This window comes from Protomyctophum bolini (genome assembly GCF_963924005.1).
Source record: "Protomyctophum bolini genome assembly, chromosome: 19".
Classification (NCBI taxonomy): domain Eukaryota; kingdom Metazoa; phylum Chordata; class Actinopteri; order Myctophiformes; family Myctophidae; genus Protomyctophum; species Protomyctophum bolini.
The window spans coordinates 8994301-9054207 of record NC_137880.1 but is presented as its reverse complement, the minus strand read 5'-3'; the positions used below and the strand labels follow the sequence as shown (position 1 = coordinate 9054207).

At 40.4% G+C, this 59907-nt stretch overlaps 1 protein-coding gene across 3 annotated transcripts; it reads left to right on the top strand.

The window, feature by feature from the left end:
• The first annotated feature begins 3276 nt into the window (after nucleotides 1-3276).
• tpd52l1 (tpd52 like 1) lies at nucleotides 3277-43247 on the top strand. Of its 3 annotated transcripts, XM_080791100.1 has the most exons (8): nucleotides 3277-3371; nucleotides 21761-21873; nucleotides 22333-22481; nucleotides 32232-32333; nucleotides 34827-34859; nucleotides 36456-36470; nucleotides 40071-40131; nucleotides 41350-43247. In XM_080791100.1, exons 1-8 carry the CDS (start codon nucleotides 3350-3352, stop codon nucleotides 41476-41478), a joined length of 624 nt encoding a protein of 207 aa, XP_080647226.1. In that variant the 5' UTR covers nucleotides 3277-3349; the 3' UTR covers nucleotides 41479-43247. The 3 variants fall into 3 exon arrangements, with proteins under 3 accessions (XP_080647226.1, XP_080647227.1, XP_080647228.1); XM_080791101.1 differs by lacking the exon at nucleotides 34827-34859; XM_080791102.1 differs by lacking the exons at nucleotides 34827-34859; nucleotides 36456-36470.
• Nucleotides 43248-59907: the final 16660 nt, after the last annotated feature.

The window sequence follows — 59907 nt, the reverse complement described above, 5'->3', positions numbered from 1 at the left end:
TAGCCTCTCGGATCCAAAACTAAAGAATATTGTGTTATCCTTGGATAAGATTTTGTCCACAATTATGCTGTATACTGTATATGCCATAGGAGAGACGACAGGCAAACGATCAAAATAATGTTTTTACTGTACGTTCTCTAATCGTGTAGACTTCTTGTAAATTAAGTTGTTTAACAAACATTTTACTCTTGAGTTTAAAATGAAACCAAATGGACCTGTAAGAGTTAAAGATCTATAAGAGTCCATTTGGTTTAAATACCTACAGTATATACCTATGGGTCAAATTGGTTTCATTATAAACTTTGAAAAGTTAAAGATCAACTCTCCATTTAGCTGGGTACTACCTGGAACCCCCTCTAAGACCACTGGTGGTCCAAGGACCTCTGGTTGAGAACCACTGAGTTAACACAATAGTAGTTTGTGTTCGGGGGAAACTCAACTTGTCCTTTTTTGTAGGCTATAGTTGAAGGCTAAACCTATAATATCCAGAATGATACTTGTGACATAATTTCGAATATCAGCTATATTCCAAATACTCTTTTTACTAGCTAGCTTTGCACAACTTAAAAGGTCATGTTATTTTTGGCCTATACCAACTTCGGTCTATCCTTTGGAAACACATGCCAAACGGAGGTTAAGGAATTGAAGATATGTTTTGTTTCTTTTTTTTCCTGAGAAACCTGAACGCTTATAGTTCTGTACTTCTGTGGTTTATTTATTTATCGCAAGTGGTGGTTGAGCCACGACTAATAGGCAAACAATCAGAAGTGACAATCATGCAGGCCTACCCATAGCCTACTAAAAGGCTGCATTACGACGACTAGAGTTCTCAACAGGCCTGAAAAGTAAGGTCCGGCCCTAACTGGTCTGGCCCTGCTCGACTAATTAGCATACATTTTAGGCCCGTCGGTTCGGGTTTGGGCAGGATTTGAGAACTCTGTCACAGAGTAAAAGTCAAGCGCCAGTCGGCAACATCTTCGAACTGATTTTTTTTTTAATTATTGAAAAAACAATATATATAGCCTATTCTTTTTTTTTCATGGAGCCAGAGGCCCGGCGAATTGGCATACATTTTAGGCCCGGACCGGGCCGAAAACGTAGAGCCGGGTTGGGTTTGGGCAGAATTTGAGAACTCTAATCACAACGTTCTTTCTAACTCACTAAAATCCTGAGTGTTCATTTAACTCTGAGAGTGCACAGCATGGAACCAAAGGGAACTGTATTACGGTCCATTTTGTACACTCCCTGAGTTCGTTTTTTTTTTTTGCTGGACTGTTGGGTCCATATCTCCATATCGGTAGAATACATGCTGATATGAAACTAAACTTGTTGTCACAGATACACTACAGCTGACTGTAGCACTGTTTTGGTGTGCGACCGATGCTCTTAACAAAACACTGTTTTCTTCTGGAGGATTGGTCGATTGATTGATGGAGAATAAAGTTCAACTGGATCACGTGTGTTTTTGTTGACCCAGGCCTCTGATATAAAACATTTGTACATGTTCTGTTGTCGTGTTTTTGGTTTGTTTTCTTTTTTTTTTGCTAGATCTTCTGGTTGACTGGCCTGGCTTGTTATTGTGAATGCCAGGTTACTGGAATGGATTGAAGATGTACCGGGTATGTATCCTTGGAAAAGTGTCAGAAATAATTTAGAGTATGATTTGAACAGCCTAATATTAAACATGCACAGTAGTCTACATCATTATCAGACATATATTTACTCTTAAAGAGACATTTCACCGCTGGAAGAAACTGCAGTCACTCAATGTTAATAGTATTTATAGTAGAATTTGCACCATATGGCCAGACAAATGATGAAGTCTGTGTGTTTGACTAGCCTGGGCAGCATTCCTTTTTCAGGTTTATGATCCGGCCGGGAGGGGATTATATTGTTATGTCATTGTTTTGTAGTCATCAGGCATGAACCATCAATTGGGAACTTCCTTTCCCTCAAAGCGATTTTTCCCAATAAAGGCCACAGGCTACGAGAGAATGCGTCATGCATTTATAGTTATTCTTCCGGTTTTAGGGAACCTGATGACTACAAAACAATGACTACAACATGACGTAACGATATCATTGGCTGCAGACTGTCCGAGGTGGAAAGCCTGGTGACCCGAGGTTAGGGTTTGACTGGATTGTTGAATTCCTACAATGCCCATAATGCTTTAGTGCACTTCCCCTTCTTGTGGAGAGGGGGGAGGCTGCATGGAGGTGTGACTTGTAGTCCAGGAAGAAGTGAGACCACATTTTCACGACAGGTTTTTGTCATGAACATGGCGTCATGACTAAAATATCTAAACACACATACAAAACTCAGGAAAGTGTTTCTTGTGTCCTAAACATCATTAAAATAAGCTCTGGTTGCAAAGGGGGTGAAGTGGCCCTTCAATGACTGGCTATGTGACGTCTATCCACAGATTGTGTAGCAATTGTAGAACCTTGTAGGCCTTAAATGTGGAGAAAAAAAACAGTATTTAGAGAACAATTTATATATCACAAAATATATATATATATAAAGATAATGGTGCACGCACTGCCCAGTATTCTCGAGGGCCAACTTGTCCTGGTCACCACTGAGAATGACTTGAATCAAGTGACATTGGTTATGCCTGCAGGCCTGTCTAAGTCATTGTTAATTTAACTCAGACATTGTACAAATGTCACCAAACGGACCCTCAAATTGGTTACAATTTCAGGTTGTTGCAAACATGGAGAAATTAACACATTTCAGTCAAAACTGTCATCATAATCAGATTCACCATCAGGTGAGTTGACAGTCAGACAGCTTGGCTGCACTATATAACTCTATTGCACATTTTTTAATTTAGTTACATTTGTGCAATTCCCGAGTTACAAATGGTGATAAAAATATAACACAATTCAAAGCATCTTTTCATTTAGTAGTTTTTACACTTACACGTTTTAGCCACTAGATGTCAGACAAAGACCCAAAACATATTAATGCCATGGTCGTTCTATTGAACTGATCAAATCAAAGGATTAGTTGTGTGTTTTTGTCATCAATCATCATGATTATACATGTTTAACAGTTATGCAGACTAGTCACACGGATGACATGGGTTGTTAAAACACATATATGAACCAAAACCACTTCCATATGTCAGTCAGGGAATTAAACGGACGCTTGTGTAATTAAAGCCATGTCTTACTTAGCCCCGCCTGCGGGGTTGGTCCGGTGGGGTGACAGTCTGCCCGGCGCGTGACATCCAGACGGTAAACACACACACATACTCACAACACACACACACGGCCAGGCTGCATGCGCGTGCGGTTGGTACCGACGAGCCGAACAATCTTTTTTAGGCTACCTGACGGGGGTTACTATGGAAACCAGGCAACAACAAGGTACCACCACCACCACGACACAATTTGTTTTGTTTTATTCTGTTTAGTATCTTTAAGTTATACGCTATGTCTGCTCGTAATGAAGTGAAGTTGAAATTCAAAGTGCGCACGCCACTATCGTAGCAGATATGGGATGTCCATATAATTGTATATTTATGTATTATACACTGTGTGTAGGCCTACAGTTCGATATCGTTTGTGCCATAATTCATGTTATTTGGATAATGTGAGTTTAGACCTAATCAGTGCTTATTGCGTATTGGCCCAGCCTATCCAGTAGCCTACCATCAGTAGAGCGCTACTAAAATAAATTATGATCTTTCACTTTTTGTTTTTGTTTTTGCCCCTAGCGACTTTTTTGCGTCCCTAGCGACTTTTAGGCGCCCCTAGCAACGAAAATATGTAGCCAGCCCAGAAAAAAAATTGTCATTTATGTGCACTTAGTTTGTATCATCTCTTGCTGTTTTTTTTATATTACAATGAGTTTAAACGAGCAGCGAAATTTCAGAGTTCAGACCACAGCACAGAGTGCCTCTGCAGCTGCTGCGTCGAAAAACCCCTACCCATTAAAAAACAACAAAAAATAAAATCCTCTCCAAGGACCATCACCTTACCGTGGTGGCTGCCTGACACTGTTTTTTTACACTGTTTGGATTTTATCTCTGGCGCATATCTGGCGCCTGTCAACACGATTTGTCCCCAATTCACTGAGGAAAAAAAGCTAGATTTCTCGCCAGAAGCTTTTCACTAATTCAGTCGCTAGGGGGGTCTGGAAAGAAGCTAAATATGGCGACAAATCCGCTAAGTTGGCAACACTGACTGTGGTCAATGTCATGGATAGGCTACTTTCTTTTAACGGTAGCCTACGTTGTGTTTTTTGCACATACATTCTGTTGAAAATAATGCCACATAATCTATCTCGGTCAGTGGGACTATAGGCTACCTGTCTGGTTAAGAATAGGTTGAGCCAGATTTAAACTATAACCACCACAGACCTGTATTAAAATGTTCCATTTGGAACCCTCTTCCAGCCGAGGAACCCTGAATTGTACCCTACTTGTTGTGAAAGAACCACACGCTAAATTAATGTATTTGAAGCTACAGTACGTTCCTGTGTGGATGTAGCGAGGGGGAAGTGTTCAGGGATGGCAGCCTGTGTTGTGTTAACGTTAAGGCTATATTGATTATTCAACGAGACAACATGGAGCTTCCAGATCAAGTTAAAGGCATGAGGCTGGATGGATAATGTTGCCTGTCTGTCTGTCTGTCTGTCTGAACTAGAAGCAGTTCTGTGGTTTCTTGCCCCTGCAAACAATAATTTCAGGAACCCCCAGGATGCAATGTAGTAGTGTGGTACAGTATATAATTTGGGTTTTAACTCGGCATTCATGCAGATCTGTGTTGCTTCAACAGAGCTTATAATGGGTCTTTAGAAGATAAACCGTTTTTAATGATCCTGCAGGGTCACAGACAGTGTGAGACTAGAAGTAACCATTCTTTACTAATCTTTAGCAACAGTGGAAGAAGTGCTGTAAGCCTGCAGTTTCGTCGTTTTAGGGGCAAGGCCTTTGGCGTTGTCCATTTTTCAGGGGCACTATATAGCCCCTCCGATGCATGGCTTTCCAAAATGACGTGTCAGAAAAAGTCTATGGACCTGTAATATTTGTTTAGAGCTTAATTCAAATAACCGATCGCCAGCCAAGTCTATGGACCGTAATGTTTGTTTAGGGCAGTAAATGACAACGTAAGACGTCATCTGGCTACAAGTACTGCCCTCGCTGCGCCCCTCACTTCACATGAGTGCGTGTTCTTTTATTTTTGTTTTAGGGCACAAAGGCCAAATGCCCGGGGTGGAAGGCCATATCACATGAAAGACGATGTTAGTGCACTGAAATAATTTAATTTAATTCAAGGGTCAAGGTTGATTTTAGACAATCTGAGGTGAAATCAATCAATTCTTATTCATGCGCAGCACTGCACCTGTTACCGGATTGGTTTATTAATTAAAGATGGGGACTCAGGGGAGTTAAGAATTCAGAATCTCAACAAAAGATCACTGTTGTCGACAAGAAAGACACACTGGTGTCTATAGTACATATTGACAAGAAAGAAACTGGTGTCTACATATTGACAAGAAAGAGACTGGTGTCTACATATTGACAAGAAAGACACACTGGTGCCTAGTTCATATTGACAAGAAAGAGACTGGTGTCTACATATTGACAAGAAAGAGACTGGTGTCTACATATTGACAAGAAAGAGACTGGTGTGTACATATTGACAGAAAGACACACTGGTGCCTAGTTCATATTGACAAGAAAGAGACTGGCGTCTACATATTGACAGAAAGACACACTGGTGCCTAGTTCATATTGACAAGAAAGAGACTGGTGTCTACATATTGACAAGAAAGACACACTGGTGCCTAGTTCATATTGACAAGAAAGAGACTGGTGTCTACATATTGACAAGAAAGAGACTGGTGTCTACATATTGACAAGAAAGAGACTGGTGTGTACATATTGACAGAAAGACACACTGGTGCCTAGCCTAGTTCATATTGACAAGAAAGAGACTGGCGTCTACATATTGACAGAAAGAGACAGTGGTGCCTAGTTCATATTGACAAGAAAGAGACTGGCGTCTACATATTGACAGAAAGAGACAGTGGTACAGTCAGCAGGGGAAATTAGCCCACAGGGCATGCCATTTGTTGAGGTCAAACTGAGGGGCACCGACGTCCATTGCCTTTTTTTTTTGCCTCCCTGAAATTCCTACCTATGGCTGCAGTGTTGTAGTTAATTCCTGATTTAGTGAGAGCAGCGTTTAACGGTTATATATAAAAAAATCACACACGTGTGAACTGAGTGGTGCAATTCCCCCCCCCTCTCTCTCTCTCTCTCTCTCTCTCTCTCTCTCTCTCATTACACAGCACTACCCCTCCCTCTGTTTCTGCCGCCCCCTACTGGTATAAATCAGTAACATACTCAGGCTCATGTGCACAGGTACACACACACACACAGGTAGGTACATGGACATTGCTGATTGTAGGAGTGGTTGCACCACTCAAAAAAAGTTATATATGTTTTGGTTATCAACATCTTAAGCTATGGTTTACATCCCCAAAATGGCCCTCTCTTTGATACTTGACAGGAGGAGACATCCGGGTTCTTAGTTTGATACTTGACAGGAGGAGACATCCGGGTTCTTAGTTTGATACTTGACAGGAGGAGACATCCGGGTTCTTAGTTTGATACTTGACAGGAGGAGACATCCGGGTTCTTAGTTTGATACTTGACAGGAGGAGACATCTGGGTTCTTAGTTTGATACTTGACAGGAGAAGACATCTGGGTTCTTAGTTTGATACTTGACAGGAGGAGACATCCGGGTTCTTAGTTTGATACTTGACAGGAGAAGACATCTGGGTTCTTAGTTTGATACTTGACAGGAGAAGACATCTGGGTTCTTAGTTTGATACTTGACAGGAGGAGACATCCGGGTTCTTAGTTTGATACTTGACAGGAGGAGACATCTGAGTTCTTAGTTTCTTTACCCTAAAGCTAGAGGCGAGCATAAAAGACAAACTAACTCTGTGTGTAAATTAATTCACCCCGAGATGCACTGACATTCATGAAGTCAAGTCTTAACTGGGTTACTTCAGATTGTTGGACTTGAAGCTGTACGTATAGTTACCATTAATATAGTGATTGCAAAGGTATTCATTGATTGCCTGAGTCCCATGGTAGTCACATGGAACTATGTTTTGTGTCCAGTGTCACTATGCCAGCAGCAGCACGAAACATATAGTTCTGTGTGGCAGAGGGGCCAAACTTAAACGAAAGTTGGGCTATAATGGTAGAAATGGGTCAACAATACAGCTATTTTTGACCAAATTGACGGAAAGCGTACGGTAATATCCACCAAAACCAGACAAACTCCCACCATATGGGACTCAGGCAATCAATGAATACCGTTGCAACCACTATATTAATGGCAAGTATATAAACATCTGGACTAACCCTTTAAGATGAGCTAGTAACACTCATTGAACCACTCCCCAGCATCCATATTATTGGGGGACGACGACGACATTGATTGATTGATTGATTAAAATTTGTATTCACAGTATGCAGAATGGGTACATTTCAAACGAAAGCACAAGCCAATACAAGAACTGTTACTGTGGACGGCACCATGGTTAACCCATTCTGTGCGGGAACCCCTTTTGGTGTTTTAAGCATTACGTTATGCTTTAGCTATTGAAAAATAGCAGATCTACAAGCTCGTAGCGCAGCGCCATGAGCTTGTAGATCTGCTATTTTTGAAAAATCGTGAAAATGTGCCTCAAATCTTTTAGTAAGTGGAAAAGCGGTCCAAGTAGTGAACCAACTCACATCCACTTTACCAAGTTCTGCTAGAGGGTTTTAACCGGTCGTTCCCAAATATTCAGCTCGATCCAAACTTGTGAATATAGCCGATGTGGAGCGTATAGCTTGTAGATCTGCTCTTTCCATGAATTCGTTGAAACTGGTTTAAACGGTTCTAAAGGGCAAAGTGAGGAATGGAGTGTGTGTCATTCCAGACTATAGTCCACACATACTAATACACTATACCTGCACAGAAACGGGCCCAAAATGTTCAGGCAGCTTTGTTGTACTTGCTTGATTGCTTTGAATATAGTCTGTGAATTGCTTGCATTAGAATGTAACTGCCGACGCATATATTTTAGGCTACCTGTGCATTGTGTAGAAGACAACAGTGGGGGCAATTTACAATTTAGGCATTTAGCAGACGCTCTTAATCGTACATTAAGCAAGAACACCATTAAGCAGACACCTGTTGGCATTCTCAGCATGTCAGGAGGATGGAGGCTTACAATGACATTTTACTGTGCATGCGTGCAACGTCTATTTGCATATATATCTTTGTGTCTGTGTATTTAGTTGTACAATGTCTGTCCATGCATTATTTGCAAGCATGTGATGCCGAATGTAATTTACGAATGAAGGCGTCAGCGACAGACAAAAAATACATAAATATAGCTTTAATGTGCTGTAGTCTGCAAGTGATATGTTTTGTTAAAATAAGTGTTGCCGGTAAATAGCTCTATATCCTCATATTACTCATTGCTATATAGGGTGTTTGTTCAAGTAACAGGAGACTCCATGTCTCTCCAGCTCTTTATTAAACAGACCGTCAGACAATACGTTTTCAGCTAAATTCACAGCTAAATCGGGAAGTGTTAATTTAACTCTGAAAGTGTATAAGACGAGCACCCTTATGGTCTATGGATGAAAGTGTTTAAAACGCTGTCATGTATGTAAAGCTTGTGTGAAAACAACCGGCCCCTATAGCTGCGGTCAAACGAACGCTCTGTGGATGGAAAGTGTTTCAGAGGAATGCTGGACTTGAGGCGAGCTGTACAGGGAAATGCAGTTGGACTCGGGTTTAGTGTGGCAGTGGTTTGTCAACTTCTCTCTGGATCAGGGCCCAGTTGAAAATCTTGAAAGTGCCTCCGAAAGGCTGCCGTGTGTTTAAGTGGTCAGATGGGTGGGCCCGCCGCGTGCATTTGTTTCAGAGCGTTTTCAACTGATCAGCGGCTTTGATAACACCAAGTTAAACGTAGCATATATTTAACACATATAGGCTACACTGCGGATAATTTGTTTTGACATTATTTTAAATATTAACATCATATATAAATCTTTGTTTTGGAGTCTAGAGCAGAGTGGTACAGTAACAGAGTTGGACTCACGTTCAGTATAGTGTTATATTATGGAAAAGCCTATACAAGAGTTACTGGTATATAGTGTAGCAGAGTGGTACAGTAACAGAGTTGGACTCAGGTTCAGAATCAGTATAGTGTTATTATAGCAGAGCAGAGTGGTACAGTAACAGAGTTGGACTCATGTTCAGGTTCAGTATAGTGTTATTATAGCAGAGCAGAGTGGTACAGTAACAGAGTTGGACTCCAGGTTCAGAATCAGTATAGTGTTATTATAGCAGAGCAGAGTGGTACAGTAACAGAGTTGGACTCCAGGTTCAGTACCAATGATTGGCAGCCATATGACCAACACCAGGCCTCTGATTTAACCTGAACACATGACCACTGAGCCCCGCATGCACTAATGTCTGTCTTGTGACCTGAAATATTCCACCACAGCCACACACACACACACACACACACACACACACACACACACACACACACACACACAGACAGACAGACAGACAGATGGATAGAGGAATGGAAGGCAGGCAGACAGACAGACAGACAGAGAAGACGGACGGACGGACAGACGGAACATGAAAGGCAGACGTGACGATGTGACGTCCATTTCACCGCACATGAAATATACTCAAAGTGATGTCCATTGGTGTGAGTCATGGCTGATCGTGTGGATAATGGAATCATGTATTTTCCTGCCAGGCCATTGGTCACATCAACAATGTTGTCCCCCCATGTAGACCAGCTACAGTATTTATGCTATTTTGTACATTTTAATAATAATAATAATAATAATAGCTCAGATTTATATAGCGCTTTTCTGAATACCCAAAGCGCTGTACATAGGAACACTAGGAACGGACTTTAATAAGAGAAAAAAATAAAGCAAAACATAACAGATACAACAACAGCACAGGGTTAAAAAGATAAAAGGATAAACGAGGCCTCAGCTGGGGAAAGCTATCCTGAAGAGGTGGGTTTTGAGTGAGTTTTTGAAGGAGAGGAGAGAGGGAGCAGCTCTGAGGTGGTTTGGGAGTTCATTCCAGAGTTTGGGGGCCGAAACATAAAAGGCCCTGTCCCCCCAGGTGCGGTACTTGGCCTTTGCGGACCTTCAGGAGGTTGGCTTCAGTACCTTTTTAATGGAAGAAAAAAAACAATTATTATAATGAAGCCTAAAAGGCAAACAGAAATACAAACTGTAACGTTCCAATGTGCAATGCAAAACAACACGAGTCAATCGCATTATCACAATATTAATTAGTTAACGTAAATGTGTAATTGTGACAGCCATTATTTGCCCATTGTCTGGGCATTTAAAAACAAAATGAAAACCACTCTGACGCTCTTTCACCGCATTGAACCTTTGGTCAGGCTAGGAGAGTTGAAAGTGTGACCTTAAGCTACTGTGGAAAAGTCCCTGACATAATGTGAACGTGGTGGCTGTTTCTATTTGCATCGTGGCCCATTGTGGGAGTTAATCTATGGGCACCATCAGGTCATTTTACTTGACGATTAATTGCGATTGCAAATGAGTGTGATTTAATGATTTAGTTGTGTTTTTGGCATTGGATATTGGAACATATATACGGTACTGTATCTCTGCTGTCTGGGCGGAAAACTGTTTTCTGCCACAGTGACAGCGACAAATAGATTTCTGTTTGTCTTTTAGGACTCGTACACAAAGATTGTACTACAGTGGAGATACATAAACATTACATAAATATTGTCTCCGTCGGCTGTCCAAAACTGTTACTTTTCAGGACTCAAATTCCAAAAGCAGCAAAGGTAGCAGATCGGCAAGCGCAAAACGTGTTGTTTTGTGCTTCTTTTGGAGCTTGTGGATCTGCTACTTCTGATGCCTTTGTGTGACGCTGTACTATGATCATCAATCAGGCACGTGCAGAGAGTGTTGGAGAGGCAGGGGCTGAAATCCCATAAGGGGGCCCAAAATAGCGAAAATAGCAGATCTACAAGCTCACAACGCGTCGCAGCGCGACGCGTTGAGAGAGCTTGTAAATCAGCTATTATCGGGGGACACAACCCTGCACTCTTTATCTACTGGAGATGCGGTGTATGGATTTCGAAACAAATGAGTTCAGGAGAGAGCCTTCCGGTTGGCATGGGAGAGGAGAGGAGGGCATTTGCATTTATTTCACCATATAGTAAATGCTGCATTCGTGGTCTGGAGAGGGCAGTTGTTTTTGTCTATTTGTACGTCTCTAAATGTTTTGAAATGTACTGTAATGCTGCAAACTGTTAATACTATATTTCAATCAATCAATCAATCAATGATCTTGTTTTTTATATGTCCGGATATACCTCGTCCAGAACAGGCTTCAGACAGACGCGCCTCCTCAGGAGACTGTCTGAACCCGTTTGATCTGAGTTGGGCATGCGACCGCATGCCCTTGCTGACGTTCGAACCCACAACCTTCCGCCTGAAAGGCATGAATGCGCTAATTCCACGTTTGTTTTTAAATGTTTGAAAAAAACGTGAGCATCAGTTGAGACAGACGATTTGGGAATCAGTTTTATAATTTGCATAAATCAGCAGAATATAATTGCAATTACCTCGACTGTGATTGAGTGATTATTATAATATTGTGACAGGCCTATGAGCCTCGCTCGTTGGGGCAGATGGCTGGAATTAACCACGTTTATGATGTCATACTTGTTAGGTGTACTTATTGGTTATTTTGGCAATTGTTGGTTATGATAAGTAGGGAGGGGTCTGATTAATTGTTAATAGGATCAAAATCGATTATTTACAAAAAAAATCATACAATTTACAATTTACAATTTAGGCATTTAGCAGACGCTCTTAATCCAGAGCGACTTACATTAAGCAAGAACAAAAGCATGGGAATACATCACATAAAAACATTCATCATGAAACATGCGTAAGCTAAGAAAGTAACAGTGGAATATCTATATAATGAAACTTATACGTATAAACTATACATATATACTACTATGCTATACATATGTACTATGGCGTGCTATGACTATATACAATGCAATTCTAGTGCTGTCTACATAACATGCTATAAGTCTGTTTTAAATGCTATCTAAGTCTACAGAAGTGCTATCTAGGGTAGAGTAAGTGCTATGGGCCATGATGGAGTCTGAAAAGGTGGGTTTTCAGACTACGGCATATATATATATATATATATGACTTGACTGCTACTGTCCATCCATCCATCCATCTTCAACCGCTTATCCGTAGTCGGGTCGCGGGGGCCACAGCTCCACCAGAGAGCTCCAGAGTTCCCTCCCCAGAGCAACATTAGTAACTTCGTCCTGGACTGCTATACTGTATATGGGGCAATGTTGAGTATACAGGGCTACAGGCCCACCAACGTGTGCCTGCATTATTGGTAATGATGGTGTTAATGGTATGTGTTATCATGTGTGTGTGTGTGTGTGTGTGACACCGATATCATTACCAGTATCGTAAAAGTACCGCCTAAAATGGTATGGGCGAGTATATGCCAGTCTATATGCCATTCCCCCACTATATAATTTATCACACGAATATGTGTCATTTTACTCATATTTTGAATGCTTCAGTTGAAGCAGTGGTCCTCAAACCTTTTGATTTTGGTTCCAAATTGGTTCAAAGTATACAAATGGAACCAATTTGGTTCCATTTGTATGTGTGTGCAGTGTGTGTTGCGTGTGGCGAGTGCGTGTCCGCGTGCATGTGCGTGCTGCATATAATTATGCATAACCAGTTTTCTCTTGTGTCCCTTCATTCACGCTGCCATTGCGGGTTGCCATGTTGTGTCGTCAGAGTTGTACTCTAGTGTTCTGGGGGATGGTGTGGTGGAATGGGGTCCCGGTGAGGAGTGGGTTAACACCGCCACGCTGCAGGGTAAGGATGTCTACACAGTGCCTCCCTGTAGACTATACATATAGAGTGAGTAATATATAAGGATAGAGACTATATTCATGTCAGTGGAAGTTGCTCAGTGGCGTTTTGAAGCACCCGGGAAGAACCCTCTATATACTTCCGCATTTGACCACCACATTTTGGTCAAAAGTCGGTGCTTTGGTGCCACTACACAGCGGTATATTCCCTCATTCATTCAGCCCAGCTTCGACTTCAATTTTGTCGGCCGTGAAGCCAAGGAAACACCGGTAGTTTGGAAGAGACACAAGCCGACTTGACTTCCAAATACTTGTGTCCTGGAGGTGAGCTCCATAGAGCGGGCAGCAGTACAGCTGCCTCTCGCTGGCCGCGCCATCTGGCTGCAGTGTTGTCAGACGTTCTCCTCTCCTCTCCTCTCCTCTCCTCTCCTCTTTCTTAACAACTAAACAAATACTGTAATGCTGTAACCTATACTTAACTAGGCTACAACACGTTCACATGAGAAACTAAACTCAAGATACCTCCGTTCCCAACACATCAACACATTTTCTGTTAAACCTTTTCTGAACTGGGGAGTCCCCCAAAATTGATCATATTTGGCAGTCCGGGTCCTATAGCAGTCCGGGCACCTAGGCTCCGACCTTTGCTGCGTGTCACTCGATCCCCATCTCCCCATTTCCTGTCAGCTTACTGTACACTATCGAATAAAGGCAGAAAAGGTACACACACAGTTATCAAAATAAAAAAGTGCCCACTATGCAGAATGTCAGGAGTTTTCTAATGCATGTACGTAAACACATCTTTTGAAGATGTACACGATCTACAAGCTCACTACGCTTTGCAATGCGACGCATTGTGAGCTTGTAGATTGGCTATTTCAAATTGACCAAAGTATATGTCTGAAACGGTTAATGTAACGTTTTGTAATAATAATGATCTATAGTCTAGTGAATCCAATAATTATCCAATAAATAACGGTTTCGAACATTCAATTCAATTCAATCTTTATTTCAGACTCAGGGGAAAATCCATATCACAGGGGAAAAACAACAATATAATAAATAAAAATATAGAAAGAAATATACAATTTAGAAAGAGTTCCACCATGTTCAGTCGAGCATGGTGGAACCATGTTCGACTGTGGTTGCGCCTGACAGAACTACCGGTACGTCAGAGGCGTATCTACAATAAGGCGAGGACAGGCGTCCGCCTGTCCTTGACATGAAATATTGACCACTGATATATATAAACATATAGGTATTTCAGAAAACTGTCGTGATTTATAGAAGACATATTATGCTTTAAATTTCGATGTCGGGTCTAAATGGGGAGATTCCTACCGGCAGGCTTCATACTGTTTGAGTGCATTAAGTCAAGGCTAAGCCCAGAGAGCTATAGGCTAATCCACCTCTCTCTCTCTCTGTCTGTCTCTCTCTCTCTCTCTCTCTCTCTCTCTCTCTCTCTCTCTCTCTCTGTGAGTGCAGAGCAAGGCTGTGCGCTCAGATCGAAAGTGCAACAAATGCTGCTAATTAATTAGCAAGCATTTTGTTTAGCATAGGAAGGAATTTGAAAAGGAGAGATCCCATCAATTTGGCGCAAGCAAAATGTTTATTTCGAAAAGAAGATTATTTTGACGATTAGACTCCATGAGCATTTATAGCGTGCATAGAGGCATGTTAAACAACGGAGCCTGACCGCTGATTGGCTGCTGCAGATAGATAGTAGAATTAGATTGGCTATATAAAGTGCTCACGGTTGGATTTGTGAATGAAAGGATTTTGACAGTGTGGGAAAACGGAAGTGATGCCGACGACTAGGCCAGCGTTGTTAACCCGAATGAAGCGCTATATAAAGAGCTTCCTTATTGAACCTTCGCTAAAAGCTACATAATGTTTTTATTATCAATTAAAATCCAATGCATCAGAAGATCAGATATCGTCGATTAGTTAAATTATCTGTTGCAGTATAGAGATCAGGTCAATGTGAATTGACCCCAAGCCAGGCGATTCGCTGTTTCATGTAGTCCTATACAGCACATAATAGGAAAAACATTGCTTTGCCACCAACCTCTGTTCTTTAGTTATTGGCATTTGAATAAAGCTAAAAAAAAAACAGGAAATCAGAGAGAATTAAATATTTCTAAATGCTTAAATCATCAATCGGATGGGGCTGTAGGTTGTTGTGTTATTTCCTGTGTCTTACGAAGAGCGGCCTCTGGCGTAAACACTGGCAGTCCTTGCCCGGTGTGTTTGTGTGTGTGTGTGTGTGTGTGTGTGTGTGTGTGTTGGATTGACATGTGTCAAAACACGTCCTTAATGGCAGTCATTGAGTTTTATAATAATAGTACTGTAATGGAAATATCTCACACTTGAATTCATACATGAAAACCATATGTTTTGCCCCCCCCCCAACGTTTCATGCGTTGACACTAGACAATCGTGACATCAACAGTAACAGGAACAACAGTCAGGCACTCCTCGAGGGTTCGTCTCCCGCGAGCGTTTTGAAATGCGCTCTTCATGGCTGTCGTTTTGCCCCAGGTCTGGACGAGGGCACAGAGGGCACAGAGGGCTGGCACGGGGGACGCCTGTCCCTAAACGGGGACGGCCTCATGGCGGAGGATTCGGCGGCCGCCGCCGCCGCCACCGCGCAGGGTAAGATGTCACCGGCGGCTGCGGTGCACGGAGGTAGCGGTTGTCGTCCCCCCGCTGAGGAGGAGGAGGAGGACACCGCCACCGAGTGCCGCCGCCACCACGCGTACCGGGACGTCCCGCCCCGGTACGTGTCCCGTGTCTCCGTGGCAATGGACGCCACGTGGGACATGCAGCTGCAGGAAGCTACAGGTGACATGTAGACTAGATAGAGCCCATAGAGTATAGCATAGAGTTTATGTTCCCTACTTTCGGGTTAGATCCATCCATCTCCAACCGCTTATCCGTAGTCGGGTCGCGGGGGCAACAGCTCCATGACTTCCATCTCCAGAGCGTGGAGAGGGACTTTTCAGTGACTTTTCCTCCTGGGGGATCCCGAGACGTTCCAAAGGCCAGTGAGTCGATGTGTTTCCTCCAACTGCGCCTTGGTCTGCCCCCCCCGGGGGTCTCCTCTCCTCCCAGTGGGACGTGCCTTGAGGACCTCCCTATACTTTCACCATTTGATTTGTCCTAATGTTGGTGGTAAATAACACTCCACATCATGGGCTAAGATATTCACACCACGGGTTCCACTTTATAGGACGGTTTTTGAATCGACCGCGGTGACCACTGTTGGCCGTATTCTGGTGGGGAGAGGGCAGCTGGATGGAGAGGGAGATGTCCATGGGCTGGGAGCCTTGCTTTGCAACAATAGAAACTAAAGGGGATACTACAAAACTACAAAAAGTTTCTGTTCAGGCTGTTGTTAATGTTGCCTCTCAAAATGTCACTCATATAGAGCGCAGCAGTCCCGCCCCCTTTCAGAAAAGCGAGTGGCCCAGGAAATGAAACCCCAATGCATTTTTCCATCGGCACTTCGAATATAATTTATTTAAAGACGGTTACGCCGCGGACAAAGCCAATTCGGATCATGACAAATCATGACAATGAACACAATGTTTTGGGACGATCAAATCTTTAGAAAGAAGAAAATAAAGGCAGGAGACAACACTATTTGTTTTGTTTTTCGTCTTATAAATTATTTGATCGTCTCAAAACATTGTGTTCATTGTCATGATTTGTCATGATCCGAATTGGCTTTGTCCGCGGCGTAACCGTCTTTAAATAAATTATATTCGAAGTGCCGATGGAAAAATGCATTGGAGTTTCATTTCCTGGGCCACTCGCTTTTCTGAAAGGGGGCGGGACTGCTGCGCTCTATACCTGAGAAATACATTCCCTTCTCCAGTTGCTGCTGCTGTCAATAAGGAATGCAGTAGCTTCGGCCACTTGAATCCTAGCATCCCTATTCTGGGCGTGTCATAGAATAATAATAATTCCGTACAAACATCCGCCAGGAAATAGCCGATCTACCGTACACAAGCTTGTAGTATTTACAGTTTTTGGCGAAGAGATTTGGCGCGTCAAAAGGGCCTGGTATTTTATTTTATTTATTTACGTTTTTATCCCACGATTTTTGTAACCCATTATTTTTAACCCGGTGTCAATTGTCTATGTAACCCTGGGAGTTACACTCCTGGGGAGAGCAACGGACTGACCTCATGCTTCCTTCAATGCATGAGGAGACCAAGCCGCTTCTCTTCGCCTGACAGGACGTATAGCACGTGGAGGGAACACGCTATTCCAAACAGTTCCTTTTCCCCCTCCATCAGGCGCGGTCAACGAAGGACTGATTAGAAGGACAAATGGTCCACTAGATTGTGCGGTGGGTCGCTGCATGAGTTTGAGCGACGGTTCCTCAAGGAGGGGTGGCTAACAAAGAGCGCACAGCTGCTTGTGTCCCTAGAGTACCTCATTGAATCATCCCGTGATAGCATGGTGAGGCACACAGGCCAAGTCACCCAGGCTCCGAGCTTTAAGCAGCATACTACAGTCTGGTTCAGTTCGGTTAAGGCTGGTTTGTGGTGTTGTGGTGTGAGTAGTTTGGCATGCTTTTCACCTTGCTCTGTCTTGCATGTGTATTCTAGTGTTCTGCAGGGTGATTATAGCGTCTTAGTGAGCTATAGCAAACTGTTTTGCTTCCATTCAACCGTCATGCTGGAGGTACAGAGGAATGAATGCAATGATCTGGATTCGATCCAAGTCCAGCACAGGTCTGACTTCCTCGCGGCTGCTTCAACACTCTCAACCTCAGTTAGTACCCGTTGCTGTTGGGAGGAAACCACCTAACTCCCTTTTGTGAGGTTTTTGATTCTTTTTTTTTTCAATGCTATTGAACACGCTTTACGCCACCCTTTACGTCTGTGTGTAGGTATTCAACCAAAGAAAAGTTTTAAAAAGCGCTGCGGCCAAACTCAAACTGTCCACCACCTCTCTCCCTCTCATGCAAGTAATGGACAATATATAAAGTCACAATACCAACTTTGATGAGGCAGTATTGCTTTGTTTTAAATAAAGGTTTTCTCCATTTCCTGGAAAACAGCAGAGATATAACTTTTCTTTTCAACCACAAAAAATAGCAGATCTGTAAGTTCACAATGCGTCATGATGTGACACATATGTGAGCTTGTAGATCTGTAAGTTCACAATGCGTCATGATGTGACACATTGTGAGCTTGTGGATTTAATATGGTTTATAAGGGGCTTAAAGGAGAATTTCACTATGTGGTCCTTGACGTGAAAATCTTTGAGAAACAAAGAAACATATATATTTTTTCTCCCCCAACAATTTTGTTGAATCGGGCCTCAGGCCTTAATTCCCGGGTTAAAACGAGACAAAGAATAGTACGTGTAGGCCTACTTTATTTATAGCCAGCCGCATATGAACATTAGACCTGTGTTGACCCGAGAAACCAGATCCGCAAGCTTGTTCCTTTCCTGTGTGACACACTGTATAGTCTTGTGCAAAAGATCTTCCTGCTGTAGAGTGTTCAGTTCTGTTCTGCTCTGTTCTGTTCTGTTCAGTTCTGTTCTGCTCTGTTCTGCTCTGCTCTGCTCTGTTCTGTTCTGTTCTCTTCTCTTCTCTTCTCTTCTCTTCTCTTCTCTTCTCTTCTCTTCTCTTCTGTTCTGTTCTGTTCTGTTCTGTTCTGTTCTGTTCTGTTCTGTTCTGTTCTGTTCTGTTCTGTTCTCTTCTCTTCTCTTCTCTTCTCTTCTCTTCTCTTCTCTTCTCTTCTCTTCTCTTCTCTTCTCTTCTCTTCTCTTCTCTTCTCTTCTCTTCTCTTCTCTTCTCTTCTCTTCTCTTCTCTTCTCTTCTCTTCTCTTCTCTTCTCTTCTCTTCTCTTCTCTTCTCTTCTCTGCTCTGCTCTGCTCTGCTCTGCTCTGCTCTGCTCTGCTCTGCTCTGCTCTGCTCTGCTCTGCTCTGCTCTGCTCTGTTCTGTTCTGTTCTGTTCTGGTGGGATTGAAACGACACTGTAGACTAACCGTATAGCTGTGTGCACTGGAGTCACCTCTGCTGTGTATTATTATTATTATTATTATATATCTGTTCTGTAGTATACACATTTATTCTGAATTGTTACAGTATAGCGCTGCTGTCTCAGGCAGAAACCTCGTGTCGCCATTTGTGTGTTTTTTAATTTCCGTATTATTGTTGTAAAATAAAACGCCCTACTTTGATGTGATAATGTGTACTGTATACATTGTCAAGAAACATATCTTTAAAAAGCCCTAGACTTGATCATAGTACAGCGTCATACAAAGCGTCCCAACTCACGGGTCTGCAAGCGACGGGCTTTGAGCTTGTAGACGTGCGACTTTTGATGCTTCCGAATTTGAATCCTGCGGAAAGTAGCACTTTTGGACATATGAGGTTTCCACCCGACAGAGACGATATCCCAGATTTCCACTGATGTCCGTCCGTCCGATATCGCTCTTGTGTCTCTGACACAAGTTAGTGTGTGTGTGTGTGTGTGTGTGTGTGTGTGTGTGTGTGTGTGTGTGTGTGTGCATGCGTGACGTGGCGTGGCGTGGTGTGTGTGTGTGTGTGTGTGTGTGTGTGTGTGTGTGTGTGTGTGTGTGTGCGTGACGTGGTGTGTGTGTGTGTGTGTGTGTGTGTGTGCATGCGTGACGTGGTGTGTGTGTGTGTGTGTGTGTGTGTGTGTGTGCGTGCTTTCTATACTAACATCACTTTAACTCTTTCATGCTTCCGTTTAGAAGAGGGAGGACGCCCCAGGCCAGGTACGTATACATGGGAGTCGCCTTTCTCATCGACAGTGGTGGAAATTAACTAAGTACATTTACTTAACTACTGTACTTATAAGTGCAAGTGCACACGTGCGTGCATGCGTGCGTGCATGTGTGTGTGCGTGCATGCATGCGTGCGTGTGTGAGTGTGTTCTCATGCGTCCCTGTTTGATGGAGAGGTTTATTATGTGGGTGACGATTGGAGCTACAGTATGTGGAGACGGCTAAGTCTCTGAGACATTTGGAGGAAATATTGTCTTGGCCAGTGGCCTTGTGGGGTTGCAGGGCACTCCATTTTTTAAATACCTACCTCGTTACCATTACCAGTTTAAGATCATCTTTGCATGCACCTATAGGCAGTTTGCTCTACAACAAAATGCCCGGAGTGGGAGGGCAGTTTGTTAACCAGAGTTGTTGCTATGTTGGTAAAGACGATGTTTAAGTAGTTGGCCACATCAAGCTTGTCAGTGATGAGAAGAGTGTCGTTCGATTTGATGTCGAATGATGTTTGGAAATCTGGTTTTCAGTTTCTGACCGCATGCCTATTGTTGAGTAATAGTATAGCTTCCAGAGCTCCCGAGGTTTGTTTTTGCTTTCCTCGGCTTTTATCATTGATCAAGTTTCCTTTTTTGCAGATTTGGTCATGTCAGTTACAATGTTTTTTGGTAGCCCAGCTGTTCACTGTTCACTGTTGGTCACTGTTCACTGTTCACTGTTCACTGTTCACTGTTCATTGTTCACTGTTGAAGCGCCTGCTTGTCTCTGGCTTTCAAGCGAGATATCAGTCTTCAGCGGCTGTACTGTGGCTCAGGAGGTAGCCTAGAGCAGGTCGTCCAATGATCAATGGGTCGGCGGTTGAAATAATGGTTAAAAGCTAATGGGATGGGATAATAATAAATATTATATATTAATACATTTTCTTTAAAAGAAAAGGAATGGTTTGGGACATTCCGCCTGACGATCGGCAAGAGAAGGTTTTCCTGAGAACCCAACCAGCCCAGTGGCTAAATGTTTTACAATGGATTTATTTATTCACTAAATCCTTCACAACCATATTGGCACTTCGAATTTATTCTGCCCTCTGAAACAGCAGGCACATGCGTGCGTGCGTGCGTGCGTGCGTGCGTGCGCCTGGGTACTCACACAGACTTGTATTACTATACTTTTGAGGGCCTGAAATAAAGATTGAATTGAATTGGATTAATTAGGGAAACGTTCAGTTGAGGATATTAGGATTAGGCCTTCAGAGGTGGAGGGGGTTAAGCAGTGGGCGTTGGAGTCATGCCCAATAGCCGTATATATATACTGTATCTTCCAGCTCGCTCAGATGTGACGTGTTGTGAGCTACTAGAAATTTCGGCTAAGTACAACTCTAGGGGTTAACTTTAGGGGTCGAATTACCAATGCCACAAGTAAAAAAAAAAGCCAGTTATAAACGTCCTAAACCTACAACATACAAACCTGTGCGTGTGTGTGTGTGTGTGTGTGTGTGTGTGTGTGCGTGTGCATGTGTGTGTGCGTGCGTGCATGTGAGAGAGTGTCATCTCGTATTGTCGGTCTGCAGAGTTAAGGCTACATAATCTCTTAATCCGGATTACAGACCCTGCAGTCTAACCAGCACAGATTAGCATAAATGGACCCCACGGTCCCACCACCACCACCCACACACACACACACACACACACACACACGCAAGCACACACACACACACACACACACACACACACACACACACACACACACACACACACACACACACACACACACACACACACACACACACACTCTCAGGGTTAGAGTGGCCGGGTGGTTCCCAGTTCGAACCCGGGCTCCCCCAGAGTTAGTGTCGAAGTGTCCTTGAGCAAGACTCTGAACCCCTATTTTCTCCAGATATTTTCAAACACAAAACAACGAAAAGAAAGGCACAAATTCTAATTCAAATCCTGTGTTTGCGTGTGTGTGTGTGTGTGTGTGTGTGTGTGTGTGTGTGTGTGTGTGTGTGGGTGGGTGTGGCAGGTTTTCTGGACTCCCAGCCGTTGAGGGAGGTAGATGAGGACATGACGTCCGATGTGGTCACCACCATGCTGACCGAGGAGGAGAGAGAGGAGATCTACCAGGAACTGACCAGGGTCAGGCACGCACACGCACACACACACGCACACACACACACACACACACACACACACACACACACACACACACACACACACACACACACACACACACACACACATCTGTCACCTTTACAATGCCCTATAGACCCCTGGGAGATGGAGTCTGTCCCCGTTACAATGCCCTATAGACCCCTGGGAGATGGAGTCTGTCACCGTTACAATGCCCTATAGACCCCTGGGAGATGGAGTCTGTCCCTGTTACAATGCCCTATAGACCCCTGGGAGATGGAGTCTGTCCCTGTTACAATGCCCTATAGACCCCTGGGAGATGGAGTCTGCTACAATGCCCTCTAGACCTCTGATTACATTAGATAATTGACACTGGGTGGAAAGAAATGTGTACTAGTGCTTTATTTAATCCATGCTCTCTCTCCCTCCGCCCTCGCTCTGTGTCTCTCTGTGTCTCTCTACCAGCTGGAGGAGGAGATCTCCACCCTCAGACAGGTGTTGACCTCCAAGGAGAAGCAGCACATGGAGCTCAAACAGAAGCTGGGCATCACGGCTCTGAGCGAGTTCAGGAGCACCTTCACCAGGAGCTGGTCCGACATGCAGAGCTCCACCGCGTAAGCTTTGCACGGGAACCGGAAAAGTGTTGATTTTGTCGTGACGAAAAATGTTTCTTCGACTTACTACTCCCTCTCTTTTCACTGAGGAAAACTGGATAAGCATTTAACCCATTTTGGGGCGGGGACCCCTTTTGCTGTTGGCATTATGTTATGCTTTAGCTATTGAAAAATAGCAGATCTACAAGCTTGCGGGTCTGCTATTTTTGAAAAATCGAAGAACGACTGACATAGAAGACATAGCTTTTTCAGAACACTGTCAGGATGTAGAAGACATTTTTTTAATCTGATCTCAGGTCAGAATGGGTTAATGAGAACTATAATACGATGACTATGACTACATTTTATTGACAATTTTGTCAATAAATAAAAACTTGACTAAAACGTTAAGGAGGGACTATAGTGGAGAAAAGATAACTAAAGGACAAGCCATTTTATGCTTTGTTGCTTGCTGAAAAAAGCAGATCTACACAGCGCGTCGCGCACCGAGTCTCAAACTAAATTGAAACTAAGTTCAAAGTCTCAAACTAAATGAAAATGTATAGAAAAAGACTATTACTATTACTATGACTAAAACTAAATCAAAATTAGCTGTACAAACACACACACACGACACTGCCTCTGTGCTGCATGCCTGCATGCCAAAGTGACCAATTGAAAGAACAACAAAGAATCATGTCTGTGTGCAGGTTCTTGCATTTGCTGTCAACAGAAATGGCCTTTACAGCAGCGTGCGGCCGTGCGCACACACACACACACACACACACACACACACACACACACACACACACACACACGGCACGCACACGTGCGAGAAAACTATTCTCCCATGTATGTCTGTGGAGGGGAGAAAAATGAACTTAAGTTTTTTTCAACCAAGGTTCATGTTTTAGGTTGTGATTAGAGAAAGTAAAAGATGAGTGTTAATTTCTTTTCATGTGCTGCTTGCTTTTGTTTTAGGGATTTTAGCTGTTTTTCCACAGGGGGGCGGGGGCATTCGAGCATGGGGCTAAATATGTATTTTTTTTACAACATTTTATACCGATTTATTTTCTCATTTACTATAGTCCTACTAGACCCCAAGGAATTATGGCCGCAAAAGATCACGGGTTCTACTGAATGTGTCAAACTGACATATTGAGCCTATGACACAGTGTGGCTTCCCCCCAGTAGGCCTCCTTCATATTCAGTAGATCCTGTGATCTTTTGTGGCCAGATGTAATTTATTGGGGTCTAGTAGGACTATAGAAAATAATAAAAATAAATTGCTATACAATTTTGCAAGAAAATACATATTTAGCCCCATGCTCGAATGCCCCCGCCCCCCTGTGAAAAACAGTCATATTTTACTTTCTCTATCAACATTCTAAAACATGAACCTTTTGTTGAAAAAAACTAAAGTCGTCCTTTAAGAGATTTATTCACATAAGAAAAGGAAAGACGACACAATCGTATACGTGTTTGTCGGTTTGAAATTCTTGTTTTTTTGGGGTCAGTCGACAGCCATAGACACGTCTTGGACCGAGAAAGATATTGTGGATTTCATTTAGTTTTAAGTTAAGAAACATGATCGCTGGTTTAATCAAATTGGAAGAGTCTCGAGCTCTCATTGTGGGGGAAAGTTAGCCCTAGTCAACGTGACTGTGTGTGCGTACACGCGTGTTTGTTTTGATTTGTGTCTGTCCCGAGGCGCGCGCATGTGTTTGTGTGTGCTCGAGTGTGCTTGCGTGTTTATTTCATTTCTGCCGGTGCGTGTCACTGCTGCGTGTGCGTGTGTGATTGCGTCCGTGACGCGTTTGTTTTGCACATGCATGCGTGTGTGTGTGTGTGTGTGTGTGTGTGTGTGTGTGTGTGTGTGTGAAAGAGAGAGGGAGAGGCTGTGTGTGTGTGTGTGTGCGCGTGTGTGTAATAATCAAACCTTTTAATTAATTGTCTGGTTTGGGTTTGCTTATTTTGTTTTATAGAGTGCATGCTATTCTTGTGTGATCCTCCACACAGGATTTGATAAATCCAGACTCAAATTATTAGTATTGCCGCCACCCACCACCAATAGTCGTGATCGTAAGAGCAGCTATTTGTACATCCGACGTTCTCGGGAGCAGTGGGACCTCTGTTACTTGTGTTGTTTTGTAGAGCATTTCCTATAACCAAGTAGGCTATAGATAGCCTACTTGACACAGTATAGTGTCTTTGCTGTACATTGGTATCTGGAATGTGATGCTGTTGCTGCATGGTGAACTATATAATGTGACCGGTTCTGACTGAGGCTAAAGTCACCGATTTATTTTTGTTGTAATTATCGTTTTGTCATGTCATGCCAGGGAATCATAGCTTCAAATTGACATTATTGGTTGTTCAGTTTGACCCACCGGTTTTGGAGATATAGCTTATATAGAGTGTTGTCTTGCAGAGAAACGGCGAGTTGAGAAAACGGGCGTGAAAGGTTCACTTCTGTGGTCTCTAGCAATACACCTATAGCTACGTGTTTAAACATTTATGTCATATTTAAATGTCGATTTCAGCTCTGACATTTATTTCAGACATGCTCTAGTATGTGAAGAGTCTGCCTGTGCTATTAACTCAACACTTTTGCAATTAACTTTGTGCTATTAACTCAACACTTTTGGATTAAAAAGAATTAACAGAATCTCCTCTCCTGAACAGTTAGTATTTCTGCCATGACTGTCTCTGTATCAAAAAGAGTCACGGCTACCATAATTGCTTTGAAACGGTTTCCAAACAAGTGCAACACCAACATCTGAGACTCGTCCCAGTTGAAACCGGTTTTAATAACGACACACACTGCAGTCCCTGACCGCCTATATACAAACAAGGACGTTGCTATGCAAATGTGAGTATACGGTACAGAGCGGTGACTACTGTAAAGTTTACAGTAGTAAACACGCCGTTGGTGCAGAAAGTGCAGCGCATACGCTCACATGTGTGTGTGTGTGTGAGGTGTGTGTGTGGGCGACTGTGGCTCAGGAGTGACGGCAGCAGGTCGTCCAATGTATACCGCGGTTCGAATCCCGGCTCCTCCTGTCACACATGTTAAAGTGTCCCTGCGGGCAAGACGCTGAACCCCACATTGCCGCGTGCACGGTATAGCTCGCCACCATTGGTGTGTGTGTGTGAATGTGGGGAAGTGAGGAAGCTGGCGTCGACTGTTCGCCGCTTCACCTCCCAACGTATGAATGAATGGACCATTGTAAAGTATGGGGAGAAATTTGTCTCAAATGTTTTTACAAATGTTCCATGATTTACAAATGTGTTTCCAAGATTTACAAATGTGTTTACAAGATTTGCAAATGTTTTTCCACGATTTACAAATGTATTTCGTATTTTTACAAAAAATATATAGATTTGTGTGTGCGTTTATCCTAAAATACCATTTGTAAATCCTCAATTCTGCGTGTGAATTGTAAATCTGCATTTGGCATTCCTTTTTCCTGTTGAATCATTTTGAGACAAACGTCACGCTTTTTTATGATAATTTTCACAAATGTATTGTCCTATCCACAAAAAAACATGTAACTTGTAAGCATTTAAATACATTTTTACAAATATATGACAATTTGTAAAAAAAAAAGAAAATTATACTTGCAGGCGCATTTATCATAAAATATCATTTGTAAATCATCAACTCTGTGTGTCAGAGTTGATGATTTGTGGATTTTCTCAATGCATTTGTGACTCCAGGCACTTGTGGATTTTCTCAAAGCATTTGTGAAACCAGCACAAGGTAAAAATGTCTCAAAAAGGTGATTGGCTGCCTCGTTGCTAGGCTGCCTCTAAGCCAATGGGAGACTTACCATAAATCCCATAGTCTGAAGTCTTCAGACTATGGGATTTATGGCAGTCCAAGTTCCAGTAGATGAGTTGGATGCTCATTCATTATTGAGATCCTTGGTCGTCCAGTTCCCCACTGTATTTCAAGTTGGACTGGTGTTGGAGGATGTTGTTGATACTCTCTCATGGTCTGAACTGCAGTGCACAATTGTGTTAATGCCTCTCTAACCTCCTGGGACACCGGAACATGCTGTGACACAATATCAATGAAAACTATTTTCCTGTGCACATGCAAATTCCAGGTAGTCCACATCCAGGGGTGCTTACTGGAGAGAATGTAAATAATAGGACAAATTTGGTGAGAGGAGCCAGGTTTTTACAATAACGTCATAAGTGTCAGTATAATATTATGACGTCAGTATCACAGTCAGTGACATGTCAGTGTCATATCACAATCAGTATCATGTCATCACGGTCAGTATCATGATAAGTATCTGGAAACAAGTCCACAGCAAAAGGATTTCAGTTCAACCACTTTAACCCCCTATGTACAAGCTCACTATTGCTATGCCACAAGTTGTGAGCTTGCAGATCTGCTATTTTCAGAAACATTTAGACCATTTGGAGGATTTTTTTTCCACAAACAATTATTATATATCTTGAAACGGGGGTCCCACTCCCTTTCACAAAATATTTTCAGGTGGGGCCCGGCCGCCCGGGGGTCTGTGGCCAAATGCATAGCCTAACTATTAATTTAGGGGTCCCCTTGATGAACCACTGTTTTAACTATAAGGGTTTAGCAACCAAAATATAAGGTTTGTGGTGGAATGTAAATAATATGACGATAATAGGCCTAATCATTTTATTGAAGTGCAGGACAAGATGTATTGTTGTCCATTTTGCAGCAGGTAACACTGAAAATAAAGCTACTGCATATCATTAAAAGATGAAGTAAAGTAATGCTAAACTTAAAGTAAAGTAGTCTAAAGTAAACATGGGCAATCTAGACCTAGTCTAAACTATCTTAATGAAGGCATATGAATTGCTATTAATCATAATGAATACATACTCCAGCTTGTTGACTTCTCTCCATTTCCATTATGTTATGTAGTGACTAAATAAGAATAACAAGTCATAACAGACCTGTGCAGAAATCTCACGTTTATGAACATCAATCTAAAGTTTGTTTTGCTGCAGCCTCTGCCTTGTAGCTCACAGTTTCACGTTGCTGTGTTTTATGATCTTCAGTCTGAAGATCATAAAAATCCTCCAAATGTTTTTATCTAAATGTTTCTGAAAATAGCAGATCTGCAAGCTCACAACTTGTGGCATAGCAATAGTGAGCTTGTACATAGGGGGTTAAAGTGGTTGAATTATTTTTGCATTGTAGGAATTGCTTAGACATCAGGTCTTGGAAATTATGACAGGGTGTCACATTCTCTCCAGTAAGCACCCCTGGATGTGGACTACCTGGAATTTGCATGTGCACAGGAAAATAGTTTTCATTGATATTGTGTCACAGCATGTTCCGGTGTCCCAGGAGGTTAGAGAGGCATTAACACAATTGTGCACTGCAGTTCAGACCATGAGAGAGTATCAACAACATCCTCCAACACCAGTCCAACTTGAAATACAGTGGGGAACTGGACAACCAAGGATCTCAATAATGAATGAGCATCCAACTCATCTACTGGAACTTGGACTGCCATAAATCCCATAGTCTGAAGACTTCAGACTATGGGATTTATGGTAAATCTCCCATTGGCTTAGAGGCAGCCTAGCAACGAGGCAGCCAATCACCTTTTTGAGACATTTTTACCTTGTGCTGGTTTCACAAATGCTTTGAGAAAATCCACAAGTGGCTGGAGTCACAAATGCATTGAGAAAATCCACAAGTGGCTGGAGTCACAAATGCATTGAGAAAATCCACAAGTGCCTGGAGTCACAAATGCATTGAGAAAATCCACAAATCATCAACTCTGACACACAGAGTTGATGATTTACAAATGATATTTTATGATAAATGTGCCAAGTATAAATTATTTTTTTTACAAATTGTCATATATTTGTAAAAATGTATTTAAATGCCAACTTACAAGTTACATGTTTTTTTGTGGATAGGACAATACATTTGTGAAAATTATCATAAAAAAGCGTGACGTTTGTCTCAAAATGATTCAACAGGAAAAAGGAATGCCAAATGCAGATTTACAATTCACAAGCAGAATTGAGGATTTACAAATGGTATTTTAGGATAAACGCACACACAAATCTATATATTTTTTGTAAAAATACGAAATACATTTGTAAATCGTGGAAAAACATTTGCAAATCTTGTAAACACATTTGTAAATCTTGGAAACACATTTGTAAATCATGGAACATTTGTAAAAACATTCGAGACAAATTTCTCCCCATAGTAAAGCGCTGTGAGTACTTAGACGAGGCCATACATAGTGTGATTCATTATGACGGAGCATTTAAACAGACCCCTGGGGGACATCGGTGGTTAATGAGCAGCTCGGCTCTGATGTGTTTCTCAGAGAAAGACGGCGTGGTGACGGAGAGGAGAGACGGAGGGCCATAGTCTCTAGAGGCCGCGCACGTTATCCAGTTTCACTTTACATACCAGCTCATATTACAGTAAACACACGCACATGCACACGCCCGCACGCACGCGGACAGTCGGACACGCACGCACACACACGCACGCACGCACACGGCACGCACACACACGCAGAGAGAGAGAGAGGTTTGTATTACTATACTTAAGAGGATTTTTTTTTCGATTTCATGAATGCCATTTTTCACGCCTAAAGACGAAAAAATTGCAGATCTACAATCTCACAGTGCGTTGCAGCACCACGCGTTGTGAGCTTACAGATGCTTATAGATCGGCTTATCTCAATTAAATTTGTGTTTAACTCCAACCCCTATAAATCTAACCTCTAAATGTCTGATCCTAAGAATAAAACAACCATTTCTTTCAGGATAATATTTCCTCACAATATTAACATACATACTATGCTTCTTGGGTCGTCACAAGTATAGTAATACACACACACACACACACACACACACACACACACACACACACACACACACACACACACACACACACACACACACACACACACACACACACACACACACACACACACACACACACACACACACACACACAAACATAGGGGCGGCGGTGGCTCAGGGGTAGAGTGCCTGGATGGGAACCGCAAGGTTGCCAGTTCGAACCCGGGCTCCCCCAGAGTTACTGTCGAAGTGTCCTTGAGCAAGACACTGAACCCCTAATTGCTCCCGATGTGCTAGTTGGTGCCTTGCATGGTTTCCGCTGCCATCGGTGTGTGAATGTAAGTGCACAATCTATGTAAAGCGCCTTGGATAAAGGCGCTATATAAATGCACCATTTACCATTTACCATTTACACATCCCTGTCATCGTTTGTAACGCCGATGTGACACTGTCAAAGAGACAGAGATCTCAGTGAGATTAAACATGGAGGACACGATTGCTTAAACGTTTGGCGTCCTTAAACCCAAACCACACCAAAGGGTCGAGACGGGACGGAGCGGTTTTCAAGGTCAACCACACCTTAATTGAGTCGCAATGAGTTGCATTGGTGTGGTTGACCTTAAAATGGTCCCTATACCGGTGTGGTTTGGGCTTTGACATTTTCCTGGGAAAAGACACTGGGCTTTTTTTTTGCCAGCAGCTTGAAAAGCGTCTGGACAACATTTACACGTACCTCTAGTCAGTGGCGGCCTTATATGTTTCAATCGTTTCAATTGAAACGGGCCTCGAGTCTCCAGGGGCCTCCCCCCCCCCAAAAAAATAGTAGTATAGTAGTATAGTGTGTTGTTTGGTTGTAAGTTGTAGCTGGGTTGTCATGTTTTATTCAAAGGTTCAATGGTCAGGTTGTGTTGTTCAGGTTGTGTACGGTACACAACATATTTTGCAAAACAACTAGGGAGGAACTGTCGGGAGGAAACCTCCTAACTCCATTTTGGAGGTTTTTAGTTTTATTTTTTGGCCTAATTTAAGTGCTATTGATCACCCTTTACGTGTGTGTGTTGTATTTGATATACGGTCTGTTTCTGGGGATTTTGTTTTGTGTTTTTTTATAATTCGGCGGCTGTATAACATCATCATTTTCTCATTGATGTTTCGTCATCTATATCAAACCCGCCGTGCTCATGTGTTTACTTTTGGAACACGGTTCTTATATGACGCAATATTAAACACATCTATGGGAATTCAGAGTGTGTGTGTGTGTGTGTGTGTGGGGGGGGGTGACCCAGGGAGGATGCGTTAATTACGTCAGACATCGGTGCTCAATTCATGCTCCATCGTACGAATGTGTTGAAAGTATATATTAGCTCACAACGTGTCATAACCGCAGCGCGGTGTGCGCTAAACATGCTATAATACTTCGAGCCGCCATAATCAACATCGCCGTCATCTCAGTTCACAGGTTAATCTGTGGAATGATCAACCTGTGACCATGAGAGGCTGTACTACATTTAATAAATTCAATCTAAAATAAAACAATAAGGTTACTCGGCAACCAGACATGTGACCATGTGTAGTCTTAATAGTCTAGTACTGCACCTGGACAGCGTCTCCTGTATTACTTGAAAGCAATACTGCACTTTGTGCACAAGTTACCGCATAGTTACAATGTTGTCCTATAAAAAACACTGCTAAACCATACACTGTAGATCGCACTTTCACTTTATACCTTGTACTAGGTTTCTTGTATGTGTGTTTTTATGCTCCGCCTCATAGTGTAATGTGCTTCACTGCCTGCCTGTGTCATTTGTATGTGTTGTTGTGGATGAAAATTTGCATTTTTACATTGCATTCATGTCCATTGATAAACAAATAAAGTAAAGTATCCTAGTACGATGGAAGTATAAATCGAGTGCACGGTAATTTGTCATTTACTGGGTTACTGGGTATAATTAGGTTACGGCGCTAATTGTGTTTACTTGCATGGCATTAATTAATGCAATTACAGCAATAGCCTGCAGCTGGGTTTTCATGTTTTATTCAAAGGTTCAATGGTCAGGTTGTGTTGTTCAGGTTGTGTACGGTACACAACATATTTTGGAAAACAACTAGGCCTACTATACAGTATATCGGTGCGGTCGGGAGGAAACCTCCTAACTCCATTTTTGAGGTTTTAGTTTTATTTTTTGGCCTAATTCAGTGCTATTGATCACCCTTTACGTCTGTGTGTTGTTGTTTTATTTATTATTTATTGAACCAAAAATCAAAACCTCTTAACTCCATTGGACCCTCAAAATGTCTGCTAAAGCCAGGGCCAAATTAGCCATTGGGCCAGTGGGGCCGTGGCCCAGGGGCCCTTGGATCTCAGGGCTCCTTTGGGGAAATTGGACCGCACAGTACTGGGTTTATGGCCCTGAAAAGAGCTCCTGAGACCTTCATTGGCCATTGATTGTGTTAAATTTAGGTCCAAAATGTGATAAAAACATGAAAATTCCGCGCACACACGGGCTATGGGGGCCCCAGAAAATGTACCGGCCCAGGGGCCCTCATGGGGATTAATCAGTCCCTGGCTAAAGCAGCTAACTACAAATGAAGCTGATGAATGGCTATACTCTCTCCTTATTGGCTGACATTTTGTCACCTAGCTGAACATGTATTTTTGGTTTGTTAAAGAGCTGGAGAGACAGGGAGACTTCCGTTACTGAACAAACACTCTAGCAATTAAACATTTAGTCTTAACCTAAAACTATCACTTACGTTGTGAGCTTCTATACTGTACGTCGGTTATTTCCGGCTTTAAGGTTAGGGGGGGGGTGTTGATATCCTCACCATACAGTTTAGTAATACGTGTGTGTGTGTGTGTGTGTGTGTGTGTGTGTGTGTGTGTGTGTGTGTGTGTGTGTGTGTGTGTGTGTGTGTGTGTGTGTGTGACAGCTATAAGAAGACATCAGAGACGTTGTCCACAGCGGGACAGAAAACGACGGAGGTGTTTAGCACGCTCGGCTGCGCCATCACCAGGAAGTTCGGAGACATGAGGTACAACGTCGCGCACACACACACACACACACACACACACACACACACACACGCATCTTTAACTCTTGAGAGCGTAAAATGAAACCAAAATGAAACAATTTCATTTTACAAGAGTAACATTTTTGTTAAACATCCACATTACATAAGAATTCTACACAATTAGAGAATGTAGTAGAATTGTTATTTTTGGCCGGGGCGTTTTAGTCCTTTCACGACGATATAAGATCAACATTCTAGCCGGGTCACTTCATTTCCAAATTCATGAAATCACGTGTGAGGTCAAAGATATCAGCCAACTTGATTTGGCAGGAAAAAGCCTTGTCGTAAACGAGGCTTTTTGTGTGTCATAGAAAAGGACCGTCCCCAAACAGAATACTCCAAAATACTGTTTTGTGACTGAATGGATGTGGGAACCGGAATTTGTAAATTCTTTCCTCCTCCATATCCCTAGACTCCTTCAAAACCGCTCTCAAAGGCCACTTACGGGCGGCTGCAATTTGAAACTGGCCCCTGTAAAAAGAAAAAAGGTTAACGCCTTCCCCCCACCCTCCCCACCCGTATTTTCGTACTGTGTAGACTTTATTCCCCTTTTTTTTTTACTTTTTTAAACTGTATGATGATTTGCTTTTGTGTGTCTTTGTACATCTTTAAATGTTCTGATCAATTGAAAATGGAGGACCCTTATGTAAACAAGACTTTTTTTTATGATTTTATCCTCATAGCAGTTTTTGTATTTACTTGTGCTTTTGTTTGAACTGTACCCATTCTACATACTGTGAATGCAGTTTTCAATCAATCACTCAATATACGCTCGCTGTGTTGCGAAATATAACAGCTTTCATTCCAAGCTCTTCAGGAATGTGCAAAATGCAGGAGGATAATCACATGAGAAAGAGAGAGAGAGAGAGAGAGAGAGAGACAGACACAGTGTTACAGATGCTCTTATCAAGCGCAAAATACAAAGTGAATTAAATTGTTATTGTCTATGAAGGTAAAAGAAAAATCGAAGAAATTCTAATTGGAAAACAAATGTTTAAGGTGAAGTGAAAACAGCCGATCTACAAGCTCACAACGAGTCGCAATGTGACGCATTGTGAGCTTGTATATAGATCTGCTATTTTCAGGTCTAATTTCTTGAGTGTGTTCCAGAGGTTCCCTATAGCAAAAATGACACACTCTGTTTTACACTTTGGCTATTTTTGAAAAAATAAGAGAAAGATGTAGACAATTCCTTCCTTGGCACAAAATATTTTTAGACCGAACACATAATGGTCCTTCACATGAAAATGTTTGAGGACAAGTATGTGAACAAGTACCGTTGTTTCGTCTCTTCCCTATAAAGTAGGCCTACAAATTGGGAAATAATTTAATTGCAATTACCTTAATTAAAAGGATGTGTATGCCCTCGTTCCCAGGTTATCATTGTGGAAGCAACATAAATAGATCAAACATGTTTATTCCCAGCATTGAAAGGTTATTGTTATTCGAAACACGAGTCTGTATGGATGGTGGTGCCATATTTTCATGACGGCTGATTTAATTTCCTTCCATATCAACCCATTCTGGGCGGGAACCCCTTTTGGTGTTTTTAGGATTATGTTATAGCTATTGGAAAAATAGTAGATCTACAAGCTCGTAGCACAGTCTGCTATTTTTGAAAAATCGTGAAAGTGTGGCGCAAATCTTTGAATATATATTCTTTCAGAGCGAACGTTTTTAACTCAACTCTTTGCTTCTGAGGGGTCCCTGGAACAACATATTTTCAGATGGGGGTCGGTGGCCAATTACATATCATTTTTGGGGTCCTTGACATGAAATATTGAGCACCACTGATACAGAAACATGAGGTATTTCAGAAAACTGTCAGGATTTAGAATACTTTTTTTTAAATTTTCGACGTCAGGCCTAAATGGGTTAAGTCTCCTCAGGAGACTTGCTCAGATCTGAACCGATTTCATTTGGCGTTGCGACCGCGTGTCCTCGCTGAATGTCGACCCCAGGCAGGGTTCCAACCCACAGCCTTCCGCATGAAAGGCATTATGCTCTAACTGTATGACACCACATCAAAATATATAACATTGTCCATACAACAACTTATTGTCCATAATAGGCTATACATAACAACCTTTATTGTTTTCTTTTTTTTAGATGTATTTTCTTTCACATCAGGATGTAAAGATCATTAGACTAGCGAGTAATAACCTCACCTATCTCCCCAGAATGAATGAACTTAGCATTTTTATACTTAATTTTAAAAGAAAAAAAAAAACCCTCTCTCTCTCTCTCTCACATGTTTGCCGGTGTGCCAATGATCACCCTCCCATGTGCCAATGTTGGCACCCGTGCCATGCCTACGCCTGTGACATTATAGACCATAGACCAATGAGACATATGGGGGAGATTTGTGAAGACTTTCTGGAATGGTTTGTGTGGTTATGTTCTGAAATATGGGTTGTTGAAAGGAAAGAACACTTTATCTTTCATTTATTCCAGCATGGTTGGTCTAGAGTTACTGTTCCCCCGAAGGTACTGTACTGTGTCCACGCACATACGTGTGCGTGTGTGTGTGTGTGTGTGTGTGTGTGTGTGTGTGTGTGTGTGTGTGTGCGCGTGTGTGTGCACCAATGCATGGAAAAAAGTTTGTTTCTGGTGCTGAAGTGTCACTTTATTATAGTTTGCATGTCATTTGAAGTAGCGGTTGATATGTGTAAACATTACTGTATCATCCTGTTGACATGTTGGTTTTGTTTGCAGTGTGTAGAGAGATATTTGAGATAAGGCTCTGAAATTCATATAAAAAAACTCATCCTGCATAAAACCTTCTTAGATTTTTAAAGATGGAGTGCCGTGATTGTTTTTTTATGTGTCTATGGAGTTAACATTACTCTAAATGAAAGCCTGGGTATCGAGGCTAACATTACTCTAATAGACCCCCAGGTGTGGTTATAATATTCAAATATGTCTTTTGCCTTTGAGTCAAAAGGCCCAATCGAAATAACACAATTTTAGTGTCATCATAACCCTAACCCCAGGTGTGTGGCGCCAAGGTGAACACCAGGCATATTTAATGAACTGGTGGGTGTGGCCACATAAAAACATAATTTTTTTCATAATAACACTTTCTGTACACTTTTTTTCAAAGAAATCTTCCTCCTAGTATAATCATAATACCTGATGATATATTCAGGAACAGAATAATTTGATCTTTAACTCTGTGTTCAGTGAAATCACTCGTGAAACTCTGGGTTGATGACATCTCTGAAGTGGTGTTTGGTTCTGTTCACGGATTGCAGATCCAGGTCTGTTCTCGAGTTCATTCAGCCGATGAAAGTGACACATCAGACAGTCACCACTACCACCACGTCATTCAGTCTATTCTTTAACACTTTCTATAACTACTAATCCCTACACCATGCTGTCTGTTGGCCAGGTACACAGTCAAAATCCTCAGGGTTCATTTCAATCTAACACTGTACACAAAGGGAAACAGATGGGCAGGTGCATTTGGTTTGACACATTCTTTTGTTGTCCTAAATTACGTCATTTAAGTCTCTTCCCCATTCCAGGCCAAGTCTATATGGACTTCATGTTTAGGGTTAATTATGATAGATGGTGCCAGCCAGGGCAGTAAAGCCAACGTAAGACGTCATATATTTATTATTTGTGTGATTGTGTGAGTGTGATTTTTTTGTTTGTATTTCCCTTGTCCAGCTTTTGGTTGTGTGTGAAACAAACTTTGTCCTACACAAACTTTAACTTTAACTTCCCATTGACAATGAATGGACAATTTTACTTAATTGTGTGAACTTTACGTCATGATGATTTACGATCACTCACTTCACTTCATGTGTTGTTTTTTTACTAAAGAGCTGGAGAGACAGGGAGACCCCTATTTCTGAACAAACACGCCGTAGCAATAATTATTATTATTATCATCAGAATATAGAGCATTCACTTTTTTTTAACGATAAACCTTTCTGTTTTTACCACAAAATATCACTCGCGGAGCATGTTGCTTTCACTTTGCTGTCTAGGCCTATAAGATCTATTCTATACTGTACAGTATGCCTACGTACGTCTTTAAATGTTTCATGTTTTCTACCTTCCCTTCTGCTTCCCAAGGTCCAACTCCATAGGGTAAGAAACACCATTCACATTCCTCTTCCTGTTCAGTAGGTTCTCCATGTGGGGGCCCAGGGACCCCTATAGGGGGTCCTTGGCAGGGTTCTAGGGGCTCTCACGATAAATGCTTGTTAAATAACTGAGTCACATCACGGTGAATTGCATGTCACACTTTCGTATATTATGTGCACACAACACGTGAGAATACCGGCTGCAGTCCTAAAACCCAAGAAAAAAAGGTACATCTGGATTCACATTCTGCAACATCAGTTCAGTCAGACAACTCACGAATAGTTAAAAATGTATTGCAGAATGAGTAATGAGTGTGCATATGATATTTGACTTGGCGTTCGGCTCTGCTGGATTTCTCCCTGCTCGGCACGATTAAGCAACAACATAAACATAAGGGCAGGGAGATAGATATACAATAACCCCCCGTGGGGAGCATAAATAGCAGAGCCCACCGGTGGTGGTGGTGGGAGAAAACATCACATACAACCGGGAACCATGAGCAGAGGAAGGCATGAAGAGCATGGAGTCTAGTGAGCTTAAGTAGCCTGCTCAATTAGTCAGCTGACTGCCGCATCGGCGAATGACGTGTGAGACTTGCACACACACGTATACTCCCTCATAGTAATGCAGCATGTTAACCCCTTGAGCATAGTATGCGCCTTTGAGCATGGCAAGAACCTCCCTTGAGGTTGACTGACTGAACTGACTCCGCGTGCTGCGTTTGATAAGTACTCCTGTGACGAACAGCTAAAAGGTTTTCGAGAGACCCCATATACCGGAGGTAGAAACAAACACAACATTGTGTTTGCTCATCTCTAAGGACTCCCATGTACATTTGTATTTTATGTAATATTTTATATAATTGATAATATAAAGTTATACACCCCCAAACAAAACACAAAAACGCCTGGGCCATCTGGGGGGGTTGAAGCGTATACACAAACTCATGTAGATTCACAATGGAAGCTCTTGAGAGGTTTAAAGGTTGGCAGACTTGAAGCCACGCAGGACATCGTTCTACATTCTAGGAAAAAAAACATGGTATAGTTAATTAAAGTTATTTACTTATTAGTTTGACTGCGCGTCGGAATGCTTGGCTTTCTCTTTAATTCATCCCCCCCCCCCCCCTCCCCCAAAAAAACCCCAAATTCTTTCAAGTCTGTCCAAATTATGCAGGAACGTTAGTTCAATGGAGCCCTCTCTCTCTCTCTCTCTCTCTCTCTCTCTCTCTCTGATCATGTGACTCCGCTGACTGGCTGGAATGGAATGCCGCAGTCAGCTGATTTGTGAATGAATAAATGCTCTGTACGGCGGCTAAACTATTTAACTACTTAAAACCTTACATCGTCGCTGTCGGGCGGAGACCTCTTATCTCCGTATTTTAACTTAATTCTTCTTTCACTCGTAAACTGAACGCCCTGCTTTGATCACTGTAGGCCTACATTGGTCATATGGTCATACATACAGCGTATTAACCCATTCTGACCTGAGATCAGATTCATACGAGGTTTCCACTGGACACACACTGGTCTGATTAACCCATTCTGACCTGAGATCAGATTTAAAAAAATGTCAGTCGTTCTTCGATTTTTCAAAAATAGCAGACCTACAAGCTTGTAGCGCGCCACTCGGTGGCGCGCTATGAGCTTGTAGATCTGCTATTTTTCAATAGCTAAAGCATAACATGACGCTAACACCAAAATGGGTTCCCGGACAGAATGGGTTAAAAGATGCAGATCCACAAGCCCGAGACGCGGCGCACTATAGCTTGTCCATCTGCTAATTTCGCTATTTGTTTATTTGAATCCCGGAAAAGTATCTCTTTTAGGACATGTGAGGTTTCCACCCCGACAGAGGACCGGAGTCCCCCAGGGCTCTACACTAGGTCCGCTAGTATTTCACTCTGCTTTTATTTTTTTGTGGCCAGAAATAGCCGATCTACAAGCTATACGCACGCGCAAGTTCTAGTAAGACCGAATAGGTTTCATGTGGTTATAGGGTTACATTTATACTTGTATCACATAAATAAAAAAAAACAGATCTACAAGCTAATAATGTGTCACACCTTTTTGGAAAGCAAAACCGGAGAGGTTCTCAAAGTGGGGTCCAGAGGTCGCGGGGGGGGTCCTTGATGCATATAGTATAGCTGCTATGCTGTTGTTTGCCATGTGGCCGTGTGTGTGTGTGTGTGTGTGTGTGTGTGTGTGTGTGTGTGTGTGCGTGTGTGTGACCTGTGCTAATAATGAACTCCTCTCTCACTACACACGCTCTCATGGGAACAGATATAATATCCGACACAGCATGAGCATGCCCACCATGAGGTAATGTCTCTGTTTATTGGACTCGTGTATGTGTGTGTGTGTGTGTGTGTGTGTGTGTGTGTGTGTGTTTGTGTGTCACTGGCCAGTTCCCATTTGTAAAAGAGATGCAGACGCACTATGAAACGCTTATCTAAATGATTATATAGTGTGTTACATGCAGATGGACGGACATTGATTGCCATGTAATCCGATTAATCTGCCAAAACTGTGGCGATACTGAGGACAATGCAAAAAAATAACACATTTTAAGGTTAAATGTGAACACCAAGTACCTCAAATGACACCCCTGATCTCATATATATATATATATATATATATATATATATATATATATATATGAGCCGCTGCAGTTCATTGGAGCCATGTGTATGGAGGAAGTGCGGAAGGCACGCTGCCGTCGCTGCCACTCAAGTGACTACTGGCCAATCACAGCGCGTCCTTTCCGGGACTTATATCAATGCAATCCAACGGAGCTTTATTGGCATGAGATTGAGAAAACAAATGTTTACATTGCCTCTGATTGGCCTAGCAGACGTCCCCTTCCGTGATGCACGCGGAAGCTCGGCACACATCCGCTCATGCTTCCGCAAAAGCTTGCCTTCTCTCGAGATACACCAGAGATGCACACGAGGCGTCTACCTTTCTATATGTCTATGCCCCTGCTGATGGTGTCATGGTTGATTATGTGAATATAGTACAATTTGGTTTATTTGGTGCCTGCCTGGCCTCTGGTGGCCATTAACCACATCACCACGTGGCTGTCCCCTCTTCTGGGCATATCTCATTATATAGGCTGAAATGTTCAGATCTACAAGCTCATGTGATGCCTTGTGAGCTTTCTGCTATGTTAGAATCATTTTTGTTGGAAACATTTGTTGAAAAACATGTGTGTCCAAAATATGGACGCCTGGTTGAAAGTGGTTAAGTGTGTCTGTGTGGGTTTTATGAATATTGAAACACTGAAAAGTTAAAAAAGACTAAATAATAACTACGTCGGAGCCATTGGAACACAGGGTTCTTTTGTTTTGTTTTTTCATTTCCTGAAAAATAAAGGTTTTGGACCTATAATGATGATAATCATACTTGTAATTAATGACATCAACCCAATAGCAAGGCTAACTGAACTCTTATTTCCATTATTCCAACGCATTCATTCAATTTATCTCTTTCATCTTTCCGTCTCCTTTTCCACTTTTCATTTCCCGTGATCCATTATTACAACTGTCTCTTACTTCTCTTCCTTGTATAACTTTCTTTTTTTTCTTTCTTTCCTTCCTTCCAGAAACTCTCCCAGCTTCAAGTCTTTTGAGGAGAAGGTGGAGAGCACCGTCACCAACATAAAGGTATACAGTCAGTCATGCATTGTGTGAGAATGAGGCGCCCACTACAGCAGAGCACGTTTTTAGGCTCCGACCCCCCCAAAAATACATATTTGAACTGCAAACCCCCCAACCTGATAAACACTTGGAAAGTTTGTGTGTGAGACAGATAAATATGAGGAAAATAGCAGATCTGCTCCAAATCTTTCTTGTATTATTTTATTGTATTATTTGCCAATGTTTGACCAGTTTATATACTGTATAGTATATTTTTCATGATTACTTTTGATCAGTACATTGTATTAGTACGTCTGCTATTTTTTAGAACAACTGTTCTAAATCCTGAGAGTTTCCTGAAAAACGTATGTTGCTGTAGAGTGCCGAAGTCCTGACGTCACTCGCTCATCCCCCGGTTTGCAGATGTTTTTTCTCTATGGAGACAAACATTGGGTCATCTTAAAATCATCTCATATAAGAATTGTGGTCCAAAAATAAACAAACTGTCTCTGCGATATTGCCCGGGGGGAAGTGTCTCTGTATTGTTTACAGTTAGTTACTGTTTCTAGGGAAAATGTAACTAATTCGGCAGCAGTAGCGTTTTCTCGCAGTCAGTTGATTCTTCGTATCCATATGAGTGAAACCGCCGGGATGATTTGTTCATTTTTCAAACACAGTTAAATATGAGGCGATCTAATATCGCCCTATGGGGATTATAATACAAATAAAACACAGTTCTTATATGAGGCGATCTAAGGTCGCCCTATGGGGATTATAATACAAATAAAACACAGTTCTTATATGAGGCGATCTAAGATCGCCCTATGGGGATTATAATACAAATAAAACACAGTTCTTATATGAGGCAATCTAATATCGCCCTATGGGGATTATAATACAAATAAAACACAGTTCTTATATGAGGCGATCTAAGATCGCCCTATGGGGATTATAATACAAATAAAACACAGTTCTTATATGAGGGGATCCTATGGGGGTTCTAATACACATAAACAAAATACAGAAACCCTGGGAACAGCAGGTGCTCTATACTGTATACAGGAATATATCGCTAAAATGACACAGTTGCGTTGCTGGGTTTAATGGGTTAAATGAATGGGTTTGAAAGTGATATATTTGTGCGTGTGCGTGTGCGTGTGCGTGTGTGTGTGTGTGTGTGTGCGTGCGTGTGTGCGTGTGCGTGTGTGTGTGTGTGTGTGTGTGTGTGTGTGTGGTTCGTCCAAGACAAAGGTGGGCGGGACAGGAACAGGGGGCGGAGGCAGTTTCGAGGAGGTCCTATCCTCTGCAGCACAGGCCAGTGCCCAGGACACGCCCACCAGCACCTTGACGGACAGCTCGGAGAGACCCTGCTAGAAGTCACTGCATGCTGCTGGAGAATTCAAGGCCCCGCCCATGGCCCCGCCCCTCTTCATGTCCATTGGTCACCGTTGCTTGGTTGGACAAAAACAAAATCCTCTCTCCATCCACTACCAATGCGACCGAAGGTCGCAGTTAACTATGGAATTGTGCATTTCCCGTCAGTGTGTGTGTGTGTGTGTGTGTGTGTGTGTGTGTGTGTGTGTGTGTGTTTGTTACACCCCAGGTGAGAGAGTACGTGACATCACGCTCCATCCCTGATGCCAAAGCATGTGACATCACGTGACATCATCAGGGATGGAGATCCCTGATGTCATCAATATTAACTCCATATATGGAGATCCCTGATGTCATCAATATTTGGCCAGCAACTCTACATCTGACCTCAAACCCTTATAGATCTCCACATATGGAGCTGACCTGTTCTGACATTCCATATGTTGATCCTTCCTCTTCGATGTCTCCCTCTTGACGGATACCTGTCCATTTAAACTCTAGACGGGCCTGCCCCAAAGTTATCTGTGCAGATCTGACCCCCCATTCCAAAGCGCCAGCGCTCGCCCAGCAGTCTGCCGTCAATGAGGCGGATGCGTGGACGCGCTTCTCGCCCACAGGCGTCTTACTGGTTATATATTATCGTATTTTGGCCATATAGCCACTTGCCCAAATCTGCCCATCACGTTTGTGCTGACGGCTATGGCCGTTTTTGTCCCAAGGAGTGAGTGTTTGTCGAATGCTCTCATTTGGATTCAGAAGAAAAAAACCCTAGTTTGACACGTCACATTCTACTTCAAGCATAATGACATTTTGAATTGTTCGCCTTATGTTGTTAATGGTACCCCAACTTTCAACCCCTGAATGTACCATCATCCATTAAGTATTCACAATGTTTGAGGGGCATGCCCAGCTTTGTGTGTTTGTGTAAATCAAAGCGATGGTTTTGATTTGCTGATCTCACCCCATAGTGATGATTTGATTGGCTGAGCAAAGTACATATTGAGGATAAAAAGTGAGCGCAGAAAAGTGAAGACGCAAATTTGCGATTGGCCGGAATGTGATGATGTATATGATGACAAGAGCCCTTAATTCCCACGGGTGTGATTTTGAACATGTTATTTGGTTGAACATCTTTAACGATTACTATTGCAATTTCTTTTGGTCAAACCTTAGATTGACTGGCCTACCGCATGTGAACCCATCTGCTGTCCAACACAATGGGGCTGAATTCACACAGGATACCATTATGTATATTTTAATTATATATGCAACTCATTTGTAACGTTTTTTCTATGTCTAGCTGAAAAAATATAAGAGCAGGTTCATGTTTATAGGATAACAAACCTGTAATGTAACCTATATAGTGTACATATACATGTAATTGCCCTCCGGATTTAGCATTGAAATAGTTCCATGTTTTGTTTTTCAGATTGCATGCATCTGTGTTCAAATGTATTGTTTCTTTTCATTTGAAAAAAAAATGGTGGTTCCTCCGTGTTAACAGTGAACACCAATTAGCACGAGGAGGCACCTGGTTACATCTCACATTATTTGTATTTACGTGTATTTTTTAATCTTGTGTCATTATGGAGAATTGTTACTTCTAATGACCATGATATGGTAAAAAAATGGTTTTAAACCAAAATTAAACCCCCAAAGACGGAATTGTGAAGTTAAAATTCTGTCTGTCTTTCTTTCTTCACTTTTCTTTTTACTTATTCTCATAATATTCCAACACATAGACTGTATTTATGGCTGAGCTATTGATATTAAAGACTCTTTTAAACTGAACTTTATGTTGCATGAATCATTCAACACGTGTGTAGTTTTTCATTGTCAAAAGTCAAGAAAATGACATTGTCATTGTCCACGATTATAATCGGGCCCCAGTATGCAAAAAGACAGACTATTCTGTCAGATGATGGGCCAAAATGCATTGCTATTTTATTTTTAAACGTTTAAAATGAAGAAAAACGGCGTGCTATAGTATGCCGTACGATATGGGCTATAGCCCATGGTCCAAAATGATGAGAAACGAGGATAACTTTTTTTTTCAAAAATTCCGCAATTTCCAATTTCCGCAATTTTCAATTTCCACAATTTTCGATTTCCGCAATTTCCGCAATTTCTGCAATTTCCGCAATTTCCATTTTCGTAATTTTCGCAATTTCCGCAATTTCCATTTCCGCAATTTCCGCAATTTCCATTTTCACAATTTCCGCAAATTCCGCAATTCCGCAATTTCCGCAATTTTCCTTTTTGCGGAATAAATGAAAAAAACGATGGGTTATAGCCCATGTTTTTTTAATTTTTGAAAAAAAAAGTTATCCTCGTTTCTCATCATTTTGGACCGTGGGCTATAGCCTATATCGTACGGCATAACCCCCAACCGTTACTTTTCAGGAAACAGGGGGAGAGAGCACCGTCTCCCGATGGTCCTTCCCAGCACCTTGATGTCATGACATGGGACTTGAACCGGCCAACTGTCTGAAGCAGAGGCAACAGGTCAAGCGCTCCACACCATTGAGCCAAGGCACCTTGGGGCATTCAGCAGATGTCTCCTGGTGCTTTTGAGTTTTTATTTTTTATTCAAGAAAGCCAGTGTGCAAAGCAAAGCATCACAGAGACACATGAATAATGTGGGATTTGAACCGTGGACCTGTGGATCACAACTAAGTACAGCCACTCATCACACTGAGCTAACTGCTGGTTACTACAACACAGCTTTTCTGTGCTAGTTGATGTTAGTGTGGAATGCAAAGTGTCAGTAAAGATTTGAGTATGTCGGGGTTCGAACCGGCACACTTCTACTAGGTATACTACGGATATCATTTGACTTATCCGTTGGTCCACTGAGGCACACAATCATTGGGAATTTCTGTGCTGCTTTAAAGTTGTCCTTCTGCGCGCAGGGTCCGGCCCATTCCTCTCTGTTATGTCATATGACGAGCATTTAACTTTTAATATCACAATTATTGTAGCTAATCTTTAACTGAATCTGGAAGTATTCCTTTATTAAATGATTCTTCATAGTCTGGAATTGTAACTGATCAATTTTCTTTTGTGACTTTCGCCTTTATTTTATATGGAGGGACAGTCAGTGGTGTAAACTTTATTTATATAGCACATTTCATACATAAAATGCAACTCTGTCACATTCTGTCTCTCCCTCAGTCTCCACACTGGCCTCCCATATCCCATTCCAGCACACCCAGTTCCATTTACACACCTGTCAACTACCTAATCAGCCCAGCAGTGAACACTTCTCCAATCAACCTGCTCACTATAAAACTGGACTCAGTACAAACACTCATTGTCAGTTCATAACCTGTGTCACAGATGTCCTGCCTGTTCATGTGTTGACTTTGATGTCATTCTGATTCATGCCTGATTCCTACCTGCATTCCGCTGTGTAAGATATCTCGTAATTCTTTATTAAATACTTTATTATTATACTCTAGTTTGTTGTGACTTTGCTCCTGGGTTCAACTCTGTCTGCATCCTTGACAACTAAAGTACTTCACATATTAAACTTTATTTATATAGCACATGTCATACATAAAATGCAACTCAAAGTACTTCACATGAAAATAAAATAAAAAATAACAAGCAGCGGAATGCCAGAAACAAAAAGTAGGTCAATCTACAATTAGCAAATAAAAATAGCAATACAAAACTAAAACATTAAAAATGGTAAGGAAATTTGTATTGGATAATACATTTTAAATTGATATTATTAGATATTCAACTTTATTGACATTTATAATTAAATTGGTGTCTTTACACTGTAGAATCAATTGTTTGTTTCTGTTGCTTAACTCTGTTGCTTTAACTACATATAAGTGTCTATTTGTTTGTCTCTAAATGTTTTGATGAATTGAACAATGCCCTTTGTTCAATTCATGCCATACTATAGCACGCCGTTTTTCATCATTTTTGAGGATTTGAAGAAAATTCAAAATTTCAAAAAACATGGGTTATAGCCCATCGTTTTTTGAATTTTTGAAAAAATGTTATCCTCATTTTTCATCATTTTTGAACATGGGCTATAGCCCCTACCGTACGGCATACTATAGCACGCCGTTTTTCATCATTTTTGAGGATTTGAAGAAAATTCAAAATTTCAAAAAACATGGGTTATAGCCCATTGTTTTTTGAATTTTTGAAAAAAATGTTATCCTCATTTTTCATCATTTTTGAACATGGGCTATAGCCCCTACCGTACGGCATACTATAGCACGCCGTTTTTCATCATTTTTGAGGATTTGAAGAAAATTCAAAATTTCAAAAAACATGGGTTATAGCCCATCGTTTTTTGAATTTTTGAAAAAAATGTTATCCTCATTTTTCATCATTTTTGAACATGGGCTATAGCCCCTACCGTACGGCATACTATAGCACGCCGTTTTTCATCATTTTTGAGGATTTGAAGAAAATTCAAAATTTCAAAAAACATGGGTTATAGCCCATCGTTTTTTGAATTTTTGAAAAAAATGTTATCCTCATTTTTCATCATTTTTGAACATAAGCTATAGCTCCTACCGTACGGCATACTATAGCACGCCGTTTTTCATCATTTTTGAGGATTTGAAGAAAATTCAAAATTTCAAAAAACATGGGTTATAGCCCATCGTTTTTTGATTTTTTGAAAAAAATGTTATCCTCATTTTTCATCATTTTTGAACATGGGCTATAGCCCCTACCGTACGGCATACTATAGCACGCCGTTTTTCATCATTTTTGAGGATTTGAAGAAAATTCAAGATTTCAAAAAACATGGGTTATAGCCCATTGTTTTTTGAATTTTTGAAAAAAATGTTATCCTCATTTTTCATCATTTTTGAACATGGGCTATAGCCCCTACCGTACGGCATACTATAGCACGCCGTTTTTCATCATTTTTGAGGATTTGAAGAAAATTCAAAATTTCAAAAAACATGGGTTATAGCCCATCGTTTTTTGAATTTTTGAAAAAAATGTTATCCACATTTTTCATCATTTTTGAACATGGGCTATAGCCCCTACCGTACGGCATACTATAGCACGCCGTTTTTCATCATTTTTGAGGATTTGAAGAAAATTCAAAATTTCAAAAAACATGGGTTATAGCCCATAGTTTTTTGAATTTTTGAAAAAAATGTTATCCTCATTTTTCATCATTTTTGAACATGGGCTATAGCCCCTACCGTACGGCATACTATGGCACGCCGTTTTTCATCATTTTTGAGGATTTGAAGAAAATTCAAAATTTCAAAAAACATGGGTTATAGCCCATCGTTTTTTGATTTTTTGAAAAAAATGTTATCCTCATTTTTCATCATTTTTGAACATGGGCTATAGCTCCTACCGTACGGCATACTATAGCACGCCGTTTTTCATCATTTTTGAGGATTTGAAGAAAATTCAAAATTTCAAAAAACATGGGTTATAGCCCATTGTTTTTTGAATTTTTGAAAAAAATGTTATCCTCATTTTTCATCATTTTTGAACATGGGCTATAGCCCCTACCGTACGGCATACTATAGCACGCCGTTTTTCATCATTTTTGAGGATTTGAAGAAAATTCAAAATTTCAAAAAACATGGGTTATAGCCCATCGTTTTTTGAATTTTTGAAAAAAATGTTATCCACATTTTTCATCATTTTTGAACATGGGCTATAGCCCCTACCGTACGGCATACTATAGCACGCCGTTTTTCATCATTTTTGAGGATTTGAAGAAAATTCAAAATTTCAAAAAACATGGGTTATAGCCCATAGTTTTTTGAATTTTTGAAAAAAATGTTATCCTCATTTTTCATCATTTTTGAACATGGGCTATAGCCCCTACCGTACGGCATACTATGGCACGCCGTTTTTCATCATTTTTGAGGATTTGAAGAAAATTCAAAATTTCAAAAAACATGGGTTATAGCCCATCGTTTTTTGAATTTTTGAAAAAAATGTTATCCTCATTTTTCATCATTTTTGAACATGGGCTATAGCTCCTACCGTACGGCATACTATAGCACGCCGTTTTTCATCATTTTTGAGGATTTGAAGAAAATTCAAAATTTCAAAAAACATGGGTTATAGCCCATTGTTTTTGAATTTTTGAAAAAAATGTTATCCTCATTTTTCATCATTTTTGAACATGGGCTATAGCCCCTACCGTACGGCATACTATAGCACGCCGTTTTTCATCATTTTTGAGGATTTGAAGAAAATTCAAAATTTCAAAAAACATGGGTTATAGCCCATCGTTTTTTGAATTTAAAAAAAAAATGTTATCCTCATTTTTCATCATTTTTGAACATGGGCTATAGCCCCTACCGTACGGCATACTATAGCACGCAGTTTTTTATCATTTTTGAGGATTTGAAGAAAATTCAAAATTTCAAAAAACATGGGTTATAGCCCATCGTCTTTTGAATTTTTGAAAAAAATGTTATCCTCATTTTTCATCATTTTTGAACATGGGCTATAGCCCGTACCGTACGGCATACTATAGCACGCCGTTTTTCATCATTTTTGAGGATTTGAAGAAAATTCAAAATTTCCAAAAACATGGGTTATATAGCCCATCGTTTTTTGAATTTTTGAAAAAAATGTTATCCTCATTTTTCATCATTTTTGAACATGGGCTATAGCCCCTACCGTACGGCATACTATAGCACGCCGTTTTTCATCATTTTTGAGGATTTGAAGAAAATTCAAAATTTCAAAAAACATGGGTTATAGCTCATCGTTTTTTGAATTTTTGAAAAAAATGTTATCCTCATTTTTCATCATTTTTGAACATGGGCTATAGCCCCTACCGTACGGCATACTATAGCACGCCGTTTTTTATCATTTTTGAGGATTTGAAGAAAATTCAAAATTTAAAAAAACATGGGTGATAGCCCATTGTTTTTTGAATTTTTGAAAAAAATGTTATCCTCATTTTTCATCATTTTTGAACATGGGCTATAGCCCCTACCGTACGGCATACTATAGCACGCCGTTTTTCATCATTTTTGAGGATTTGAAGAAAATTCAAAATTTCAAAAAACATGGGTTATAGCCCATCGTTTTTTGAATTTTTGAAAAAAAATGTTATCCTCATTTTTCATCATTTTTGAACATGGGCTATAGCCCCTACCGTACGGCATACTATAGCACGCCGTTTTTCATTATTTTTGAGGATTTGAAAAAAATTCAAAATTAAAAAAAACATGGGTTATAGCCCATCGTTTTTTGAATTTTTGAAAAAAATGTTATCCTCATTTTTCATCATTTTTGAACATGGGCTATAGCCCCTACCGTACGGCATACTATAGCACGCCGTTTTTCATCATTTTTGAGGATTTGAAGAAAATTCAAAATTTCAAAAAACATGGGTTATAGCCCATCGTTTTTTGAATTTTTGAAAAAAATGTTATCCTCATTTTTCATCATTTTTGAACATGGGCTATAGCCCCTACCGTACGGCATACTATAGCACGCCGTTTTTCATCATTTTTGAGGATTTGAAGAAAATTCAAAATTTCAAAAAACATGGGTTATAGCCCATCGTTTTTTGAATTTTTGAAAAAAATGTTATCCTCATTTTTCATCATTTTTGAACATGGGCTATAGCCCCTACCGTACGGCATACTATAGCACGCCGTTTTTCATCATTTTTGAGGATTTGAAGAAAATTCAAAATTTCAAAAAACATGGGTTATAGCCCATCGTTTTTTGAATTTTTGAAAAAAATGTTATCCTCATTTTTCATCATTTTTGAACATGGGCTATAGCCCCTACCGTACGGCATACTATAGCACGCCGTTTTTCATCATTTTTGAGGATTTGAAGAAAATTCAAAATTTCAAAAAACATGGGTTATAGCCCATCGTTTTTTGAATTTTTGAAAAAAATGTTATCCTCATTTTTCATCATTTTTGAACATGGGCTATAGCCCCTACCGTACGGCATACTATAGCACGCCGTTTTTCATCATTTTTGAGGATTTGAAGAAAATTCAAAATTTCAAAAAACATGGGTTATAGCCCATCGTTTTTTGAATTTTTGAAAAAAATGTTATCCTCATTTTTCATCATTTTTGAACATGGGCTATAGCCCCTACCGTACGGCATACTATAGCACGCCGTTTTTCATCATTTTTGAGGATTTGAAGAAAATTCAAAATTTCAAAAAACATGGGTTATAGCCCATCGTTTTTTGAATTTTTGAAAAAAATGTTATCCTCATTTTTCATCATTTTTGAACATGGGCTATAGCCCCTACCGTACGGCATACTATAGCACGCCGTTTTTCATCATTTTTGAGGATTTGAAGAAAATTCAAAATTTCAAAAAACATGGGTTATAGCCCATCGTTTTTTGAATTTTTGAAAAAAATGTTATCCTCATTTTTCATCATTTTTGAACATGGGCTATAGCCCCTACCGTACGGCATACTATAGCACGCCGTTTTTCATCATTTTTGAGGATTTGAAGAAATTTCAAAATTTCAAAAAACATGGGTTATAGCCCATCGTTTTTTGAATTTTTGAAAAAAATGTTATCCTCATTTTTCATCATTTTTGAACATGGGCTATAGCCCCTACCGTACGGCATACTATAGCACGCCGTTTTTCATCATTTTTGAGGATTTGAAGAAAATTCAAAATTTCAAAAAACATGGCTTATAGCCCATCGTTTTTTGAATTTTTGAAAAAAATGTTATCCTCATTTTTCATCATTTTTGAACATGGGCTATAGCCCCTACCGTACGGCATACTATAGCACGCCGTTTTTCATCATTTTTGAGGATTTGAAGAAAATTCAAAATTTCAAAAAACATGGGTTATAGCCCATCGTTTTTTGAAATTTTGAAAAAAATGTTATCCTCATTTTTCATCATTTTTGAACATGGGCTATAGCCCCTACCGTACGGCATGCTATAGCACGCCGTTTTTCATCATTTTTGAGGATTTGAAGAAAATTCAAAATTTCAAAAAACATGGGTTATAGCCCATCGTTTTTTGAATTTTTGAAAAAAATTTTATCCTCATTTTTCATCATTTTTGAACATGGGCTATAGCCCCTACCGTACGGCATACTATAGCACGCCGTTTTTTATCATTTTTGAGGATTTGAAGAAAATTCAAAATTTCAAAAACATGGGTTATAGCCCATTGTTTTTTGAATTTTTGAAAAAAATGTTATCCTCATTTTTCATCATTTTTGAACATGGGCTATAGCCCCTACCGTACGGCATACTATAGCACGCCGTTTTTCATCATTTTTGAGGATTTGAAGAAAATTCAAAATTTCAAAAAACATGGGTTATAGCCCATCGTTTTTTGAATTTTTGAAAAAAATGTTATCCTCATTTTTCATCATTTTTGAACATGGGCTATAGCCCCTACCGTACGGCATACTATAGCACGCCGTTTTTCATCATTTTTGAGGATTTGAAGAAAATTCAAAATTTCAAAAAACATGGGTTATAGCCCATCGTTTTTTGAATTTTTGAAAAAAATGTTATCCTCATTTTTCATCATTTTTGAACATGGGCTATAGCCCCTACCGTACGGCATACTATAGCACGCCGTTTTTCATCATTTTTGAGGATTTGAAGAAATTTCAAATTTTCAAAAAACATGGGTTATAGCCCATCGTTTTTTGAATTTTTGAAAAAAATGTTATCCTCATTTTTCATCATTTTTGAACATGGGCTATAGCCCCTACCGTACGGCATACTATAGCACGCCGTTTTTCATCATTTTTGAGGATTTGAAGAAAATTCAAAATTTCAAAAAACATGGGTTATAGCCCATCGTTTTTTGAATTTTTGAAAAAAATGTTATCCTCATTTTTCATCATTTTTTAACATGGGCTATAGCCCCTACCGTACGGCATACTATAGCACGCCGTTTTTCATCATTTTTGAGGATTTGAAGAAAATTCAAAATTTCAAAAAACATGGGTTATAGCCCATCGTTTTTTGAATTTTTGAAAAAAATGTTATCCTCATTTTTCATCATTTTTGAACATGGGCTATAGCCCCTACCGTACGGCATACTATAGCACGCCGTTTTTCATCATTTTTGAGGATTTGAAGAAAATTCAAAATTTCAAAAAACATGGGTTATAGCCCATCGTTTTTTGAATTTTTGAAAAAAATGTTATCCTCATTTTTCATCATTTTTGAACATGGGCTATAGCCCCTACCTTACGGCATACTATAGCACGCCGTTTTTCATCATTTTTGAGGATTTGAAGAAAATTCAAAATTTCAAAAAACATGGGTTATAGCCCATTGTTTTTTGAATTTTTGAAAAAAATGTTATCCTCATTTTTCATCATTTTTGAACATGGGCTATAGCCCCTACCGTACGGCATACTATAGCACGCCGTTTTTCATCATTTTTGAGGATTTGAAGAAAATTCAAAATTTCAAAAAACATGGGTTATAGCCCATCGTTTTTTGAATTTTTGAAAAAAATGTTATCCTCCTTTTTCATCATTTTTGAACATGGGCTATAGCCCCTACCGTACGGCATACTATAGCACGCCGTTTTTCATCATTTTTGAGGATTTGAAGAAAATTCAAAATTTCAAAAAACATGGGTTATAGCCCATCGTTTTTTGAATTTTTGAAAAAAATGTTATCCTCATTTTTCATCATTTTTGAACATGGGCTATAGCCCCTACCGTACGGCATACTATAGCACGCCGTTTTTCATCATTTTTGAGGATTTGAAGAAAATTCAAAATTTCAAAAAACATGGGTTATAGCCCATCGTTTTTTGAATTTTTGAAAAAAATGTTATCCTCATTTTTCATCATTTTTGAACATGGGCTATAGCCCCTACCGTACGGCATACTATAGCACGCCGTTTTTCATCATTTTTGAGGATTTGAAGAAAATTCAAAATTTCAAAAAACATGGGTTATAGCCCATCGTTTTTTGAATTTTTGAAAAAAATGTTATCCTCATTTTTCATCATTTTTGAACATGGGCTATAGCCCCTACCGTACGGCATACTATAGCACGCCGTTTTTCATCATTTTTGAGGATTTGAAGAAAATTCAAAATTTCAAAAAACATGGGTTATAGCCCATCGTTTTTTGAATTTTTGAAAAAAATGTTATCCTCATTTTTCATCATTTTTGAACATGGGCTATAGCCCCTACCGTACGGCATACTATAGCACGCCGTTTTTCATCATATTTTTGAGGATTTGAAGAAAATTCAAAATTTCAAAAAACATGGGTTATAGCCCATCGTTTTTTGAATTTTTGAAAAAAATGTTATCCTCATTTTTCATCATTTTTGAACATGGGCTATAGCCCCTACCGTACGGCATACTATAGCACGCCGTTTTTCATCATTTTTGAGGATTTGAAGAAATTTCAAAATTTCAAAAAACATGGGTTATAGCCCATCGTTTTTTGAATTTTTGAAAAAAATGTTATCCTCATTTTTTATCATTTTTGAACATGGGCTATAGCCCCTACCGTACGGCATACTATAGCACGCCGTTTTTCATCATTTTTGAGGATTTGAAGAAAATTCAAAATTTCAAAAAACATGGGTTATAGCCCATCGTTTTTTGAATTTTTGAAAAAAATGTTATCCTCATTTTTCATCATTTTTGAACATGGGCTATAGCCCCTACCGTACGGCATACTATAGCACGCCGTTTTTCATCATTTTTGAGGATTTGAAGAAAATTCAAAATTTCAAAAAACATGGGTTATAGCCCATCGTTTTTTGAATTTTTGAAAAAAAATGTTATCCTCATTTTTCATCATTTTTGAACATGGGCTATAGCCCCTACCGTACGGCATACTATAGCACGCCGTTTTTCATTATTTTTGAGGATTTGAAAAAAATTCAAAATTTAAAAAAACATGGGTTATAGCCCATCGTTTTTTGAATTTTTGAAAAAAATGTTATCCTCATTTTTCATCATTTTTGAACATGGGCTATAGCCCCTACCGTACGGCATACTATAGCACGCCGTTTTTCATCATTTTTGAGGATTTGAAGAAAATTCAAAATTTCAAAAAACATGGGTTATAGCCCATCGTTTTTTGAATTTTTGAAAAAAATGTTATCCTCATTTTTCATCATTTTTGAACATGGGCTATAGCCCCTACCGTACGGCATACTATAGCACGCCGTTTTTCATCATTTTTGAGGATTTGAAGAAAATTCAAAATTTCAAAAAACATGGGTTATAGCCCATCGTTTTTTGAATTTTTGAAAAAAATGTTATCCTCATTTTTCATCATTTTTGAACATGGGCTATAGCCCCTAACGTACGGCATACTATAGCACGCCGTTTTTCATCATTTTTGAGGATTTGAAGAAAATTCAAAATTTCAAAAAACATGGGTTATAGCCCATCGTTTTTTGAATTTTTGAAAAAAATGTTATTCTCATTTTTCATCATTTTTGAACATGGGCTATAGCCCCTACCGTACGGCATACTATAGCACGCCGTTTTTCATCATTTTTGAGGATTTGAAGAAAATTCAAAATTTCAAAAAACATGGGTTATAGCCCATCGTTTTTTGAATTTTTGAAAAAAATGTTATCCTCATTTTTGATCATTTTTGAACATGGGCTATAGCCCCTACCGTACGGCATACTATAGCACGCCGTTTTTCATCATTTTTGAGGATTTGAAGAAAATTCAAAATTTCAAAAAACATGGGTTATAGCCCATCGTTTTTGAATTTTTGAAAAAAATGTTATCCTCATTTTTCATCATTTTTGAACATGGGCTATAGCCCCTACCGTACGGCATACTATAGCACGCCGTTTTTCATCATTTTTGAGGATTTGAAGAAATTTCAAAATTTCAAAAAACATGGGTTATAGCCCATCGTTTTTTGAATTTTTGAAAAAAATGTTATCCTCATTTTTTATCATTTTTGAACATGGGCTATAGCCCCTACCGTACGGCATACTATAGCACGCCGTTTTTCATCATTTTTGAGGATTTGAAGAAAATTCAAAATTTCAAAAAACATGGGTTATAGCCCATCGTTTTTTGAATTTTTGAAAAAAATGTTATCCTCATTTTTCATCATTTTTGAACATGGGCTATAGCCCCTACCGTACGGCATACTATAGCACGCCGTTTTTCATCATTTTTGAGGATTTGAAGAAAATTCAAAATTTCAAAAAACATGGGTTATAGCCCATCGTTTTTTGAATTTTTGAAAAAAATGTTATCCTCATTTTTCATCATTTTTGAACATGGGCTATAGCCCCTACCGTACGGCATACTATAGCACGCCGTTTTTCATCATTTTTGAGGATTTGAAGAAAATTCAAAATTTCAAAAAACATGGGTTATAGCCCATCGTTTTTTGAATTTTTGAAAAAAATGTTATTCTCATTTTTCATCATTTTTGAACATGGGCTATAGCCCCTACCGTACGGCATACTATAGCACGCCGTTTTTCATCATTTTTGAGGATTTGAAGAAAATTCAAAATTTCAAAAAACATGGGTTATAGCCCATCGTTTTTTGAATTTTTGAAAAAAATGTTATCCTCATTTTTGATCATTTTTGAACATGGGCTATAGCCCCTACCGTACGGCATACTATAGCACGCCGTTTTTCATCATTTTTGAGGATTTGAAGAAAATTCAAAATTTCAAAAAACATGGGTTATAGCCCATCGTTTTTGAATTTTTGAAAAAAATGTTATCCTCATTTTTCATCATTTTTGAACATGGGCTATAGCCCCTACCGTACGGCATACTATAGCACGCCGTTTTTCATCATTTTTGAGGATTTGAAGAAAATTCAAAATTTCAAAAAACATGGGTTATAGCCCATTGTTTTTTGAATTTTTGAAAAAAATGTTATCCTCATTTTTCATCATTTTTGAACATGGGCTATAGCCCCTACCGTACGGCATACTATAGCACGCCGTTTTTCATCATTTTTGAGGATTTGAAGAAAATTCAAAATTTCAAAAAACATGGGTTATAGCCCATCGTTTTTGAATTTTTGAAAAAAATGTTATCCTCATTTTTCATCATTTTTGAACATGGGCTATAGCCCCTACCGTACGGCATACTATAGCACGCCGTTTTTCATCATTTTTGAGGATTTGAAGAAAATTCAAAATTTCAAAAAACATGGGTTATAGCCCATTGTTTTTTGAATTTTTGAAAAAAATGTTATCCTCATTTTTCATCATTTTTGAACATGGGCTATAGCCCCTACCGTACGGCATACTATAGCACGCCGTTTTTCATCATTTTTGAGGATTTGAAGAAAATTCAAAATTTCAAAAAACATGGGTTATAGCCCATCGTTTTTGAATTTTTGAAAAAAAAATTATCCTCATTTTTCATCATTTTTGAACATGGGCTATAGCCCCTACCGTACGGCATACTATAGCACGCCGTTTTTCATCATTTTTGAGGATTTGAAGAAAATTCAAAATTTCAAAAAACATGGGTTATAGCCCATCGTTTTTTGAATTTTTGAAAAAAATGTTATCCTCATTTTTCATCATTTTTGAACATGGGCTATAGCTCCTACCGTACGGCATACTATAGCACGCCGTTTTTCATCATTTTTGAGGATTTGAAGAAAATTCAAAATTTCAAAAAACATGGGTTATAGCCCATCGTTTTTTGAATTTTTGAAAAAAATGTTATCCTCATTTTTCATCATTTTTGAACATGGGCTATAGCCCCTACCGTACGGCATTTGTAAGTGTAAGGCTTTATTGGGTCGTCCACTCACAGTTAACAGTCTTTGTATTGAGTTTGTGCTTGAAATGTAGGCCTACTGTAATTCTGCAAACTGTTAATAAATATTTCAATCAATCAATCAATCAAAATTGACATTTCAACTATTGATCAGACGCTGTGCATTGACGACACCTAGTGGTCATTCATTTTAATTGCATGCATGCAGAGAAATCACAACATTGTGAGACGCACTGGGTCGTTGCCATGTTTTGCCACGGAAACCAGCGACCTGCCTTGTGTAAGTAAGTAAATTTTATTTATAAAGCACCTTTCTTAACAATGTTACAAAGTGCTGTACAGTGACACAATAAAATCAATCATAATTAAAACAGGACAGTACAACAAGCAAATAAGAACAACATAATCAAGTCAAATAAAATCAGAAAAATGTTCCCGAAATAAAAACGTTTTCAGTGGACGAAGCCAGGCTTGATACGAGCAGACGTGGCAACGCGATCGAAACACAGGGGCAATCTCCCGTTGGCCGAGAGGTTGGAACTCACGGGCCAATGGGAGCCTGTGTCGTGTAATTTCTCCCTTTACACTGACTATAATTCTATCTATTTGAGACAGAAACGGCTAAGCAATACGGCAGGCTGTAGGCTGTAGTCAAAAGCACCGGACGAATGAAGGCAGGCAGAGAGTGTTCTGAAGTGTAGTGTAGAGTCGATCATTTTATTGCAACCGAGACCAAGACAGAGAGCTTCGCCATTGTCCCTGAGCCTGGAGCTCAGGGACTCCCTCGTACTGAACCGCTGCCGCGGCCAGTTTAAGACTCCGTAAACCTTGCATTTTACAGGACATATATACAGTGTTTTTGCATAGACACAGATATACGGAGGTGGAGACTGAAACTTTACATACCGGTATTCATCAACATATTGCCACTTGGTAAGCAAAGGTCTCTCCTGGATACAATAGAATGCTAAGTTCCCTATCACACCTGGCCAGGCCAAGCTACTTGACTAAGGCCCACGACACCTTGACTTTAAATATCAAAGACAGGCCTCTGCAGACACAGTGACTGCAGATAGTGACAGTTGACTTATTTAGCATGCCCTTAGCACAGTGACCAAATGTATAAGTCGGACATTTTAACATGGCTTATATATGAATATCATGAAATATAGATACCACACCTGCATGCTTTTGGGCGGCCAATAAGGGCAGGGGTAAAACAGAGAGAATTGTTTCCGGATCCTTAACATCAACTAGCACAGAAAAGCTGTGTTGTATTAACCAGCAGTTAGCTCAGTCTGATGAGTGTCTGTGTTTGTGATCCACAGGTCCAGGGTTCAAATTCCACATTATTCATGTGTCTCTGTGATTCTTTGCTTTGCACACTGACTTTCAGAAGGACAACTTTAAAGCAGCACAGAAATTCCCAATGATTGTGTGCCTCAGTGGACCAACGGATAAGTCAAATGATATCCGTAGTATACCTAGTAGAAGTGTGCCGGTTCGAACCCCGACATACTCAAATCTTTACTGACACTTTGCATTCCACACTAACATCAACTAGCACAGAAAAGCTGTGTTGTAGTAACCAGCACTTAGCTCAGTGTGATGAGTGGCTGTACTTAGTTGTGATCCACAGGTCCACGGTTCAAATCCCACATTATTCATGTGTCTCTGTGATGCTTTGCTTTGCACACTGACTTTCTTGAATAAAAAATAAAAACTCAAAAGCACCAGGAGACATCTGCTGAATGCCCCAAGGTGCCTTGGCTCAATGGTGTGGAGCGCTTGACCCAGTTGCCAGCTTCAGACAGTTGGCCGGTTCAAGTCCCATGTCATGACATCAAGGTGCTGGAGGACCATCGGGAGTTCCTCCTACAGCTCAATGCTGCAGTAATTTGAACTTTTCAAGGCTAGAATAAAAAATAAAAACTCAAAAGCACCCGGAGACATCTGCTGAATGCCCAAAGGTGCCGTGGCGTAATGGTGTGGAGCGCTTGGCCCGTTGCCTCTGCTACAGTCAGTTGGCCGGTTCAAGTCCCATGTCATGACATCAAGGTGCTGGAGGACCCCTGAAGAACATTTTCAATGTCCATCTAAATTCTAAAAGGCTTGTTAAATATGAGTTCCCGGTTATACCTTACATGCCAGTGTGGCGCAGGTGATAAACCGGGGGTTTGTAAACAGGACATTCAGGGTTCAAGTCCCCTGAAGAACATTTTCAATGTCCATCTAAATTCTAAAAGGCTGGTTAAATATGAGTTCCCGGTAATTCCTTACATGCCAGTGTGGCGCAGGTGATAAACCGGGGGTTTGTAAACAGGACATTCAGGGTTCAAGTCCCCTGAAGAACATTTTCAATGTCCATCTAAATTCTAAAAGGCTGGTTAAATATGAGTTCCCGGTTATACCTTACATGCCAGTGTGGCGCAGGTGATAAACCGGGGTTTGTAAACAGGACATTCAGGGTTCAAGTCCCCTGAAGAACATTTTCAATGTCCATCTAAATTCTAAAAGGCTGGTTAAATATGAGTTCCCGGTTATACCTTACATGTCAGTGTGGCACTTAGCTCAGTGTGATGAGTGGCTGTACTTAGTTGTGATCCACAGGTCCACGGTTCAAATCCCACATTATTCATGTGTCTCTGTGATGCTTTGCTTTGCACACTGACTTTCTTGAATAAAAAATAAAAACTCAAAAGCACCAGGAGACATCTGCTGAATGCCCCAAGGTGCCTTGGCTCAATGGTGTGGAGCGCTTGACCCAGTTGCCAGCTTCAGACAGTTGGCCGGTTCAAGTCCCATGTCATGACATCAAGGTGCTGGGAAGGACCATCGGGAGACGGTGCTCTCTCCCCCTGTTTCCTGAAAAGTAACGGTTGGGGGTTATGCCGTACGATATAGGCTATAGCCCACGGTCCAAAATGATGAGAAACGAGGATAACTTTTTTTTTCAAAATTTCAAAAAACATGGGCTATAACCCATCGTTTTTTTTTTTTTTTTCATTTATTCCGCAATTTCCGCAATTTCCATTTCCACAATTTCCATTTCCGCAATTTCCACAATTTCCATTTCCGCAATTTCCGCAATTTCCATTTCCGCAATTTCCGCAATTTCCATTTCCGCAATTTCGCAATTTCCGCAATTTCCACAATTCCGCAATTTCCGCAATTAGAATTTCCGCAATTTCCGCAATTTCCGCAATTTCCATTTCCGCAATTTCCGCAATTTCCATTTCCGCAATTTCCGCAATTACCATTTCCGCAATTTCCGCAATTACCATTTCCGCAATTTCCGCAATTACAATTTCCGCAATTTTGCAATTTCCGCGATTTCCATTTCCGCAATTTCCGCAATTTGCGGAAATTGCGGAATAAATGAAAAAAAAACGATGGGTTATAGCCCATGTTTTTTGAAATTTTGAAAAAAAAATAATCCTCGTTTCTCATCATTTTGGACGGTGGGCTATAGCCTATATCGTACGGCATAACCGCCAACCGTTACTTTTCAGGAAACAGGGGGAGAGAGCACCGTCTCCCGATGGTCCTTCCCAGCACCTTGATGTCATGACATGGGACTTGAACCGGCCAACTGTCTGAAGCTGGCAACTGGGTCAAGCGCTCCACACCATTGAGCCAAGGCACCTTGGGGCATTCAGCAGATGTCTCCTGGTGCTTTTGAGTTTTTATTTTTTATTCAAGAAAGTCAGTGTGCAAAGCAAAGCATCACAG

Excerpts from the sequence above, each read along its gene's own strand:
- tpd52l1 (XM_080791100.1), top strand. The coding sequence starts at position 3,350 with ATGGAAACCAGGCAACAACAAG. Across the intron at positions 3,372-21,760 it reads GGAAACCAGGCAACAACAAG|GTTTTCTGGACTCCCAGCCG; the intron begins GTACCACCACCA and ends TGGGTGTGGCAG. Across the intron at positions 21,874-22,332 it reads TCTACCAGGAACTGACCAGG|CTGGAGGAGGAGATCTCCAC; the intron begins GTCAGGCACGCA and ends TCTCTCTACCAG.